This window comes from Drosophila virilis, unplaced genomic scaffold (assembly GCF_030788295.1).
Source record: "Drosophila virilis strain 15010-1051.87 unplaced genomic scaffold, Dvir_AGI_RSII-ME tig00002033, whole genome shotgun sequence".
Taxonomy (NCBI): Eukaryota; Metazoa; Arthropoda; class Insecta; order Diptera; family Drosophilidae; genus Drosophila; species Drosophila virilis.
Genome location: NW_027212884.1, coordinates 101284 through 173372, shown reverse-complemented (window position 1 = coordinate 173372; position 72089 = coordinate 101284). Strand labels below are relative to the sequence as shown.

Sequence of the window (72089 nt, the reverse complement as noted above, 5' to 3'; positions counted from 1 at the left end):
ACCCGAGTTTGACCGTCTCGGGCGTGGAGGCAGTTCCTGCTCTCGGTGGAAATGAAGACCGCCGAGCAACTGCGGTCAACGCAGAGGTGGGGAGGTCCCCTGTTCAACCGGGTGGTGGTCCCTGCTACCCTAGGCCACACCATCCATCGGAGGCGAGGCCACTTCCCAATGTCCCGGAGCAAGTTCGGAAGTGGGGTATGAGGTACGATGGATGCTCCGACCCCCTTGGGTTCTTAGAGGACCTCGAGGAGCGCGCTACCACCTATGGTATAGCCCTCGACCGTATGCCCCGGGCAATGAGCGAGGTATTCTGCGATAGAGCTGCTCGTTGGTTTCTGAGCAGTGGGCTAAGGGATGTGCCGTGGGCCGTGTTTAGGAGAGATTTCTTGGACTTTTTCTTGCCCCCTCGTTACTTCGAGAGGCTTGAGGACGACATCCGATCCCGGAGGCAGCGCGTAGGTGAAGCGTTCGAGGAATATTTGATAGAGCTGAGGGCTCTTATGCACCACGCTAGATACGAGCCGGGACAAGAGCTGCATCGAATCTACGAGAACGCCGCCCTGGAATACAGGCTCTATGTGCGACGGCATCGACCCTATCCCAGCTAACTCAACTGGCCGATTAATACGAGACCGTCGTGAGGCAGAGGGCGGAGTACTCAGGCAGCCAACCCTTGGGTCAGGGTGTCTCTAGTTCAAATAGTGCAGAGAAGGCGAGGACGGCACAGTCCTCGGGACATCTCAATCCGTTCCGGTCTGCTCCCAGCGGATCCGGGACGACCGTTGTGGACAACCCGCTGCAACTCACGCAGAGGTGGCCCATCAGATGATGAGCCAAGAGGCCGGGAACGGATATGATCCGCGACGGGCGTGTCGTAGGTGCGCACAGGAGGGGCATTTTGCCAGGGAATGTCCCTGTCTTATTTTGTTGGGTATGTGGAAGCCGCGGTCGAAGTAGTCGGGAGTGTTGCCGCCGCGCGAAGACGGGAAACGGGCAACGGCGTCGTCCGGACCAGGATGGGGTCGGCGCCAATACACGCGGAACGCAGCAATAGGACACCCCCTGAAGGTAGACGGTGGTCGGATTATCGCTACGGTAGAGATTGGCGGACGAACGATGCCCGCCGCGATCGATACCCGAGCCACTCGTAGCTTCATGAGTGAGGACTGCGTACGCAAATGGCCGATCCGGGGAAGAGCGGAGGAAATACAGGCACGTATCCGCCTGGCAGATGGGTCCACCCTAGAGGTAGGAAAGGCTTTGAGAGTAGACGTCAGCTTAGGGGGAAAAACGATCAGTATGACGATGCTCATCATTCAATGCTGGACCATGTAATCCTGGGTATGGATTTTTTGGGGGCGATGAATACCACAATACGCTGCGGCGAGGCGGAACTGGTACTAGAAGCAGCGACGACATCGGGCGTGAGGTCAGGAACGAGCGAGGAGTCGGAGGAAGGCCTCCCAAGGCATGGAAAGGGAGCCCCTGCTCGGCTACAGAGGGAGCCGGAGGAAGGCCTCCTAAGTCATGATGGGGGCACCTGCTCGGTTACAGAGGGAGCCAAAGGCAGGCCTCCCAAGTCATGAGAAGGGAGTACCTGCTCGGCCTTCGACGAAAAAGGTCAGGAAAAGGGGAGTAAAGTCCGGCCGGAATCCACAGCCTGGAGAACCCAAGAGGTGGCGCATAGAGCTGCAGAGGCAGACTTCTAATGGCTACGGAAGCGGCACGGCGGGAACGTGCAAGAGAAAGGACGGAGTAGGAGCGATGACCAGAATCCACACGGACATAGAAGGCCAGGAGCGACTGCCAGCATCGAGCGCCCATGGAGTTCTGTATGGAGTCGAAGTGGTGCCAGGAGGGGGCGAGAACGGCATTGAAGAGGCGGAGTGGCCAGCGGATTTGGATCCAGAACTGAGGGAGTTCCTGGAGTCAGAGCTGGCTCTCTTCGAGGGGCTGCAGGGAATCTCGCACATCGCGGAGCACCGAATCCGGCTGAAGGATGACAAGCCGTTGAAATAAAGGTACTACCCCAAGAATCCGGCCATGCAGAGGGTGATCGACAAGCAAGGGGATGAGTTGATCCGGGCAAATGCCATCGAGCCGTCGCGTAGTCCGCACAGTGCCCCGATCGTCTTGGTCAAGAAGAAGGCTGGCGAGTGGCGTATGTGCATTGACTACCGATAACTCAACGCGCATTCCATTCCGGACGCATATCCGGTGCCTCGTATTAACCACATCCTGGAGCGGTTGCGCCACGCCCGGTTCATTTCCACTCTGGATTTGAAGCGCGGGTACTGGCAGATACTGATGGCAGCCGATAGCCGGGAGTGTACGGTGTTCACAGTCCCTGGAAGATGTCTTTTCCAATGGCGGGTGATGCCATTCGGCTTACACTCGACGTGTCCGACATTCCAGCGCGCTTTGGATACGGTAATAGGGCCGCAGATAAAGCCTCATGCGTTCGCTTACCTAGACGACATCGTGGTAATATGAGCGACGAAAACACAGCAAGTAGAGAATTTGAGGGAGGTGTTCCGCCGGCTAAGGGCGGCCAATCTCCGGTTAAATAGGAAAAAATGCAGCTTCTTCCGGGAGAGGTTAGTCTACCTAGGACATGTAATTTGCGGAGAAGGGATACTGACCGATCCGGAGAAAGTGGAGGCGATACGAAACCTGAGGGCCCCAACAAATTGCAAAGAACTGCGACAGTGTCTCGGGATGGCGTCATGGTACAGGCGTTTCGTACCCAATTTCGCGACCCAGGTACAACCGCTCACAGCACTCTTAAAGAAGGGGCAGAAATGGGCATGGGAGCAAGAACAGGAGGAGGCATTGCGTCAATTGAAGTAGAGCTTGACGACTGCCCCTATGTTGGCTTGCCCCGTCTTTTCCTCCAAGTGCGTCTTGCAGACTGACGCGAGTGAGTATGGCCTCGATGCATTGCTGACGCAGACGATCGATGGACAAGAGCGGGTGATAGCATACGCGAGCCGAAAGTTGGTGAAGGCCGAGGTAAACTATTCCGCCACTGAGAAAGAGTGCCTGGCAATCGTTTGGTCGATCCGGAAGTTGCGTTGCTACCTAGAAGGGTACCGATTCGACGTAATAACGGACCATCTAGCGCTCAAGTGGCTGAATTCGATCGAGAGCCCGTCAGGAAGGATTGCGCGATGGGCATTGGAACTGCAGCAATTTCAATTTGACGTTCATTATCGTCGAGGGAATCTCAACGTCGTGGCCGATGCCCTGTCGAGGCATCCTCTAGAGACCTGTCAACAAGCAGTGGTGGCCGAGGCCCCCTGCAAATGGGTCGCGAGGATGCGTGCTAGAATCGCCGAAGAGCCAGCCAAGTTCCCGGATTACACCGAGGAAAACGGACAGCTATATAGGCATTTGGGTCACCGGATAGACGATGAGGATTACATCCCTTGAAAACTATGCGTAGGCAGTGGTTAACGCCAGAGGGTACTGCGGGCATGTCATGATGCTCCCACGGCCGGACATCAAGGTGTCAGAAAAACAGCGGTACTACTGGCCGAGTATATTCCGCGATGCCGCCAGATACGTGAAATGTTGCGAAGACTGCCAAAAATTCAAGAGTGAGCAACTCAAACCGGCTGGTCGCATGCTGACGAGGCAGGTGGCAGAGCCGATGGCGGTACTTTTCGCGGACTTCGTCGGACCCCTTCCACGGTCGAAAGCTGGGAACACGATGCTATTGGTGTTCCATGACGCTTTCTCGAAATGGGTGGAGTTGGTCCCTCTCAGAAGAGCCACGGCAGCACACCTGCAAACTCCGTTTCGAGAGAGGATTCTAAGTAGGTTCGGGGTACCTAGAAAGTTTGTGTGCGACAACGGGGTACAATTTACGAGTCGGAGCTTCAAGTCATTTTTGGAATCCCTGGGTGTAGAGATCCAGTATACCGCCCCGTCTGTCCGCAAGAGAATCCCACTGAGAGGACTAACCGGACTGTAAAGACCATGATAGCGCAATTTATTGAGGGCCGACGAGTTCATGGGATGAACTCTTGCCCGAGATCTCGCTGGCGATCAACACGAGCGTGGCAGATTCAACGGGCTTTAGTCCCGCTTTCCTGATGCAGGGCAGGGAACCTCGGTTACCCGCAGCTCTGTACGATCAGGTAACTCCGGGGTCCGCAACTAGTGCGCTCGACCCTAGGACAAAGGCGGATAGGCTAAAAGAAATTTTTGATATCGTCCACAGCAACCTCCAGCGCGCATCAAAGGACCAGGGCAGGCATTACAACTTGCGGAGACGAGAGTGGCGGCCCTCGTTGGACTCGATGATCCTGTTGAGGCAGCACCAGCTGTCCAACGCTGCCGAAGGTTTCGCCGCAAAGTTGGCACACAAATTTGACGGCCCCTACAAAGTCGTCAAATTCATATCCCCCAATATTGTGCGGCTGGTGAAATCAGACGACCGCAAGAAGAGGGTGGCCAACCTCTCACAACTGAAACCATTCTACAGAAAGACGGCGAGCGACGAAAAAGACGAAGGATGAGAGCAACACCCGACGCCCAACGAAACTATTATGATTAAGCTTAGATAAAACTAACATTAACAACATAATTCAGAATAGGCATAGTAAAGTGTGAGCCGCACTGAGAGAATAGGGCATTAACAAATAAGTAAAGAGTAAGTTAACCAATAAACTGAACTTTCAGATGGAACCCGAAGTTATCGTCATATCGTCAGACGAAGACAACAGCAGCGGGGACACCGAGCCTTTCCCCGGGCCGGGAGCCGCAGGCCGTCCGCGCGACCCACGCCAGGGGCGTGAGTACTATCGAAGAGAACGGCTAGAAGGACCGCCTCGCCAGTTCCGCCATACACTATTCTCCCGGAAGACCAGCATAATGGAGAGGCTAGACGGGATGATCTTGCTGATGGCAGTCGAGGTCACGACAATGTTCGTGGAGGCACCATTCGCCCGGAACTCGCCACAGTACGCGGAAGAGCCTGCATCGCCGCCCCTCGCATTCCACTCGGCACAATCATCAGAGCCGGCAACCCCAACCGCGGCCGGCGAGATGGACGAGGAAAAGTCCGCACCGTTCGGAACGGAGGAGCACATACCACCAGCGCAGGACGTGGAGGCGGTAGGAGAAGAGATATCCCCGTCGGCCGGAGACGCGGAGTCACCACCGACAGAGGTGCCGAACGGCACCCGCGCAACCGACGGGGAAGCAGACCCGCTGAGCCTCGACCCAGAACCCTTAGTGGGAGGGGACCCGTCAACGGAGAACGAGCCGGAATTCCGTCGCCGCTTTGCCACCCACCGTCTAGAGGGTGTCTAGACCCGGGCAGCCAGTTTCCCAGGATAACGCTGCGGTACCTACCAAAAGTCCCCGTGGTAGTCAACAAACCCCGTCTGAACCCTGTAAAGCGCGAATGGGGGGGTGCCGAAGAAGGCCTCGGCGGAAAGCACCGACGCAGCCGCCATCGTCGACGGAGAGCCGCCAGGGGCGAGCGTCGCCGGAGTGGAGGCCATCGCCGACCCAGTCCCGAGGGAGCATCCTCGTCGGCCACGAAGAGGCTTCGCACGGAGACCGAGAAGCCCGCAGGATCGCAGCGGTGCGTGCCGCGTTCGCCCCGCGACCGCCAGGAGGGTCCTCGCCAGCTCGGGAAGGATAACCGCCGCTACCAGATCGCTTCTCGAGGAGGGCATCCCGAACCCTGGCCGATACCGATTGCGGTCTGCCAGATGGTCGTGGAGGAGCACAATCTCAGCACCAAGTACGCGGCGAACTCGGCCGAGGCGCCAGACGAAACCTTTCCTAAGGAATCGGAGGAGGAGTGGCTCGACGACGAGGACGAGATGCCCGCGCTCGTGCCTATTGCCCGCGCCGAGACACCCGACACCATCGCCCGGCGGGAGTTAGAAGACGCCTGGTTCGGCCAAGAAGGCAAGGCGCCATCCCGAAAAGGTTCCTTCACGGTTCGCTAGGAAGGCCGGGAAAAAGTCTGGTCCGAGGAAGAGGACGCGATGGTGACGGCTTCGTCACCCAAGCTTTCGAGTCCAACCTAGGGTTCCTCCCCCATGGCTCTAAAGACTCCCACGGAGAGCGAGTTGTGGGACGACATAGTGGACCTTTTCGACGGCATCGACGGGTGGGACACTAGCCTGGACTCAGTGCTGGAGGAGGAACCCGACACCGAGGTCGACACGGTCGCCCGCAGTGCCGACGTGAGGGTCACACCGGAGAGCCACCCCAAGAAACCCGACACCGAGGTCGAGGCGATCGCCCACAATGCTGACGTTGGGGTAAAACTGGAGGGCCCCGTTGAGGAACCCGTGCCCGATTCCACCCCCTCAGGGTGGAAGGTGTTTCCTCTTGGAACACCGTTGTCGTCGGGCGTGGTGGACCTAATCGCCAGAGAGGCGCGAATCCGCCGCTTCCAGGTGCCGACGTACTCGGTTCCACGTGTCCGACGGGGAGAGCGGGTACAACGTTACGCTGAACGCGAAAGGCGACGTGACCGTCACCTGTCCGAAGTGAGGGGGGGTGTGAGGCGGCTAAGGAGACCAGCTACCCCACAGTCTGCACGGCAAGGAGCCGTCATCCCTTTGGCCAAATTACGGCAAGGAGCCGCTGGCGGGACAACGCGTTCATTTTCTTTAGTTATAAGTATTAATTATATTAGGTTAAGATCTTGGTGAAATAAGAGGCAAGGAGCCATCAGTAATATAATCAGTTCGCTTAGTAGCAAAGAGGAAAGAAGCCGCGAATATTATAATTGATTTAAATAGTGAATTTGAATTTAACCGCTGGCCGCCGCTGCAACCGTGCGTTGTCGATCGATTGCTCAACACCGTCTTTGAGAGCGCGAAGAGCGAAAGCTCCGAGGTGAAGTTGCGAAAGCTCGCGGCGAAATTGAGCAGCCGAAGCGAGCGCATGGCTTGCCGGCGAGCGTGCCGGCACTTGTGATCGAACGTTAAGGGTGAGTAGAAGTGCTGCGCGAGATAAACGATCATAGACGGTATAGTGGAGCGCTAGGGCTCCAGAAAACAGCGCGGCAGGGTTTAGCTTAGGATTTACGATATGGTCGGACTGAATAATACTGCATAAAGTGCCATCGTTGTAACTATCTAGAAAGTATTGGATTATTCCCTGTTTCCTGGTAACCCGGCTTACCTTAACATCGGAAATAACCGGTGTTCGACCTAACCTCGAACGAGGGGCATGCGGTACGATATAGTGGCTCCGGGGTGGGCATTGCCGGTTGGTGTTTAGGTAGTGGAGTTGGTGCGAGGCCACGGCCCGCTAGTGTAGTTCGTGCGAGGCCACGGCCCGCTAGCATAGTGGTACGAGGCCACGGCCCGGCAGAAAGATAGAGTGTTTAGGTAGTGGAGTTGGTGCGAGGCCACGGCCCGCTAGTGTGGTTGGAGCGAGGCCACGGCCCGCTAGCATAGATGGTACGAGGCCACGGCACGATGGTGTAGGTGTGTAGAGGTAGATCTGGGTTTGGTTTGGTCAGGATACTCACCCCCCCCCCCCCCCCCCCATCCCTCTAAGCCCTCTCGCCCAGCGAAATTATAAATAACTTGTAACTCGCTAGACCTGGTAAGACTGAGAATTATACCCCGGCCAGAATCTACCTTACAAAGTGTTGCAATTTGGTAATGATTTCTTCCGTAGTCGGTTGAATAACTATGTTGCACACCAGTACTCTATGATAGTACCACTGCAGTGGTACTGGTAAAGAATAGTTCTGCTTCCTTGTTCCCCTGTAGGGCCTTATTAGACTCAGGCTCGCAGTTGCACGTGGTCACATCCCGTTTTGCACAGAGACTTCAGTTTAGGAAAACCAGGTCGTCGACAGTTGTCATGAGTCTCGGAAACACAAGCGTCTGTACTGAAGGATCAGCTGTTAGGATAAACATAAGGTCACAAGACTCAGATTATTCAGCCACCTTTGATGCTCTTGTGACTCCAACAATTACCGATATTCAGCCCAGCTTCGTCATCGATACATCAGACTGGAAAATTCCCTCGAACATAAGGTTGGCTGATCCTGTGTTCAACAAACCACAGCGAGTGGATCTCTTAATTAGAGCGAGCCTTTTCTATGAGCTTTTCTCTGTTGGGCAAATTGTGCTTCCTCTTCTGCAAAAAACTCGTCTTGGCTGGGTCGTGACCGGTGGATTTGAGAGACCGAGCAGTACCTCGTTGTTGGCTGCCGGCCGCACTCCTAATAGCGAAGCTAGTCAGTGGGACGTCCGTCTGGATGAGTTGGTTCTGCGGTTTTGGGAAATTGAAAGCTTGAAAGAGCCTACAGTAAAGGCCACCAAAAAAAAGGCGGAATGCGAGCGAGTATTCAGTGCGGCTGTCTCTGAAGCGGAGTGCAGAGCTCCTAGGAGAGTCTTATGGCCAGGCTCATCTTCCATTTCTCAGATGTACTGATGGCGGGACTGATACGCTTCCGCACATATCTTGTTGCTCTCACAGCTGATATTTTCAAAATGTAGCGTTGTGTCCGAGTGACTTCGCCTGATAGTTACTTCCAGTGCATCCTGTGGAGGGACTCGCCTCAGAAGGATATAGAAATATTTAAATTATATACAGTAACATAAGGGACCAAATCAGCATCATTTCAGTCCGTGCGCACAAGGCACCAGCGTGATGCATTTCCAATTGGATCGGACGCCATCAACCAGGAGTTTTACGTTGACGATTTGATATCCGGAGCCAACTCAGTTGCTGAAGTGAGAAAACAAATTCGTCAGACGGCTGGGATATTGTCTCGTGGAAACTTTACGCTTCTAAAGTGGTGTTCCAGTCACCAAGAAGAACTCAATGGAATAGCTTATGAAGATAGGAAACAGTACTTAAATTTCGATGATGGAAGCGATGTCACCAAAGCCCTTGGTCTTGTATGGGATCGACCAGTTGCTATTTTCATTTTCTGTTCTAGATTGTACTGTTAAACCCTGCAGGCGATCAGTTCTGTCCATAGTTGCCCGGTTTTATGATCCGATTGGATTTTGGGACCAGTCATAACTAAGGCAAAGATATTTCTTCAACAGCTTTGTAAGGATAAACTAACGTGGGATTAAAGCCTGCCGATTGCACGTGATACGACCTGGAGGGAGCTATGCAGCAGTTTTCGCAACATTCGCCATGTATCGTTTCCCAGAGTAGTACTCTTCGAAGGAGCTGATGTTGAAATACATGGATTCTGCGATGCCAGTATATCAGTCGTATCCTTTGCTCCAAGTATGGAGTGGCGTCATTAAAAACATTGACTGTACAAAAACTGGAATTGTGTGGAGCGAAGCTGTCGGCTAGGCTGATGCATGAAGTCAAGCGCACAGGCATCTTTGTCAGTAAGTTTTATTGCTGGTGCGATTCGTCCGTTGTCCTATCCTGGATAAGAGATGAGCTCTTAAAATTTAACGTTTTCGTGGCAAATCGTGTGGCTGCCATAAAAGAACTCACTGCCAGTATGGAGTGGCGATATGTTTCGACGGACCGAAATCCAGCTGACGTTCATTCTAGAGGCACAGTTCCCGACGTCCTAGCCCAGTCAGAGCTCCGGTTTCATGGCCCATCGTATCTATTAAATGGTCGCCTAAATTGGCCAGCGACCTGTCTGCCTGAAGCTCCAACCATTGAATTGAGGAAAAGAGTACTAATTGTTAAGTCTTCACATGCAATTTAACTATGGGATGCAAGCACGCCAACTCTTTTGGTTCCATGCAGCGCACGTTCGGCTATGTGTACAAATTTACGAAGCGTATAATGCATCATAGAGTCACTGTTGCAGACATTCATCACGGCACTCGCATTCTTCTTCGGGTTGTACAGAGAGCGAACTTGTGGGATGATATCAAGGAGATTCATTCTCATAGAAATGTGAAAAAATCCAGCTCCGTTGCATCTCTTGCACCATTTCTGGATGAGGTCACGTCCGCGTCGGTGGCCGGCTTAACAATTCGTCCCTGGCCTATGATGCGCAACACCTCATTATACTGACTCGGCGTCATGCAATCACAGCTGTCATCGTTCAGTTTCATGAGAGGAATCTACACCCTGGTCCCCGTGCGTCGACTTAAATATTGGCCAATTGGTGGATTAAGAACAGTCTCGAAAGCAATCAGTAGATGTGTGAGGTGCTTCAGAGCGAGGCCCATCTTTGTCGAGCCTATGATGGCAATTCTTCCAAGGGAACGTCTGAAAGTCGTTCGAGCCTTCACTGTAACTGGATTCGATTATTGCGGACCCTTTTTCTATAAGTCGGAAATTCGTACGCGGCCATCCATCAAGTGCTATGTCAGCGTCTTCATTTGTTTCACCAGCAAGTCAATGCACCTAGAGCTAGTCAAGGACCTATCGACTTCTACATTTTTGAGTGCCCTGAAGCGATTCATCGCCCCTCGTGGCAAACCCAGTCAAATTTCGTCCGACAACGCAACAAACTCCGTCGGATCGAATAATGAGGTGGTGGATTTGAAACGTCTATTGCTTAGCGATCCCCATATGGAAGCAGTTCGGCAGTTTTGCCTCGCCGACGAGTAGAAATGCACCCCCCCGGCCGATTCCTGCACTTTGGTGGACTATGGGTGACGGCAGTGAAGTTGGCCAAGCACTACTTATAATTGTTAATAAAGTAAAGCAATGTTAGTTAGATAAAGAGTGTTAAGTAAATAGGACAAACAGAGAAATAATGGGATATCACAGACCCGGTGGGGGCACATTTTTTTAGCCTGTCCGGGAAGCTATGCCCCTGCTCATAGTTGAGAATGGTCACCGATTTTCCGAAGGTATCCTGGAAGCAACGATTTTATTAGGGGTAGAGAAAGTTCGGTAGAGAAAATGTGATGCAAACTATTATAATTTTTACATAGTAAGCGAAAAGGATTGTGCATAGCGTGGTCTGTTGTGCAAGTAGATAGGAATAAGGGGCGATAATTTCTGGTTGTTCTAGCCGGAACAGAGAATTGAAGACGCTCTAGAAGAAAAGGAGAATCTATGTCGCCAATAATCATCTAGAAGGACAACACCGAGAATTGTCCTACGGTTGGCGCTCTGCTGGAGTAGGATGGCAACCAAAGATTAGGGTCCCAATTTATACCTCGTAAGGCAAAAAGCAAAAATTGCTTCTGAACAGATTCAATACGATACTGGCAATTGTTATACTGTAGAGACCAGATGCAAGAGCAGTGTTCAAGTATACGGCGAACAACAGAGATGTACAGAAGTTTTGTAATAAAAGGATCGTTGATCGTAGACCATCATTTAATGAATCCAAGTACACCTTTTGCCTCATTAACGATAGCATCTATCTGAGGATTGAAAAAGAGTTTAGAATCAAAAATAACGCCTAGATCCTTAACTGTTAGTATACGTTGCAAAGGGATATTGTCGATTGTATAACTGACAAGATAAGGTGTAGTACGATTAAATGTCATAAACATACACTTTGAACAATTTAGATGCAATGAATTGGCCGAAAACCAAAGTTGCATAGCGTTCAAATCCTCTTGTAGACGAGAATGATGTAGGGGAATATTGTATGATAGAATGAGTTTGACATCGTCCGCATACATGAATACACAGCCATTTAATGTAACAGAGGGGAGATCATTTATAAAAAGAGTAAAGAGTAAAGGTCCAAGATGACTACCTTGAAAAACACCAGAAGTAACGTGAACCCGTTTAGAGTTAGTCTGCCTCAGCATTACTCTCCTACCTTTTAAATAAGAACTAGTTCAAAGCAAAAAAGACGGAGGGAAACTTATTCGGTCAAGTTTAAAAAGAAAAATGTCATGGTCCAAAGAGTCAAACGCCTTACTGAAGTCAGTGTTAATGACATCAGTATGCATTTTCGAGAGGAAAGCAACATTTACCAAGGAAGTAAATTCAAGCAGATTGGTCGTAGTTGACCGATTCTTTACGAATCCAAGTTGAACAAAGGAAACAACTGATTTGCAGAAAATCTGCAAATTCGAAGTGCTTATTTTTTCAAATAACTTAGGAATAGCGGACAGTTTTGCAATGCCCCTGTAATTTTGTATATCAGACTTCCCACCTTTCTTGTGAAGAGGAATGATATAAGATTCTTACCATAGAGATGGAAAGACAGAAATTTTGAAGGGATAGATTAAAAAGCTTTAGCAATAAATACAGAAAGGAAGAACTACACTCCTTGAGTAGACAACTAGGAATATTATCCGGCCCAGGAGAGTAAGAAGATTTTAAAGAGTTTATAGCTAATAGGAGAGAGGAGTGTGAAACAATGGGAGGAGGTATAGAACTAGCGGAAGAAATAGTAAAAGGTTAAGAATTAGTATTAGGACAGACTAAAGAGTAAGTTGATTGGATAAAATTAGCAAATATTTAAGCAGAATCAATGTCATTGCTATCTTTATCCGTCCCAAGAGAGAAAGAAGAGGGCAAACTTGAAGATTTACGCTTCAAGTTTACAAAATTATAAAACTGTCTCGGATTTTGGGCAAATTGCCTTTTACACCGAATTAGATAATTCTCAGGGCATTGAGAATTAAGAAGAAAGAAGTTCGGCTCGTCTATGAAATATTTAGCCAAGTCTTTACACGAACCGGACTTTTTAAACTTATTAAAATATTTAGATTTTTCATTTTTTGATGTGATAATCTGGCAGTAAACCAGGGTGGTTTTGAAAAAGTAGTCGAAAGTATTGACGTAGGAATACTCACATCTAAGAGCGAGTTAAGGGTGATATAAAAAAAATTAATGGCAATATTCATATCAACCAAGTCATATAAGAAACACCAATCGGTTGCATAAATAAGCTGATTCAGCAAAGAATAATTTCCTTTGCGGATGAGCACGAAATGAAAGGATTACAATTGAGCATTGCAATCTCTAAAGTAGGATGATAGACAACCTCACACAGAGATACAGGAGGGGACCTACACACTTTAGAAATTAGGTCGTCGTTAACAAATACAAGGTCAAGTGTTCTATTCAAATGATTAGAAATTGAATTGATTTGAAACAACGAAAGATCAAGCATGCATTCTATAAAATCGTGCTGTGAGGGCACTAGATAATTTTCAGCAGTGAATATGACCAAGAGATATTCGGCAAATTTAGTTCACCCAACACCATAAATAGGTCATTATCACGCACGTGTGAAGAAACTTCTTTAATACAAGTAATATGTTTCATCGAAACGTAAATATCAGAAAAAGGAGGGACATTGTGTCATTTAGATATTCCGTGTAGGAAAAGACACCTTAACTGAGAGAATCTCAGCGTCAGTAGGTTCTTAAACAGAAAAGTTCTGACTGGAGAGTGGTTTTAACGGCAATTAACGCCCCACCACCTCGAGTCGGCCGATCATTTCTATACAAAATAAAGTTATTCGATAAAACCTCAAAATCAGGTATGGTTGAGTTTAACCATGTTTCTGAAAATGCTATTATATCCGAATCGAAAGAAGTGCTAGCCATTAAAAGATTTTTAAGCTTTGAAGTAAGGCCTCTTACATTCTGATAATGAATAAAGATTTTGTCAGAAGATGAATCTACTTTTTTGGGGCAGAAATGGTACCCTGTATTGAAGGGACTGGAAGGGTGACAGGCTGGTAGGCGCTGATGGGGCTGTAGGTAATACAGGAGTAGGAGGAGCTTAAGAGGCACAATGATTGTTTTTAACAATCTGGGAAAGATTGCGCGAGGTCTACTTTTGCGGCCAGGTACTGAAGGAGCTGAGGCAGTTTGATTACCTGGGACGGGATCAGGTACGAGGTTCTACTGAGACCACTACAGGGGTAGATACAGGGGTAATTGGACAGTCGCTTAGAGAAGGCGTTTAAGACAACATTGGAGATACATCCAAGTTGCTTGGAAGGGACAAGAAAGGCGTAGGTGGCTGAACAGACAGAGGGCAATTGCAAAACTTGAGGCTCCAACCGGCGGTTGGTTGGGGACTCGAATTTATAATTGCCAAGCAACTCGAAACTCAAGTCAAAATTACTCGAGAGTTACTTAGCCACATTAATGAATTTTAAGAATTGATTTCTCACAGAATTATACATTCTGGGCACGACCAACGCAAACCACCGCAACCCTTCTTGGAAAGTGCAGCCTGCTTTAATGTGCACGGTTTCTGACAGCATAACATAATTATTAAATGCGTATGCAAGTTGCGAGAGCGTACAGCAAAACGAAAATGGTGCAAACAGGGGAGCACCAAAGCAAGAGAATCAAAACAGGCAAAAACAACAACAGGGAACTGACGACGCGTTTTATAAACGCAATAATTAACAGACTTAAGCCGCACTACAGAAAACGCCTTGCAAAATTTATTAAAGATTTTTAAATAAGGAAAAATGCTAAATTTTGAAAAAAAAAACAGGATTAAAGCGCAAAAATATATAAAAATTGAACAATTTTGGGTTATAGCTTTTACAGCTGTTGTAGTGCTGTATTTTTGTGCAAGTGATTGGCTTAGACCTTCACTGATATAGGCCTTTGCCAGTTTTAAATTTGGGTGGATTGGTTAGCCGTTTTATTTTTCTGTTGCAGATTTAAAAGCTTAGCAGATACAACTTCTACCGATTCTCTTTTTACTGCATTTGAAAGTTGCATGATGATTGCAGCAATTGTCTGCCCATTTCTTATTAAATTTCTCGCATGACCTTTAAGGTTTGTTTTTATAAGGCTTATGGCTGTTAGCTCATGTGTCCTTTTATGGCATCTAATAAATTGAAAGAGTCTAGAAAACTGTAGATTTTTCGGCTTACTGTCAAACTCTGGTATTAGAGATGTGGCTAGCTTGATAAATTCTACAACTGCTTGTGCCATTTCAGAGATTGTTATTTTTTCCTGTTTGGTTTCGAATGGATCGCTTTCTTCAAGTGTTTCAATGTCACTATCGGATTCAGCGTTGCCTGGTTGAATTGATTCGTTTAATTATTTAAGTGGTCAGAATCAAACTACGCCAATTGATTTAGACTTTTGTGGACGTTTATCTTATTATGTCTCCTATTGGTGACAGTAATCAATCTTGTGTTTTTCTATTAGCCATAAACATTTACCATTGTGCTCAGATGTGAATTTATTTTCATTTTTATATATACTAAGGTAACTATATTATTGTATTCCCTTACTAATAAATCTATATGGTTGTTTAGTATTTCTGCTTTTATAACTGCATCTTTACTTATGCAAATGCATAAGATTTAAGATTTATCAAATTCATATCGAAATGCGACATTATGTTTCGCAATTTCGTTCCATTACATTCTTTTACTGGACTTATCTTACTTTTGTAAGCGTACTACCCATGTAGTTGTTATACCTAAATATATCTCTTCATTTTCAGTTAATTTTACCCTGGCATATGGTAGTGTTGAAAGTATCATTGCCTTTTCTGCTTTATAGCAATGGGAATGTAAAACTCTAATCGCATTAATGCGTAAATTTGGAAAGCTTCCGCCGAAAGCTTCTATATAATCAGTCTCGAACTGATATACTGATACGATTCGGTATATGAATTAATGAGTAAATTTGGAAAGCTTTCGTGATCTATTTTCTCCTTATTCATTTTTAGATCTTATCTAAATTATTTGCCCTACTCATGTATCTTTACTTAATAAGTTTATTATGCTTAACATACATTGTAAGCATAAATTGTAAAACTTACATTATCGTGATAACTGGATCCACAACGATTTTATATCGTCTGTGTGATCAATTTTCTTGTCGTTGGTTACAACGTTGGCAGTATTGTCTTTTGCCTCACTAGAATCACTAAACCATCCCATTATGTAACTTAATTGTTTTTATATATATTCAATGAGACAAAAAAATTTTTTTTAACGTTCATAAAAGAAAAAGTAGGGTTTTCTATGAAAATTTTTATTTATCCTAATTTTTAAATTGCGGGATTACGTAAAGAAAACAAAACATGTTCATTTTTGAAAACAAAACATAAAATTTTAGAAACACAAAAATATTTTATTGCAGCTGAGTATATAGATACCCAGCGCCAGAGACATGAAAATATTAGTTCTTATAAAATGTGGTTGGCTCTCACTTCGTTTTACAATTCATTTTTGTTTTTCTTTTCTTGTTTTTTTTTTTTTAATTTTCCAACCACATTTGTTAATGTAAAGCCTATCAGTGTTAAGTATTTCATTTAAAGCAGCGGTTTCCCACAAAGGCCTGAAATTAAAACTTAATGTTAAAGCAAATTGGGCCAATGCGAAACTGCTGATTTAGTGTTGTCGGTCTGATTCATCTTTGGCTAACTGAATAATTTCCTTGACCAGTAGCCGTTGCTGCAAGATTTTCACTCATCGTCCACTCCTTTTGTGCTTTGGTATTGCTTTCTTGTCTTGTCGAGCCCGGTACTCAGCTATTGTGAGTGGGCGTGGTCCATCGGCTGGACTTTCCTGCAGGGCCTCCTGCAACGTCGGAAGATCCCTTTGTTTAATAGGAACAGCTGTCTCGAACATGTCTCCTCTGCCATCAAATATATTGATTTTCAATTCTTCAGTTGCCTTAATACACCGCCAACAAATTCAATGGCATTATTTCGTTATTTGTCTGGCACTTGAACGATTCACATTTTGATTTTTGGAATGTTTTAATGTTTTTTTTCTTGGCATTATGCTATTATCCACTTCGCACTTGTTCAACTAGACTGCAGCCTGTGAGTCCTGTCACGGTCGTCATATAATAACTCCTGTCAGGATCACCACAGATCGTGTTGGATTGGAGCGCCTACTTCGTTCTATTACTTTATTGAGAATTTTTCTTTAATGTTCATGTTCGGTTCAGCTAACCCGGAACATGCAATGCTTATATCTATCTATCTATTTATATGTATGAAGAAGTATGTTGGTATATACATATGTATGCAAGAGGCATGCAAATTAGCCGATTAGTGGCTACTAATTGGAAAAAATATGTTTTTAAGTGGGAGGCGGAAGGCTTCCGATTTATTTGAATCTAAGATTAGAACTGAAGTACAATTGTGAACTTATGCTGCAAGTCAGCTATGGTTATGATAAAGCTTATTCTCGTATAGCTCAAAAGCTCGCGGTGATTTTATGCTGCGTGTTTATGCTAAAGCTTCTTTCCTTAAAGTTTAAAAGCTCGCGGGGGTGGCTTGCGTAAGCTAAACGCTTTGAGTCATGTTTACGTTAGCAATTGCATTCTAGAGACTGGGTCTTTAGTTTACGTTATGAATTGCGCATGAGAATATGAATCTTGATGTTAAGTGGTTGCGCTGTTATGTTTGTGTTAGAGCCGAGAATCTGGATATTTATGTTAGCAGAGCTGCAGCTGTGCGTTAAGTGGACGTAGTGATTGAAACGGGTCTAAAAGGTCTGAAAGGGCTAAGTAATTGGGATACCGACTTATACTGAAATGTTGTTTATGATTGCAATAAGAATTGCCTTGCGGGCTGGGTGATAACTCCTCCCTTTCTTAAAAAGAAACGTCCCAATTCTAAATGATTTCTTTTTAAAGATTCAATTTGTTTGTTAAATTGGTTTAATATGTCAAGCTGTGTTTCTGTAGTTTGAGTGTTATGGTACTTTTGATTACTTGACGATTTCAATTTCAGTATTTTGAGGGGATTTAGATTTATTAAAGGGCAGCGTTTAAAATGCTTTACCATAGTAAAAATAAAAATTAGTAAAATAATAAAAAGGATATTTTTGAATGATTACTTTCTAATTTTATAACAATTTTTGATAGTATATTTGTATTTTCTAATTGAAGTTCAGTATTATTAGTAACTTGATATTCACTAACTAAGTAGTTTGTGAATTTATTGTGTTTTACATAATTAAGAATTTGTTCTTTTACATTTGTGTAGGTAACATTGTTTATGGTTACTATGGTTTTGAATGTAACAAGGTAAATGCCTGTAAGCCAGGTTTCGTTAATACAGTTTGTGCCTGATACTAAAATAGCGCCGTCTGTTATAAATTCTATTGGTTTATTTTTTTCGGATAATTTTATACAACTTGTAAATTTTTTATTAAGGAGATTTACAATACAGTTTGGTTCAAAATTAATGTGGACAAAACTATTATAAATTTCTCTTTTAAAGTTATCAATGAGGTAAAACGTGTTTTTACATTTAGCAATTTTGTCGTTAACGAAAAATTTTCCATCTGTTTGGGATACGGCTTTAGCGTGGTATAACTTACAGTTGTAATTAATTGTAGGGTATTTTATAAAAACTATGATTAAACCTTGGTATGAAACGATCGAAAAAGAGGAAAGACATTTGTCTAAAAGATCGATTAAAGTGATATTGAGTGTTTCGTGATTAAATATATTTATCATGTCTTGTTTATTTAAGATTTTTGGATTCAATATTCTGGCTTTGGAAAATGTGATAGTTTCCAGCAAATTTTGTAGGTCAAGTGATAACAACTTAGGTCGATATTTTTTCATAAATAATTCCTGATTAAATTTAATATCTCTTTGTGATTTTAGTGACTTCTTTGAAAATTGCAGAATTGATTTGATTTTGCTTACTATTGTTTCGAACAAGTTCATTGATTTTAGTTTGAATAGTTATCATGTCATCGTTGTCTGGTGTTCCTGTGATCCATTTAAAAATTGTGCCTAGTTCATTGATACTACGTTTGGCAATTTTGTGAGGTGTAAGTTCAGAAAGGAGTGGTTTGATTAAATTCAAATCCAAGTTTACTTCCTAATCAATTTTATTGTTTTTGTTTTTAAAAAAATTTAATTCTTTTTCAAAAATATCGTTATAAAAACTTAGATTAGTAACGTGAAAAACTTCTCCGTATGCTTCGTATAAAAAAAGATTATCTGTATCCTCAAGTAGGACATAGTCATCATGTGAATAATTATTATTAATTATTGTCTGCACCGATAAGATAAGATACATAAAATGTGCATTCTAAAAATACATTCAAAAAAACATAAAATAGGTTCGAATTTGATATGGTGTTTGTGAATAATACGATCCCTATTGTTTATTTTGACTTTATTTCCTAAGTCTTCTTTAACTACCTGTTTTTTAAATCTAGGTTGTAGTTTGTTTAGTTCGCCATTTTTTTTTCATAAATTATTTCACCTACTTGCTAATATTTTGGTGACTTCTTTTTGTTATGGTACTCTAACATTTTGGCTTGGGCTGATTTTAATTTTTCTGACAATTTTGGGTGTTCTTTTTTGTTAAATAATATGTCACATGGTTTTTGTTGAGTGGTCGATTGAATTGTGTTGTTATACTCTTTAACTACTCGGTATACGACTTCGGAATGATCCATTATATTGTATTCTTCTTGAATACAACGAGAAATTTCGATAATTGTTGAATGAACTCTTTCTACCTGACCGTTGCTTAAACTGTGTCTGGGGTCTGCATGATAAATCGCTATACCTGAACGAGACATTGACGATTTGAATTGTGCCGAGGAAAACGTAGGTTCGTTGTCCATCATTATGGATTTAGCGAAAGGAAAAGTTTGGATAAGTTCCAACACTTTGTTTGCCATATCTGATTTGTCATTGATTTCCTTAATCAATAAAAATTTGGAATATGCGTCTAGGCATGCCAAGAATGTTAACTTTTGAATATAAAAAATGTCAATATGTAATTTTTCATAGGGGCTTTAGAAATAGGAATTTTATTTTTATTACAAATTTCGCAGTAGTGTATGTGTTGCTTAAGGGTTTTATATAGTGTTGGCCAATAATAGTATTTGACGATTTGCTTAAGATTTTCGTCCAAACCTCTATGAACACGAGCATGTGATTCTTCTATTATAATTTCTTGGTCATTTTTGTTTTCGATGTCTAGGACAAACTTTTTAGTGAATAAAAATTTGTTGTTAAAAGGTTTTTTAATGAATTTTGGATTTCGTATAAGTCTTCGAGACTGCAATGAACTCCTGTAGTCAGGTTTGGTTGAAGAAATTCTTTAAGTATGATTATTAAATTGTGTACTGAGTCGTATTCTATAATATGTCTTGTTTTGTTGAAAACTTCATATTTTTCATGAATTGTTATGTTGTTCTTAGAAACAAGTAATTGTTGTTTAAATTGGTTCAATGGTTTGTGTGTTTCTTCAATTACGCTTTTATAACTACTGTCGGCTGAATGGTTAATTTCATTGTCGGACGACGGTTCTTCTTCGGACACGAGATAGCTTTCATTGGAAATATGATTGATCATTACCCTTGATAACGCGTCAGCGACGACATTGGTAGATCCTGGCTTGTAAAATATTTTAGGAGAAAATTCTTCTACGAAAGCATGTCATCTTTTCATTTTTGAGTTAGGGTTTCGTGCAGAAACTGCAAAAGAAAGTGGTTGATGGTCTGTTTGGATTTCTAAATTTGTAACACCATACAGGTAGTTCCTAAGGTTTTTTAATGCGCATACAATGGCGTACAATGGCGTAGTTCCCTTTCATTTGTGGCGTAATTTCTTTCTGTTTTATTTAAGGTTTTTTAAACAAAGGTTTGTTTTCCTGTGAAAGGACGGCGCCTATGGCGATGTCGGAAGCGTCTGTGGTGAAGACGAACTTTTTTGTATAATCAGGCTGAGTTAGTTCGATGTTTGCAATTAAGTGTGATTTTAAGTTTTCAAACGCAGAGATTGCTTCTTCGTCTAGAAATACTTCTGTTTTTTTGGACATATGTTTTGAAACCATACCGTTATGTCCCGGCAACAATTTAGTGAGTGGTTTTGCTATACTCGAGTAGTTTTTTACAAAATTCCTGTAGTAGCCTGTTAAGCCAAGAAAACCTCGTAATTTCCTTAAATTATTAGGAGGAGGGTATTTCATGATAGATTCTATTTTTTTCGGATCAGTTTTAATGATATTGTATGATACTATGTATCCTAAAAATTCTATTTCTTTTCTAAAGAATTTTGATTTTTCCAAGCATATGTTCATGTTTGCTTTGAATAGAATTTCAATGATTTCTTGTAAATCATCAAAATGTTGTTCAGGGGTATTTGGAAAAACTATTATGTCGTCCATATAAATGTGACAAGTTTGTCCGAAAGATGCTTGGCGCGTTCGCAAGCCCAAATGGTAAACGAAGAAATTCATATTTTCCATTGTTAATGGAAAAAGCTGTTTTTTCGATGTCTTCATCTTTCATTAGAATCTGATGAAATTCCGATTCTAAGTCAATTGTCGAAAACATTTTGGCTTTGCCTACGTTGGATAGAATGAATGAATGATCAGACATTGGATATCTATCGGAGATTGTATCGTTATTCAGTTTCTTAAAATCTATTACTAATTGATTCTTAGGCGTTCCATCTTCATTAAAACTTTTTTTCCCTACTACTCATACCGGGGCATTATAAGGACTTCTGCTGGGCCTTATTATATTTTCATTTAACATCCTGTTTATTTCCTGACTAACAAAATTGTTAGCTGAATGAGGATAAGAATATTGTTTACTGTAAATTGCCTTTTCGTTTAATGTTTTTATCTCTCCTCTAATATCTGTTCTAAAAGGGAGACATGTTTGAATCTGAGATTGCTTTGTTTCTATTTGTTGAACGACTTGTTGCTCAAGGATATTCAAATTATCCATTTCATTAATGGAATGATTTATTTTGCATAAAGAAGAACTTGTTGTAGAGGATACAGACATCTTTCGACGTCTGCTCTTTTTGAGTTTTAATTTCTTTAGCTTTCCTTCATTAAGAATACGTCAACTTTAGTTTTTTCGATACGTGGGTTGTCAGCTTCACTTAAAAACGATGATTCTGTATCGGATACATAAAATAAAGAAAATGATTTACATTTCCCCCCTTGATAGTTCAAATACGAAGCAACGTTTTAAGCTTCGTCTGAACTTTTTAAATGACCAACCGTTTCTTGGGCATGTTTTGTAAAATTAATATTTTCCTTTCTGTTATTATAAAAAAAAGTTTCCTTTGACAAATCGATGACTGCCTTAATCTCCTTCAGTAGATTATAACCGACTAATAGATCTGCGTCTAGATTATTAATTTCATAAAATCTGTGGCGTTTGCCAAATATGTTTATGTTATGAAAATGAGTTATGATACTGTAGCCACTTAAACAAATTTTATTTATTTTTTTGTCTATTCTGAAAATGTAGGGGAGTTTTCCTCCTCTTCTTCTAAAAAATGGTCTTCCTCGAGGTTACTGATACGCATGAGTTTGTTAGGTTGCTGAACCGAAGGGGGAGCATATTCCCGTTTATTTGGTTGAGCCGAATTCCGATTTTGGAGATACGGATAAGGTGTATTCTGTACTTGTATGGATTTGTCTACATCCATGGGCTCAGGTGGAGGTAAAGGAGTCTTGTTGCTTTGCGCAAAAATTTGATTTTGTGGAACTTGATGGAACCTTAAGTGATTGTCATATCTTTAATTAGGTTGTTTTGGGGATTCAGCTTTCTTTTGCTGATTGTTATGGCCTGGGTTTAGATTGTTACGTTGATGGGTATTTGCGAAATGGTGGTAAGCGAATTTAGTCTTTTGGTAATTCGCTTCCAGTTCCTGAGCTTTTGCCAAAGCATTAGGCAAAATTTCAGGTTTAAGGAAGAACAAAACATCTGATAAAGAAGTCAAGTCCTGTAATGAAAATTCTTAAAGCGTTGTCTCTGTTTTTCTTATTCATTTCCGTAATGATGTGGGTTTTGTCACCATAAGTCATAATAGTTATGTTTATCAAAAGGGTTAGTTTTTTATTAAATAAATTGTAGTATTCGAGAACGGATAAGTTACCCTGTCGTAAAATACTTAACTCCTGTTCCATTATATAGATTGGTCGTCTATCACTGTAGGCGAAATCCAACCTTGCAATTAGTCAAGGTGTCATTAACTTTACCTGTTATTTTATTCCTTAATATTGTTAAAGCACCTACGTACTTTCTACTTCCTTCATATGCATTATAGCTGCCTGAAAATTGTGGTATAGACTTGATAACATCAAAAGATTCATCGCAACGAATAAGGTAATTTATTTCAGTAATCTTATATTCTTGGTCATTATTAGATGAGAGAGTGATTTGTAACTTCAATTCTGCAATTTGCTCTTGAAGCGCTCTGGTCTGAGTTGCAATCAGCTGAGCTACCAAATCAGCTGTCAAGCTATTATTGTTAGCCATTTTTAAATTTTGAAAATCTTCAATTAAACTTTCTATATGGTTATTCAGTTTATAACATTATTATTAATCTAACAAATGCTTACACAAATTTAAACTCTCATTCCTTAAGTAAAAAAAATTTATTTTTAAAGTAAATGATGATGGCTCACGTAAAAGGTCTTTCTTTATGGGTGATTATACATCTGTCGTTCAAGTCTTCCTTCCTTCCTTCCTTCCTTCCTTCTGGGTTTTAGGGTCTTCTTTTATGGGGGTCTCAGGTCGACGTGATATTTTTTAAGTGGTTAAAAGTTTTTGATTGGTGAAAAACATTTATGTTGGCGAAAATATTTGTTTCGCTTTTTAATCGATAATTTTTTTGAATGTTTTCATTTAACTTGAATGGGAAAATTTTTTCAGGATATTTTCGCTACTCTTCAAGTTTTCAGAAACAGGGTATTTCCGTTCGTCGGAAATTTTTAATGTTTCTTTTAGAGGCACTCGATATTTTTGTTCTTAGAAAATTTTTATTGCTCTTTTAAGACAATCTTGGACTGGTAAATCGGCACTTTTGCTCACTCGCGAATCACCAAGGATTTTGTTTCTTTTAATTATCATTTTTTTGTGTTTAAAATCGCGAGCCCCACGTTGGCCGCCAATTAACCGATAAGTGGCTACTAATTGGAAAAAATATGTTTTTAAGTGGGAGACTGAAGGCTTCCGATTTATTTGAATCCAAGATTAGAACTGAAGTACAATTGTGAGCTTATGCTGCAAGTCAGCTATGGTTATGATAAAGCTTATTCTCTTAAAGCTCAAAAGCTCGCGGTGATCTTATGCTGCGAATCAGCTGTGTTTATGCTAAAGCACAAGGCTCGCGGGACTGGCTTACATAAGCTAGAAGCTTTGAGTCATGTTTACGTTAGCAATTGCGTTCTAGAGACTGGGTCTTTAGTTTACGTTATGAATTGCGCATGAGAATATGAATATTTATGTTAAGTGGTTGCGGTTGGTTGATAACTTGCATATGTTGTGTATGGATTGACCGCTTGGGCTGCAAAGTGCATACCCAACGTATCGTATTGCTTGTGCGCTAGAATGTTTATGTAATTCTACGTGGTCTTTTAATGTACTATGGGCAGACTTACGCCGCACAACAAATAACACTTTGCACAATTTATAAAAGCTTTTTAAATAAGGCACCGAAAAATGCTAAATTTAAAAAAAAAAAGGGTTTAAGCGCAAAAATATATAAAAATTGAAATATTATGGGTTATAGCTTTTACAGCTGCTGTAGTGCTGTATTTGTTTGCGAGTGATTGGCTTCGACCTTCACTGATATAGGCGCCTTCAAGCCCCTTTGCCAGTTTTTACATCTTTTGGGTGCATTGGTTAGCCGTTTTATTTTTCTGTTGCAGATTTAGAAGCTTAGCAGATACAACTTCTACCGATTCTCCTTTTACTGCATTTGAAAGTTGCGTGATGATTGCAGCAATTGTCTGCCCAACACTTATTAAATTTCTCGCATGGCCTTTAAGCTTTGATTTTATAAGGCTTATGGCAGTTAGCTCATGTGTGTCTTTTAAGGCATCTAATAGATTGAAAGAATCTAGAAAACTGTAGATTTTCCGGCTTACTATCAAACTCTGGTATTAGAGATGTAGCTAGCTTGATAAATTCTACAATTATTCTACATTTCAGAGATTATTATTATTTCTTGTTTGGTTTCGAATGGATCGCTTTCTTCTAGTGTTTCAATGTCACTTTCAGATTCAGCGTTGCTTGGTTGCATTGATTCGTTTAATTATTTAAGTGGTCAGAATCAAACTCCGCCAATTGATTTAGACTTTTGTGGACGTTTATCTGATTATGTCTCCTATTGGTGACAGTCATCAATCTTGTGTTTTTCTATTAGCCATAAACATTTACCATTGTGCTCAGATGTGAATTTATTTTCATTTCTATTTACTAAAGTAACTATATTATTGTATTCCCTTACTAATAAATCTATATGGTTGTTTAGTATTTCCGCTTTTATAATTGCATCTTTATTCATGCATTTGTAAAATTTATCAAATTCGTATCGAAATGTGTCGATATGTTTCCCAATTTTTAGTTAATTACCAAGTAAGGTTAAGTATCATTGCCTTTTCTGCTTTATAGCAATGTATAAGTGGGCTACAGATTCCGCCGAAAGCTTCTATATAATCAGTCTCGAACTGATATACTGATACAACTCGGTATGGGAATGTAAAACTCTAATCGCATTAATGCGTAAATTTGGAAAACTTTTTTAAACGTGATCTATTTTCTCCTTATTCATTTTTAGATTTTATCTTAATTATTTGCCCTACTCATGTATCTTTTCTTAATAGGTTTATTATGCTTAACATAGTTTGTAAGCATAAATAGTAAAACTTACACTATCGTGATAACAGGATCCACAACGATTTTATATCGTCTGTGTGATCAATTTTCTTGACGTTGGTTACAACGTTGGCAGTATTGTCTTTTGCCTCACTAGAATCACTAAACAATCCCATTATATAATTTAATTGTTTTTATATATATTCAATAAGACAAAAAAATTATTTTTAACGTTCATGAAAGAAAAAGTAAGGTTTTCTATTGAAAATTTTTATTTATCCTAACTTTTTTATTGCGGGATTACATAAAGAAAGAAAAATATTATATTTATTTTTTTAATTCTTCAACCACATTTGTTAATGTAAAGCCTATCAGTTTTAGTATTTCATTTAAGGCAGCGGTTTCCCACAAAGGCCTGAAATTAAAACTTAATGTTAAAGTAAATTGTGGCATTAGCAATTATGTAGCCCGTTTGCGTTGTTTCTCACCAATACGAAACTGCTGATCTAAGTGTTGAAGACGCTCTGTGTAGTGTTGTGGGGCTGATTCATCTTTGGCTAACTGAATAATTTCCTTGACCAGTAGCCGTTGCTGCAAGATTTTCACTCATCGTCCACTCCTTTTGTGCTGTGGTATTGCTTTCTTTTCTTGTCGAGCCCGGTACTCAGCTATTGTGAGTGGGCGTGGTCCATCGGCTAGACTTTTCTGCAAGGCCTCTTGCAACTTCGGAAGATCCCTTTGTTTAATAGGAACAGCTGTCTCAAACATGTCTCCTCTGCCATCAAATATATGGTTTTTCAATTCTTCAGCTGCCTTAATACACCGCCATCAAATTCAATGGCATTTTTTCGTTATTTGTCTGGGACTTAAACGATTCACATTTTGATTTTTGGAATGTTTTATTTTTTTTTCTTGGCATTTTGCACTTATGCATTTGCACTTTTTTAACTAGAGTGCAGCCTGTGAGTCCTGTCACGGTCGTCATATAATAACTCCTGGCACAGCTCGAACACAGACCGTTTTGGATTGGAGCGCCTGCTCCGTTCTATTGCTTTATTGCGAATTTTTCTTTCATGTTCATGTTGGGTTCGTCTAACCCAAAACATGCAAGATATAATCTATGTATTTATATGTATGAAGAAGAATATTGGTATATACATATGTATGCAAAAGGCATGCAATTGTAATGTATGGTTTGACCGCTTGAGCTGCAAGGTGCATACTCAACATTCCCACGCGCCAAGATGTATAAGCGATGGATGGTATTGCTTGTTCGCTAGAATGTTTATGTAATTCTACGCGGTCCTTTAATGTGGTTTGGGCATTTATATATTTGTATTTATTATGACAAAGTGTGACAATGTATTATCGGATTGTTATACCCCTTGATGTATGATAATGGTAGATATGCTACAATAGAAAATGAGTAATGACAGTACAAGCAAGTACAGAAAATATTGCAGCTGGTAAAGGGCAACGAGGTGATAAATTCATCACAATTGGTTGCTAACATGGAATATTAGTTATAACCGATTGCACAAAACATGTCATATATGTGCAGCACATTGTACAACACTTGCGTAAATCCTTTCTACTTAGAGTTACACTGCATTCTCTAAGTTAACCTCCTATCGAAAGGTATTCCAAGGTATTTTGGAATTGTCTCTTCTGGTATTAAAGATCTGCCTAGGTACACAGGAGGGTAGCTACCACGCATGAGAGAGAAAGTGGTTGCTGTGCACTTTTCGTAGTTCACCATGATGTTGCATTTCCTCTTCCATTCGTTAAGTGTGTTTTATTTGAAGTGAAAAGCTTCTTCGGGTGTCTCGGCTGTGGCGAGGAATGCCGTATCATCAGCATATGTGTCGACTAGAAGGTTAGGATTCTTTAAAACGGGAAGGTATGCAGTATAGATGTTATATAGTTGGAAGCCCAGCACGCTGACTCTCTCGCTCTGATGACATTTACCTTGGAAATGCCTGTATTGCAATTATGCGGAGAAAAATGCATAATGTGTCTGCGGTAGGTTGCTCTTGATTTTGAATGGAAGCCCAGGATGCCGGACACTGTCGAATGTGTGCTTCACATCAAGCATTCCGGCGCATCAGTATTTTTTATTTTCAAATGCTTTCAAGATGCGTTACCCAACTTTAAGACGATGGACGCTGTGGTCAGAAAACTGATCCTTGTCAGGTATCTCCTGAATTCTCGGTGGATCCACTCCTCGGGATATGGGAAATGGGTTGAGTTGAGTTTTGTCTGGATTTGCCTGAACAGCGCTTGTACTTTCGAGTTCTTTCTTCTGGAGCCTTACCATGAAGGGTATGTATCAGCGGACTAAATTCGTCATCTCTAGCATTATGTCTTAGTGGACAGTAAGCGTCAACATTTTAGGGATCACCCAGCACAGTATTGTTTTTCATAAGTGCAATAAGAGCTCAATGTATTTTAGGTCATCCCTGATAAAAATTTCCGCTCCGCCACGAGCTCTTCCATGGGAATGGTTGGCGTGAATAAGGTCGTACAGAATATGATGAACGTTTATTCGAAATGAACTTGCAAAGTTGCAGTTTTAAAATATTGATCGACTGTACTGTGTCCGTAAACGGGTCAATAAATAAGTTGCACATCAGTGCTTGTTGACGTTCTTCTTTTGAATGAACTTATTTTATTGAAAATGATCTTATTGTGACTAACAACTTGGACATAGCACAATTATGTTAAATCTATCATATTCAGAGGGAAAGTCTGCATAAAAGTATAGGTGCGCGTGCAGCTATGTACCTCTGTTTTGGTATGTTAACCTATTACCAATGGCAATATTTACAACTTCCTTTTTAAATAAAATAACGTAATATTTTGAAATTGTTTTTATTATTATTTTTATTTATTATTGTTGTGTGACGAATTAAGTTATCGATTGTTTAGTATTAAGTATATTCTGAAAGTATGTATTTTCGCCCTCTGAATGTAAGGCACACTGTATTTGGCTTGTTGCCGCCATTACTTAAGTGTGAAGCTCATTATTATCGTGAGTTCGAAGGCAGTATGAGGAAAGTCTACGAATAAATCAATTGCACTAGCACGGTTTGCATTACGCTGTCTCTATTAACATCGGAGTAACATGGCCGGGGCCAGGCGTAAGCCTTGCAGTGTTCAAATTGCACTTCCACCCTCGTTTGGCACGCGACATGATCCTTTTATTCGCAGTTCTTATTGTAAGAAACTGCAAGAGCGACTTGCGCTGGAGACAAGACGTGGTGTAACTTTGGTGTTACAGTGTGTGTACATAGACACAGCACAGGCAGGGCCTGCTAGAGTCACCATTGGTATAGTAAAAGCCATCTCCAAGCTAATAAGGATGACACAACGGTCACCCAGGAAAAGCCCACGCTTAAACGATGGCCAGGACATAGCTACCACGGCGATTGGGGCGCAGACAAAGCGGACAAGTAGAATGGTGAGCACTGTATCACAAATGCAAGTTCCCGCTGTTAGCGCACACCAACGGCCCAACACCGTGGATGTGGACACAAGTGTACAACCTGCCGGGACTGTGGCCGCGGAGTGAGTGCACGAGCCAGCACATTGACAGGAGCGCCAAGCCCAAGCACACAACTCTCAAGTACACAAGTCATGGACTTGATAAGGGGAGTCGCTACGCTAGAGCACGAGTTGCAGAGGTCAAAAACTGGTCAAGCATTGAGTAATGCTGGCGTGAGTAGTACAGCTCACTTGCCGCCATCTTTGATCGGAGTTTTGAGCGAAGAGCCATCGCCGAGTGGAAGTCTGAGTGGAAATTTGGGAACAAAGTTGCAAATGGTAGAACGGACTAAAGTTATGGATAACTGCTCTACAACGTCAAGCCACTCGACGCCATATTGCTCTGCAGGCATTGCACAGCCAACGCTCAGCTACACGGCACAGGAGAACCAACAAGCGATAATTTTGGAGCCACCGCAGGCAACTAGGAACTTCGCATGGACGACTCCCAGGGATGATGTATACCTGCCACGCAAATTACCAGATCTACCCGAGTTTGGAGGCCAACCTGAGGGTTGGCCTATATTCTTCTGCGCGTTTACGGAAACTTTGGCGTACAACTGTACGAATCTGGAGAATAACCAGCGATTGTTGAAGGCACTCAAACGCGAAGCACGTGACACTGTGAAGTCATTGCTCATACATCCCCGGAATGTGAACAACGTAATGGAACAATAACGTTTCCGATACGGCCGTCCAAAACAGCTAATACGCAGCCAGCTAGTTAGTATTCGAGAGTTGCAGCCAATTCAGGATTTCAGCATAGCTAAAATCGTGCCATATGCCACCTTGCCGCCTTTCTTCAATCGGCTAGTGGGTTACAGCATCTAGGAATCCTACCCTGATGGAGGATTTGGTCGCTAAACTACAACCAAAAAAGAGGGTGGAATGGGCCAGACATGCAGCTACGATTAGGCCTTTCCCGACAGTCGTACATTTTAGCGCGTGGTTAACGGACTACGCCAATATGGTATGTACGATTGTGGACGTCGATAGTAACGAACAAAGGCGTAGAGTGCTGCATGCGAGCATTGACCAGAATAATGAAGCGCGTCACCGAGGTCGCACCAAACAGTGTCCAATCTGTAATGGACAACACGCAGTCAGGGACAGCAACCAGCTTAACTTAGCCTCTCCGCTAAAAAAGTGGACAGTCGTAAAAAGGCACCGGCTTTGTTTTTCGTGCTTACGAGTTGGCCACATTGCAAGGGTCTGCAATAGGGCCAACGAATGTTAAGTTAATGGATGCCGGAAGAGACATCATCGACTATTACATGATCATGATGCCATGAGTAACAATGCACCGCAGCCAGCATTCGAGTGATAAATACTGGACGGATGCCGCAGCCAGCGGATCCTCACACAAGGGCACTGCAGCCATTGGATGCTCAATTGACGCAACGCCGTGTCCAACCTGAGCCGGTAAGAGGTAACCGACGGCAACGTCATCAAAGTCAAGCCTCGTAGCACTGTTTTAGGAGGATGCAATCCAAAAGATGGTAAACGAGTGTTTTGATATCGAAAACTTCGGTGTGAAGCTTACGCCACCAGTCGCAGCCAGCGACGATGCTCGAGCACAGAGGATACTCAAAGACACCACGGTGAAAATAGGAGAACATTATCAGAAGGGTTAATTATGGAACCGTGATTATGTTGAGTTGCGACGAAGCTATGATATGGCATACAAAAGATTGGTCAACATTGAAAGCAAGATGAAGCGAAACGATCAGTTTAAAAAATGATGGACGATTATGTTCAAAAAGGATATGCTCTGCGATTAAAGCAGCATAAGGTCGCTTTAGCCAACAGCGACAAACTGTGGTATCTTCCGCACTTTGGCGTTGAAAATCCAAATAAGCCCGGTAAGATAAAACTGGTGTTCGACGCGGCAGCAAAGGTTTGTGATATTTCATTGAATTCGGCATTATCCAAGGGGCCGCATCACTATAAGTCGCTGCCGGCTGTTCTCTTCCACTTTCGGGAAGGTGCCCTTGGCTTTTGTGGAGATATCCGAGAGATGTTCCATCAAGTATTGATTCGAGCAGGATAGATGCGCCCAGCGATTCCTGTGGCGAAACGGCGATGATCGCCGGGATCCTGATGTTTATGAGATGAGGGTAATGACGTTTGTAGCAGCATGTTCGCCAAGCGCCGCACACTGTGTGAAGACCTTGAATGCCCTACAGTTTCAGGATTCAAATCCTCGCGCGGTTAAAGCTATTCTTGAATGCCACTATGTGGACGAATATGTGGAAATACATGCAAATGCTGGAAACGAATTGTGACAGTTTACTTCCAGTTCGCAAACTGTAGCTGACGCGCTGGACCAACATGGGGTTGCTAGGAGCATCGGATGGGGCGAAGCTGAAGAAACTATTTCGGGCATGTGTTGGCATTAGCCACGGACGATTTCATATTTAATATAACGTACCACAAAGTACCCCGATGTGTGCTAAATTTGGAGCGAATTCCTACGAAGAGGGAGTTCTTAAACTTGATCATGTCAACATTCGATCTTCTGGGATTTCACAGCTGCCTCATGATAACTGAAAAGTTACTATTGCGTAAAAATTGGCGACGGAATGTGCAATGGGATGAACCCTTACCAGATGAGATCGCCGGGCCCTTAGCATGAACAACGTGGAAGGATTTCGGACCTCGCGCCAATACTTCGGCCAAACACCTGTGCTGGCAATACAGCTGCACGTTTTTGTCGACACTAGCTAGCCAGCATTCGCAGCTGTGACTTACTTGAGGATCACCTACGACAACAACGACGTGCGAGTATGCTTCGCTTGTGCCAAGACGAAGTGAGCCCCAATGAAGACGATGTCAATTCCACGACTAGATTTGCAAGCAGCCGTTTTAAGAACGAGGCTGATCAAAAAGGAGCACAGTATAGCGATCAGCGACGCTATACTATGGACTGACTCCAAAACACTGTTGCGTTGGATAGTCAGCACCCACCGTCGATATAAGCACTTCGTCGGAAATTAAGTGGTAGAAATTTTAGAGGCAACAAAGGTTTCCCAATGGTGATGGGTACCTACTGCTGAAAATGCAGCAGACGACGCAACGAGGCCGCATTGCCTCAGCCAACGGTCACGATGGTTAGACGGGCCAACATTTTTGCGGCGACCAGAATACTCACCATACAAGAATAAAGAAGAGAAGCCGAGTGAATGTGCCTTAGTTGTAGCAAATAACTTTTTCTTTTATTTCAGAGATTCTCTACCTACAGTCGGGTGGTGAGCACGACGGCTTTGGTTTTAAGGTTCACGCGCTGGAGCCGTGGACAGAGGACTGAGCTTAAGAAATTCGGCCTCACCGCGACGGAGTGTGAGAACGCTGAAAGCTTGCTGATACGGCGAGCACAATGCGAAGCGACCCCTGACGAGGTTCGAGCCTCATACAATGAAGGATCAGTCGGTCTTCGAAGTGACATAAAAGGGCTGGCGCCCTACTGGGATGACAATGGAGTCTTGCGTGCGTATGGCAGGATCGATGCCGAACTGTGTATACCGCATAGTGCGAGCAGGCCAATAATCTTGTCACACCGACACGCACTGAAGGAACTGATTGTATGTCACTACCATGTGAAAATGAAGCATCAAAACGTGGATGCAACGATAGGCGACATCAGCACCAGATTTTGGATAACAAACCTGCGTCGATTGTTTCGTACAGTAATATCTGGATGAAGTGTATGCAAGCTACATAGAGCACAGCCAGCGCCACCTATAATAGGCCCTTTGCCAGAGGATAGACTGCAGGCCAATGGATGGCCATAAAAGTTTACGGGTCTGGACTATTTTGGACCACTCCTTGTGATGATCGGACGTCGAAAGGAAAAGAGATGGGTCGCATTGCTTACGTGTCTGACTACAAAGGGGAGCCTGGGATAGGATGGTGCAGTGTGTCAAGAGAGTGCTTCGCCACATAGTAAAGGAAGTGGCACTGTTACAGGGCGAAGTGAAAATAGCTGTTGACTAAGTCCTACTGGGTCTCGCATTATTTCTGTAAGCAGCCCTCGCTGCTTACACTGGAAGCGCACCGTTAGAATAAGTTTTTACATGATAAGTCGATCGCACGCAGCTGCACAAGCTGCATTTTTGTCGAGGTTCATTTTCGTTGTGCTTGCAGCTGAGCAGAAGTGAAAGAGAACAGAAGCGCGTGCGGAGCAAGAATGTAAGTCTCATAATCATGTAAAATATAGGTTGTTAAATAATAAAAGAATAATGAAGATTTCAGCGTTCGATTTATAGTATATCGTACCGCCTCGTACGAATCGAATTGAATCGAGTTGTTTCATTCGACGTTAGAAGTCCCTGCCGAATACGCGCCCCGGCACGAGTCTCGGTGCCAACATGCTGAAATATTCTCTGCAGCAGAGAGTGTCCAAGGGATTCTCTGCTACGGCGGAGTTTTCTGCGAAGCAAGCGACTTGCAAAGTCACAACCTTAGCTGACTCACACTTAGCAGCCATAACCTCAAAGGGGATTTCATAGTATTGGTGTGGCGAGATGGCTGTCGGTGATAAACAAGATGCAAGTGCGAGATGGACGACAAGTAGTATTCAGCCCGGTGGAACTGCAACGCTTGTAACGGCATGGTCAACGGGACAGGCTAACGGATCGCCTGTTCCTGCTGGAGTACAAGATAAAGTTGCCGGTGTAGAAAAAGGTAGCGGGGCAGCAATCATAGAAACCTATAGCGGCTGTCCGTCTACGTCGTCCGCTGCTACTGGTCCAAGGGAAAGCTCAACACCAATGCAGCAAAGAACTGAGAAAGTGGGAGCTCTTTTCGACCTTTTGGGATACCAGAACGTGATCTACAAGCAGAAACAGGTTGCGGCTAATTGGAGTGTACACCCCAGTTTGCCATATCAAGCAAATACGGCGGTGTTTAACCAGGCTACGGAGCCCAGTACTGCCGCGTTCATGGGCCACACAGGTCTGGGAGCGGTCAATAGGTCGATTGAGCACGTGCCACGGCAGCAATTTGCCAATGTGCATAGTAATAATGCGAAGTGAAAATAGCTGTTGACTAAGTCCTACTGGGTCTCGCATTTTTTCTGTAAGCAGCCCTCGCTGCTTACACTGGAAGCGCACCGTTAGAATAAGTTTTTACTTGATAAGTCGTCGCACGCAGCTGCACAAGCTGCATTTTTGTCGAGGTTCATTTTCGTTGTGCTTGCAGCTGAGCAGAAGTAAAAGAGAGCAGAAGCGCGTGCGGAGCACGAATGTAAGTCTCATAATCATGTAAAATATAGGTTGTTAAATAATGAAAGAATAATAAAGATTTCAGCGTTCGATTTATAGTATATCGTACCGCCTCGTACGAATCGAATTGAATCGAGTTGTTTCATTCGACTTTAGAAGTCCCTGCCGAATCCGCGCCCCGGCACGAGTCTCGGTGCCAACATGCTGAAATATTCTCTGCAGCAGAGAGTGTCCAAGGGATTCTCTGCTACGGCGGAGTTTTCTGCGAAGCAAGCGACTTGCAAAGTCACAACCTTAGCTGACTCACACTTAGCAGCCATAACCTCAAAGGGGATTTCATAGTATTGGTGTGGCGAGATGGCTGTCGGTGATGAACAAGATGCAAGTGCGAGAAGGACGACAAGTAGTATTCAACCCGGTGGAACAGCAACGCTTGTAACGGCATGGTCAACGGGACAGGCTAACGGATCGCCTGTTCCTGCTGGAGTACAAGATAAAGTTGCCGTTGTAGAAAAAGGTAGCGGGGCAGCAATCATAGAAACTTATAGCGGCTGTCCGTCTACGTCTTCCGTTGCTACTGGTCCAAGGGAAAGCTCAACACGAATGCAGCAAAGAACTGAGAAAGTGGGAGCTCTTTTCGACCTTTTGGGATACCAGAACGTGATCTACAAACAGAAACAGGTTGCGGCTAATTGGAGTGTACACCCCAGTTTGCCATATCAAGCAAATATGGCGGTGTTTAACCAGGCTACGGAGCCCAGTACTGCCGCGTACATGGGCCACACAGGTCTGGGAGCGCTCAGCAGGTCGATTGAGCACGTGCCACGGCAGCAATTTGCCAATGTGCATTGTAATAATGCGACGCCGTGGAATGGATCGCTGACACCTGCGCAAATCAGCGCGCGACATGTCATCAGCAAAGATTTAACAATTTTTACAGGCAAACCAGAGGAATGGTTGATCTTTATCAGCAATTATAAGCAATCCACAGAGAGATGTGGATTCAGCAACGAGGAAAATCTCATCAGGCTTCAGAAGTGCCTCAGAGGGCAAGCCCTGGATGCGGTGCGTGGAAAACTTATGATCCCAGCTAGGCACATTGCGAATGTTGTATGGCCGCTCTGAAATAGTACATGCAGCTCTGCAGCAAAAGCTCCGAGAGGAACCAGCAATAAAGTCGGACAACTTGAACACCGTTACACCGTTACACCGACTGGCCCTAGCTGTCCAAAACTACTGCGCAACGATAGCGGCCATTGGTATGCACGATCCCGCGCTGCTGAACAAGCTTGTTGCTAAGATGCCCAGCAATATGGGGGCCGGCATCGAATGTCAAATGAAGGTAGCAGTTTGGTCACCTTTGATAGCTGGCTGTTCAATGTGGCAATGTGCGCCACTATGGTCACGCCCTACGAGACACCACTGGCTGATAACGAAAAGAAGAGCTCCACGAAAACAACTAGAGAGCGAATTTTTGTGCACAACACGGTAGATAGCCATGAGGGTTCTCAGCAACAACGTTCACAACAGAAACAGGAGAGGGTTTCATGTGCGAAGTGCGCCGGTAACCACCGTCTATCAGATTGCGACGACTTCAGATCAATGGGTACAAATCAGCGCTGGGAACTTGTTAAGGAAAAGAGGCTCTGTTTTTGCTGCTTTCTACGTCATCGTGCACAACAGTGAAAATCAAAGAAGAAGTGTCATGTAGATGGTTGCGAGTCAACGCACCATGTGCTGATGCATACGCCTACCATGAGTGCTAGTAAAGTCGAGCCCACGAGCCAAGGCAGCAACCACCGGATTAAGTGAGTCTGCCGTTATGTTTCACGGCAGCTCCGCAAGTAAGACACTGTTTCGATATGTTCCAATCATGCTCTATAGTGAATCAAAAAGCTTGCCCGCATATGCATTAGTGGATGAAGGAGCTGAGTGTACGTTAATAGAAAGAGCGCTTGCAGACGAGCTGGAATTAGATGGTCCTGCGACCCAGCTGTGTCTTAAATGGACAGGGGACATAGCCAAGAATGAACGTGAGTCGATGTCCGTAGCTGTGAGCATTTCAGCTCCAGAACATAACGCAATACAGTATGCCTTAAAAAAACGTGCGAACAATAGCGAACTTGCACTTACCAGAGCAAAGTATCGGGCCACAGTTGCTCAAGTCTCGAAAGCACTTACCTACGCTTCCTATTCTGCCGTATAATAACGTCAAGGCTCAGCTTATCATTGGTTTAGACAATATCAAAATAACTGCACCCTTGGAGATACGAGAAGGTGAAAACGACGACGTCATAGCAGCGCGAAGCAGACTAAGATGGGCCGTATATGGCCGCCCCATTGTGGGAGACAGCACCACGCCTCGGCTGCTACATATTTGCCAGTGCAGTGCGGCGCGTGGGATGGATGAAACTCTGAAGAACTATTTTTCAATTGAGTCACTAGATGTGAGCGTTTCGTCACATCCGCTGAGATCCAAAGAGGACGAACTCTCAATGCAGATTATGGAGGAGATTATGCAACAACAACCTATCTGGAAGACGAAAAGCGCTGGCAGACCGGCTGTTATGCAGGTTCGATCGCATGCACCTGCCAGACTCTTATCAGATGGCTGTTAAGCGCCTGAAATGTTTAGAGGCAAAGATGTCAAAAGACCCACCACTGAAAGAGTTCATGATGAACACGATGCACGATTACAAACAGAAGGGATATATCCGCCGGTTGAAGGATAGTGAGTTAGTAGCTAACACTACATCGTGGTTTCTTCCTATCTTTACAGTCACCAATCCGAACAAGAAAAAAAAAAAAACGCCTGGTCTGGGATGCTGCTGCCAAAGTTAGTGGCATGTCGCTGAACGATTGTTTGTTGCAAGGTCCAGATACACTAGCATATTTGATGGGGGTACTAATACGCTTCCGAGAGCGTCCTATCGCAGTTTCCGGCGACATAAGGGAAATGTTTCATCAAGTCAAGGTGCGCCTAGAAGACCAACCGGCACAGAAGTTTCTCTGATGGAGATTCGTCACGCTTCCCCGAAACATACGTTATGCAAGTCATGACGTTTGGAACATCCTGCTCGCCAGCTCTAGCAAATTACGTCAAGAATCGCAATACCGAGCGGTTTGTAGCGGAGCATCCGGATGCCGTAAAGGCGATTTGCAAAGACACATTTGTCGACGACTGGCTGCAGTCGGTGGATACTGGAGCTGAAATGATACAGTTAGCTGAGACTTTAAAAAGGATTCATGCTAGTGGCGGCTTCAAGATGCTGGAAATCAAATTCGAAGCAAGTTATACAGGTGCTGGAAGACGACTGTGAGGAGTTGGACAAGCGTATCAGCGCTCAGGATGAAGCGGAAGAGAAGGTCTTAGGCCTGTGGTGGCTACCTGGACAAGATCTGTTGACGTTGGTGGTGACGCTGAACTTGCTTGCGAAGGCATCTAAGGAGCGCCCAGCTCAAATACGTGTTCTGAGTGTGATCATGTCTATTTTCGACCCGCTCGGGCTGCTAGGATTCCTTAATAATATACGCGCTAGGATCATCATTCAGAACATATGGCGATCCAATTTCGGATGGGATGACGACCTCACCAAAGAAGACGAAGCCGATTGGCAACACTGGCTTGATCTAGTTTCAAATTTAAATACCGTCCGCATTCCACGGTGCATGAAGTGGGTGAGCCGAACCCAGGCTGAACAGATGCATACATTCGTTGACGCCAGTATGAATGCTTACGCCGCAGTTGTATTTTTGCGGGCTGAACTTGATAGCCAAGTACATTGCAGTTTGGTCACCTCGAGAACGAGAGTATCACCCCTAAGGCCCGCGTCCATACCTCAAATGGAACTGATGGCCGCGGTCTAAGGTCTGAGACTGGCCAAATGTATCTAAAAGGAAATGTCGGTACGCATACATAGACGAACATTCTGGACAGATTCAAAGGATGTGCTCTACTGGATCCATTCCGAAGCTCGAAAGTTCCAGCAATTCGTAGCGCTTCGGATAGGAGAGATTTTAGAAGAATCAGATGTGGACAGCTGGCGATGGGTACCATCGGCTCAAAACGTGGCAGACGATGGTACGAAATGGACTAAAACGCCTGAAATTCATGGCTCAACCAGGTGGTTCAATGGACCACCATTTTTGTATCTAGAAGAATCGCAGTAGCCACAATCGGAAATAGGCCCTGCATTAAACATGTTGTACCATGCTGAAGAACAACCCAATCACACGTCGTCCTGGATATGTATTCTGCCGGATCTGCAGCGTTTCAGCAAGCTAGAAAAATTGAGAGCCGTACAGCTATGCGTACTGGATTTCCTACGGAATATTACTAAGAAGGTCAGATTGGACGGAGGACTGGATCTGCAGAAGACGCTGCTCCTTAAAAGAAGCAATGAAATGGATGTGATTTTTATCCGGACTTGTCAAGAAGAGAAGTTTTATAGTGAGATCACCTGCTTAAGGTCGGGGCGCCGCTTAACCGATCGCAAAAGTTTGCTGTTTAAGTGCTCCCCTTATGTGGATGACTCGGGCATTCTACGTATTAAAGGACGGATAGACAATATAGAAGGAGTCGAAGTCTGCGTAAAACGCCCGATAATTCTGCCAAGACGACTTCAATTGACGTATCTGCTGGTTGAGTTTTATCACCGCAGATATCATCACCTACACAACGAAATCGTCGTAAATGAACTGCGGCAGCGGTACTGGGCTTGTGGCTTACGAGCTTTGGTGAGAGAAGTTTCCAATACCTGCCCAGCGTGCCGCATACGACGCGCCCGCCCAAAACCGCCAGGGATGGGCGACCTGCCAATCGAACGATTATCGCCCTATTCTCTACCGTTCACATATACTGGAGTGGATTACCTCGGCCCCTACGACATTGTCGTTGGACGCCGTCGCGAGAAGCGCTGGGGCGTGCTATTTACATGCCTCACGATGCGCGCCGTTCACCTAGATATAGCCACGTCGCTCTCAACTGACTTATACTTATGTGTTCTGAAGTCGTTCATGGCCAGACGCGGTTGCCCCCGCCGCATGCTGTCGGACAATGGCACAAATTTCAGAGGGGCTAGCAGAGTATTAAAAGATGAAATTGAACGTATATCGCCGGCTCTGATCGAGCGACAGTACCCAGAACTCGAGTTTACCTTTATCCCGCCAGGATCACCCCACGTGGGAGGATCGTGGGAGCGAATGGTGCGCTCTACAAAGTCAATACTGTCGGAAATTCTGCCGCCCTCTGGGTTACGAGAGGAGGTGCTACGAGCAGCATTGGCTGACGTAGAAAGCGTGCTCAACTCAAGGCCACTCACTTATGTTCCCTTGCAGACATCTGAGTCCGAAGCCCTGACTCCAAATCATTTTCTTATAGGTCATTCAAGCGGATTGCGTGAGAGAGGATTACGGGAGCAAGGCGGAGCTAGCTTGGCACGAGGGTCTCGAGTCGACAGTCAATTGGCTGACCAATTTTGGAAGAGATGGCTGCGCGAGTATCTGCCTACACTCACCAGACGTACTAAGTGGTTTCAACCGCCACTCGAATCCAATATCAGTCGACGACATCGTCATAATAGTGGATGACGGTGCCAAGCGAAACTGTTGGACAAGAGGAGTGGTCGTAGCCGTGCACCGTTCAAAGGATGGCCAGGTCCGAAGTGCCGTGGTGCGAACCGCCGATGGAATTATTACTCGCCCCGCCGTCAAGCTAGCTAAGCTTGACATTAAAGTTGGTAACACACTGCACGGACGTTCGTGAATTACGGGGTGGGGAATGTTACGGGGCGAAGTGAAAATAGATGTTGACTAAGTCCTACTGAGTCTCGCATTTTTTCTGTAAGCAGCCCTCGCTGCTTACACTGGAAGCGCACCGTTAGAATAAGTTTTAACATGATAAGTCGATCGCACGCAGCTGCAAAAGCTGCATTTTTGTCGATGTTCATTTTCGTTTTGTGCTTGCAGCTGAGCAGAAGTGAAAGAGAACAGAAGCGCGTGCGGAGCACGAATGTAAGTCTCATAATCATGTAAAATATAGGTTGTTATTATATATTATATTATCTTATATTTATATTATGTTATATCGTACCGCCTCGTACGAATCGCATTTAATCGAGTTGTTTCTTTCGACGCTAGAAGTCCCTTCGAATACGCGCCCCGGCACGAGTCTCGGTGCCAACATGGCACCAAAGCTACACGCACTGATTGAGGCCGAGAACGTCAAAAATACTCGCCCGCTTACCCACTTGCCGGTATCTGTGGTCCATGAAGCCCCCTTAACACCGAACGATCTACTCAATGGAGTGGCCAATCTGCCTGACACGCCCGCTATCCACGAGCAACCGAACGAGAGATGCGTCACGAGGAAGCATTGCCACATAGACCTCAGCCAACGGTCACGATGGTTAGACGGGCCAACATTTTTGCGGCAGCTTCACCCTACGAAGATGAAGAAGATGTAGCAAATAAATTTTTCACTTCATTTCAGAGATTCTCTAGCTACAGTCGGCTGGTGAGGACGACGGCTTGGGTTTTAAGGATCACGCGCTGGAGCCGTGCACAGAGGACTGAGCTTAAAAAATTCGGCCTGACCGCGACGGAGTGTGAGAACGCTGAGACCTCGCTGATACGGCGAGCACAATGCGAAGCGACCCCTGACGAGGTTCGAGCCTCATACAATGAAGGATCAGTCGGTCATCGAAGCGACATAAAAGGGCTGGCGCCCTACTGGGATGACAATGGAGTCTTGCGTGCGTATGGCAGAATTGATCCCGAACTGTGTATACCGCATAGTGCGAGCAGGCCAATAATCTTGTCATACCGTCACGCACTGAAGGAACTGATTGTATATCACTACCATGTGAAAATGAAGCATCAAAACGTGGATGCAACGATAGGCGACATCAGCACCAGATTTTGGATAACAAACCTGCGTCGACTGTTTCGTACAGTAATATCTGGATGAAGTGTATGCAAGCTACATAGAGCACAGCCAGCGCCACCTATAATGGGCCCTTTGCCAGAGGATAGACTGCAGGCCAATGGATGGCCATAAAAGTTTACGGGTCTGGACTATTTTGGACCACTCCTTGTGATGATCGGACGTCGAAAGGAAAAGAGATGGGTCGCATTGCTTACGTGTCTGACAACAAAGGGGAGCCTGGGATAGGATGGTGCAGTGTGTCAAGAGAGTGCTTCGCCACACAGTAAAGGAAGTGGCACCAAAGCTACACGTACTGATTGAAGCCGAGAACGTCGTAAATACTCGCCCGCTTACCCACTTGCCGGTATCTGTGGACCATGAAGCCCCCCTAACACCGAACGATCTACTCAATGGAGTGGCCAATCTGCCTGACACGCCCGATATCCACCAGCAGCCGAACGAGAGATGCGTCACGAGGAAGCTGTGGCGCATGGCGCAGCTGTTACGAAACCGTTTTTGGAAGCGGTGGGTCTTAGAGTACCTGCCTACATTTGTGCAACGCGTGAAACGCGTTGAGCCGATACGCCATGGTGATGCTGTGTTTATATGCGACCCGGCCGTGCAACGCAGAGAGTGGCTAAGGGGCATAGTGGAGTAGATCTACCCTGGATGGAGTGCCTCGACGCGCCAGCGTCCGCTTGGCAGACAACAATCAACTGCGACTGATGACTCGCCCCGTGGCTAAAGTAGCCATACTGGATGTGAGTGAAGCAGGGCCTTCACGGGGGCGAAGATGTTGCGGGACGAATTCAGTTATCGATTGTCGTGAGCTCGAATGCCGTTGGAGGAAAGACTGCGAATAAAACACTTGCATTAGCACGTTTTGGATTACGCTGTCTCTATTAACATCAGAGTAACATGACCGGTGGCCAGGCGTAAGCCGTGCAGTGTTCAAATTGCAACTGCACCTTCGTTTGGCACGCGACAATTATATATTATTTTTGTTGCCCTTTAATAATACCATTTTTTTTTGTGGTTGTGTTTTTATATATTTTAAAGAATATTTTTATTAAGATTTTATATATATAGTGATATGTTCACAACAACAGAACTACTGCATATGCTACATTGCATAGTATTTATTTATGTATTTATTTATTTATATAAATAAATAATTTATAAAAATAGTCGACAAAACGAGTGTCTTCCTCATTATTCAATACATACATAATGGAAATTAATTACTAAAAACCTAGTTAGAGAACACAATTTACTAATGGCATCCCCAACCGATGGAGGTGTTTTATTCGCCATTCCGGCCATCTGTGCCCCTCTTCACAGATAATTTTGTCAGAGACGCTATTAGAGCCTTAAGCTCAGAATATGGGTGTTATTAGAATAAATGTTGTTCACTAGCTAAAATTAAAAAGGGGGCATTTAGCCGGGAATGTTCAGTGCCTTCCCAAATGTATCCTGATAGCAACGATTTAATTAGGGGTAGACGAAGTTCGATAGAGAAAACTTAATGCAAACTATTTTAATTTTTGCATTGAACGCAATAAGGATTCTGCATAGAGTGGACTATTGGTCACGTAGATAGGAACAAAGGGCGATAAATTCGCAACAGAGAATTGAAGACGCCCTAGCAGAAAAGGAGAATCTCCAACAATCAACTTATGTAGAAAGACAAGAAGAAGAAGCCTGGTAGAGTAGGATGGAAGCCGAAGTTAAGGGTCCCAATGTAAACCTCGTCAGGCAAAACGCAGAAATTGCTTCCGAACAGGTTTAATACGATCCTGGCTCTGGCTATACTGTGGATGCCAGATGCAATAGCAGTATTCAAGGATAGGGCGAATAAGAGAGATGAACAGAAGTTTCCTTATAAAAGGCTCGTCAAACTCTTTAAACCATTTAATGAATTCAACTACACCGGTTCCCTCATTAACGATGATATCTATGTGAAGATTGGAGCAGAGTTTACAATCAAAATGAATGCATAGATTAGATATATGTTACTATACTTTGCAATGGAGTATTTTCGATAGTATAACTGACAAGATAAAGAGAAGCGCGATTAAATGTAATGATTAAATAAACATACACTTTGAACAATTCAGATTCAATTGTTTCGCTGAACTCCAATGTTGCACAGCGCTCAAATCGTCTTGCATGTAGGGGATTAGTATATAATAGAATAAGTTTCATATTGTCCCGGAAACCTAATCGGTCAAGTTTTTAAAATTAAAATGTCCTGGTACACAAAGTCAGTGTAAATGACATCAGTTTGTATTTTGGTAAGGAAAGTATCATTTACCAAGGAAGTAAACTCAAGCAGATTGGTAGTAATTGACCGATTCTTTACGAATCCATGTTAACCAGGGGAAATAACTGATTTGCATAAATGCTGCAAATTCAAAATGATTATTTTTCAAATAATTTAGGGATAGCGGACACTTTTGAAATGCCCATGTAATTTTGTATATTTCTTGTGCAGAGGAATGATTTAAGATTATTTACAAAGATATGGAAGGATAGGATATTGAGACAGAATATTTAAGGGTTAAATTAAAAAGCTTTAGCAATGCATAAACAAGGGATTTTGGGTAAATTGCCTTTTGCAACACGTTTGTTGGGAATACACATATCTAAACGGGGCTTATTGGCTGCTGAGAACGAAATGAGAATATTGTAACCTCTAAAGTAAGATGATATACATCCTCAGGAAAAGATAAAGGAGGGGACCTAGACACGTTAGAAATAAGGTAGTTGTTGACAAATACAAGGTCAAGGAAATTGAATTTATTTGAAACAACGAAAGGTCAAGCATGCAGTTGATAAAATCGTCCTGTGCTGAGGGAACTAGAACATTTTCGGTAGCGCATAATGACCAGGAAATAAAAACTTGAATATAAATAAAATATAAACTTGAATATCAGAAGAAGGAGGGACATAAGAGCATGTACTATAGATATTCCGTGTAGGAAAAGACATCCTAACTAAGACAATCTCTGCGTCAGTAGGCGTACTAAAACAGAAGAGTTCAGACTGGAGAGTGGCTTTACAGCAATTGATACCCCAACACCTTGAGTCGGGCGCTCATTTATATGCAAAATATAATTATTCAGAAGACCCTAAAATCAGATATGGTTAAATTTACCCATATTTCTAAAAATACGACTATATCCGAATCGAAATAAGTGCTGGCCATGAAAAGATTTTTAAGTTTGAAACTGACACCTCTGACAATCTGAAAATGAAAAAAGATTTGGTCAGAAGATAAAAATAGTTTCGAGGGGCAACAACAGTTAAGGTAGGATCTGATGGGGATTCAGGTAAAACCGGATTTGGTGAAGCCAAAGCGACATGATTGTTTTTAACAATCTGGGCAAGACTGGGAGAAAGTCTTCCTTTGAGTGCAGGAGCTGACGGGGCTGAGGCATTGTGGCTAACTGCGTCATGTTCAGGAACGGGGACTAATGGGAATATTACAAGGCATACAACAGGGTTACCTATTGCAGATAAATCCAAGTTGATAGGCATTGACAAAAAGGGCGTAGGTGTATGCACAAAGGGAGAGGGCAAACGCAGGAATTGAGGCACTAATCGGCGATTGGATGGAATTTTTATTGGCTAATCAACTCATAACTCGAGTAAAAATTAGTCGAGAGTTGCTAGTTACGGTATTAAGCTTCAAGAACTGATTTCTCACAGAATTATACATTCTAGAGAAATCAATTTGCTTGCCGATACATTCTGGGCACGACCAACGCAAGTTCCGAAACTCTTCCTGACAATTGCAGTTATTTTGTCGCAATCACGCCCATAGAGACTCGCACATTTAAATCATATTCTCACAGAGTCAGCAATTATCAAATCGCGGAAGTGCAGAATCATCAGCCTGCTTAAATGTGCATGGCTTCTTACAGCATGACATAATGACTATAAGCGTTAAAAGATAAGTATGCAAATTGCCAAAGCGCAGATTTAGAAATAGAAAATAAACATAGAAATTACATGTAATAACGGACGCTACAGATATCTTATTGACAGTGGGTCGCATATTAATATGATAAGGAAAAATTTTCTTATATATTAGCTTATGCAAGACCTACTTTTTCATCTCCTGCGCAGGATTTTTGCCTACTTTGATAGCTAGTAGTGACTCTCATTATATTTGTGCTAAAATCCCACTGGACCAACACGCGAGCCTTTAGCGAGAGTCTCGCAGAATGCTCGCAAATGAGCTCGTATGTGAGCAGAAAACGATTTGGACATATTTTTATCGCAAGACACTCGCACACAAGCGTTGCAGTGTGACCTTTGCGATAGAAATACGTGTACAATGAGAGAATAGTGTGTTGTTTTTGTTTCATAATTGTGCTCAGAGAGTGCTACTCGTTAAAAGAGAGAGTGAGAGAGAAAGAGAGACAGAGAGTAAAAATAACGCAGCCTTCGGATGCTATGATGTTTTTGTTGTTGTTTCCTACTGATGTGGTTAAAGTAAAAATTGAAATTCTTTAGAGAGGTAAGTAATTATTAAGTATTTATTAATAACTAAGCTATTCCCCTTCAGAATAATTTTCAATATTTGCGTGAGACATACAACTAAATTTTAAAAATTATAAATTAGTAAATAATTGGGAAAGTAGTGAATTTGCAATATAAAGGAAAAACCACGTAAAATATGTATGAAATTGATATAGAAATGCAATTTGTGACTAATTCATTATTTTCGGATAGCAATGATTTGCTATCTACAGAACATTCCAGTTCAACCGAGTTTAATAATCGCTTTACCCAGTGGCTGTCCGCTAATGACATCAGCAAAAGGGCCGGCAATGATTTGCTTTCGCTGTTGTACGAAAAGATTCCAGGCTTCCCATGGGATGTTCGTACTTTAAAATGTACTTTCCAATTTTGATTAACGTCAATGGTTCAAAGCCAGTATTTGTGACTGGAATATTTGGAATCAGCAAACAATAATCAAAATGCACAACGCTTCTGTGAGGTTTGTGGAATAACGGTGGCTCATAATCGAGCACAAACACACCGTTTGATGGCTATGTTCAACTTTTGGACATCCGGATTCCAAAAGCGGATTGACACTTATTCATGTTGGAATGTTTCGGATAACGTTATGTTCCCAGAAGAGTTTACGTTGGAAGCAGGAAGTTCATTACTTCCAATAATGAAAAACGTTTTAGAGATGCACACCTCATATAAAATCTACTTTGAACTGAATATTTGAAAATAAATAATAAATAAAATAAATCCGATCAAACTGAAATGTGTGTAGCTTCGAAGTCTTCTGACTTAGAAGAAATATTTGTAAGCCACTCAAACATCATAAGTTTAAAGATGGATGAATTCCAAGAGATAGTGGTTGGACTCTCATAAAAATTGTACGTTTGGAAATGAACGTCAATAAATATGAGCCGCTAAGAGCCTCTAGTTATATCACATTGTGCATGGATTAAAAATCTATCAAGGTAAGTAAAGAAAGCAAAAAACATATACATTTCTTTTGTAATATCATTCATATTTTCTCCTTCAGGCTTACAAGCAATCAATTGACTTCGCATACGAGGATTTTACATTTCTGTAATGTATGCTTAAACTATTCGAATAACGACAGGATGCAGGGCGAGCAGTGTGGAAAAGAATGTCGAAGCTTCCAACAGCGGATAAAGCGAGTGAAATTAAAAAAATTAAACATTTCAACAGGAATGTGGAATGGAATATATGGTGGAGAAAATGTAAGATTACATTTTGTAACATTTATAGCAAGTGTTTATCTACTGTAAAGCCAATCGAAGTGAGCTTAGAAGATGAGCATAAATTTAAAAATGCTGTGAATTGCCACATTTGTACTATGATCTTAAACTTAGATAGAGTACGGGATCATTGCCTCTTAACTGGTAAATTTAAAGGGCATCTTATAATGCTTGTAACATAAACTTCAAAATTGCTTCATCCCCGTACTTTTAATAATTTTTCACGCTATGATGCTCATTTGTTTGTAAAAGAGTTGTCAAAAGTTGAAGGTGAAATTAAGGTAACACCTCTCAGTAAAGAGATTTACATTTTCCTTTAAAATTACTACATATATTACAGAGCATTATACAAATTTGGAAATTCGTTTTTTAGACTTATTTTGATGTATGGCTGCAAGCTTAGATAGTCTTTGTTCATGCCAGTTTATTGCTAGTCTGAAAACAGCATTGACTGAGCCTCTCTCAGTGTGAGAGAGTCACCCAGTGAGACAGACTCACTCACTGAGAGAGACTCACTCACTAATACGATCCTAGTTGCGCTCAGCATTCTCCTTGTGGTCTCCTTTCCACCTCCATAACAAAGATATGTAAGTTACTTCGAACTACAAAAGAAATCCACTTTAACATTTTTTGTATGTACATACGTACGCACTAGTGCACTTTCCTAAATATAAAAAAAAATAATTAATTACGTGTTACTACGTATTTAATCCGACAAATTGCTTCACAATATTGTTTCCTAATTAATATTGTTAATTCATGTTATTGGTCCGACACACAAACATACACCAGGTTCACCAGCACGTATTGTACATACATACATACTTACATACATATATTCAATCCGAATATAATCGTCCATATGCATTTTGAATAGACACTATATTTAACATTATTATTTTTGCACAGTGCAAACGAATATATCTGTGCAACCACATAGTACATACACACATAAGCACAATTTTTTAAATCTACCGCAATCTCAATCGAATTATAAACTAGATTATTTCCCTGTATCGGCATTCCAGTATTTATTTGTTTCAAGCATAGCAACCTCTACTACTAGAAGCCAGAACCCTTGTTTTCCTACCCATTCGCTTCCGCTTTGTATGCTAACTGGCAAAGGGGAAGAAACAAAGCATCAATTAGCTGTTCCGTCCGCAAGCACCTCCAGAACTTCTCCGTCTCCAACAGCAGCCCTTAGAGTCGAAAGGGAAACATCGTTCCGGACTAACAGCGAATTATCCGCGGCCACGCCAAGGAGAATTGTTAAGCACCTCTTAGTTCGAGGCCAAGTCCACTGACAAAAATCAGTCGCCCGCCGTCCAAAGCTTAACGTATATAAATATAAATGCAATATCCTATTAAGATCGGACCACTTAATCATACAGTAGCCGTAGGAACGATCGGGCCAAAATTAAGTTGTCGTATCAAACAATTTTTGTTTATCAAGATATTTTGACCAAAAGCGGCATTTATTGGTTTTACTTTGCTTCCCATAAATATGCAAAAACCTCTAAAACTCTGACCACTATGTCATATATTTTCCATAAGACCGATCGGTTCAAAATTAAGTTGTACAAAAAAATTTTGTGTTTATAAAGACTTTTTAACGAAACTCGACATTTATTAGTTTTCTAATGCTCCTTATATATATGCCAAATCCTATTAAGATCGGACCACTTTATCATACAGATGCCGTTGAAACAATCGGTGCCAAAATTAAGTTGTATGAAATACGTTCTTGATTATCAAAATATATTGTAACCAAACTAGGCATTTATTGGTTTTACATTGATCCCCATATGCAAAATCCTATAAACTTCATACACTTGCCATAAGAAAGATCGGTCCAAAATTAAGTTGTACGAAAAACATTTTTGTTTATCAAGATATCTTGACCAAGCTCGGTATTTATTAGTTTACTGTGTTGCTCATATATATGCGTATCCTTAAAGCATCTAACAAATATATCATGCAGCTGCCATTGAAATGATCGGTCAAAAATAAGTTGTTTTACTGAACATATATTATTAGCTTAGAATTTATTAGCTTAACTATGCTTCTCATATAAATACAAAATCCTATTTAGATCGGCTCACTATTTCATATAGCTGCCATAGAAAATTAAGCAATTTAAAATAAAAACAATTTTGTTTATCAACATATCTTTATTAAACTTGACGTTTATTAGCTTTACTATGCTTCACATATAAATGCCAAATCGTATTAAGATCGGACCACTTAATCATACAGTAGCCGTGGTAATGATCGGTCCAAAATTAAGTTGTACGAGAAACAATTTTGTTTATCAAGATATCATGACCAAACTTGGCATTTGTTAGTTTTACTATGCTCCTCATATATATGCCAATTCCTATTAAGATCGCATAACTATATCATATAGCTGTCATAAGAACGAGTTTTAGTTAAGTTTTTTATTCAACATTTTTTTGCTCTTCACGATATCTTGACCAAACTTGACATTTATTAAATTTACTATGATCCTCATATATATGCAAAATCCTATTAAGATCGGACCACTTTATTATACAGTTGCCGTAGGAACGATCGGTCCAAAATTGAGTTGACGTATCAAAAAATTTTTGCTTATCGATATATTTTGACCAAAATTAGTATTTATTGGCTTTGCTATGCTTCCCATAAATATGCAAGGACCTTTAAAGTTCCGACCACTTACTAAGCCTCTCATATAGATGCAAAATCCTATTTAGATAGGGGCACTATTTCATATAGCTGCCACAGGAAATATCGGTCGAAAATTAGGTTCTTGTTTGAACAACATTTTGGTTTATCATGATATCTTGACTGAACTCGGCTTTTATTAGTTTTCTAATGCTCCTCATATATCTGTCATATGAACGATCGGTCGAAAGTGAAGTTTTCTTATTCGAAATTTTTTTTCTATTCACGATATCTTTTTATTTTTTTTTGTATTTAATTTTTTTTTATTAATTCTTTGCAAATATAAAACATAAAATTTTAAATTCATTTTACATTATATTTGAATTATTTATTTATTTATTTATTAATGGTCGACAAAACGAGTGTCTTCCTCATTATTCAAAAGATTGTACAATAGAATTATATGCGAAAAGCCTAGTTAAAGGCTACAATTTTCTAAATAGCATCACCGACCGATGGAGGTGTTTTATTTGCCAGTCCGGCCAGCTGTGCCCCTTTTCACAGTTAATTTTGTCAGTGACGCTATTAGAGCCTACATCTAAGCAGAAGGTTATAAGTAGGAAAAAAGTGATCTCAAGTGAAATTAAAAATAATCTTAATTTCTATATTAATAAAGAAAATACAATAAATAGGAAAAAGAAAGTAAGAAAATTGTTAATAAAGTAAAGCAATGTAAGTTAGATAAAGAGTGTTAAGTGGATAGGACAAAGAGAAAAGTAATGGGAAATCACCGACACGGTGGGGGAAAATTTTTCAGCCTGTCCGGCTAGCTATGCCCCTGTTCATAGCTGGGAATGGTCAGCGACTTCCCGAAGGTATCTTGAAATCAACGATTTTATTAGGGGTAGAGACAGTTCGGTAGAGAAAACGTGATGCAAACTATTATAATTTTTACATAGCACGCGAAAAGAATTGTGCATAGCGTAATCTGTTGTGCACGTAGATAGTAATAAGGGGCGATAATTTCTGGTTGGTCTAGCCGGAACAGAGAATTGAAGACGCCCTAGCAGAAAAGGAGAATCTATGTCGCCAATAATCAACTTATGTAGAAGGACAACACCGAGAATTGTCCTACGGTTGATTAACGACGGAAGGTTGAGAAGAAGCAGTCTGCTGGAGTAGGACGGCAACCGAAGATTAGGGTCCCAATTCAAACCTCGTAAGGCAAAAAGCAGAAATTGCTTCTGAACAGATTCAATAAGATCCTGGCTGTTGATATACTGTGGAGACCAGATGCAAGAGCAGTATGCAAGGATAGGGCGAACAAGAGAGATGTACAGAAGTTTTGTTATAAAAGGATCGTTAAATTCTTTAGACCATCGTTTAATGAATCCAAGTACACCTTTTGCCTCATTAACAATGGTATCTATATGAAGATTGAAACAGAGTTTAGAATCAAAAATAACGCCTAGATCCTTAACTGTTAGTATACGTTGCAAAGGGATATTGTCGATTGTATTACTGACAAGATAAGGTGTAGTACGTTCAAATCGTCTTGTAGACGAGAATGATGTAGGGGGTTGGTGTATGATAGAAAAAGTTTGACATCGTCCGCATACATGAGTACACGGGCATGTGATATAACAGAGGGAAGATCATTTATAAAAAGAGTAAGAATAAAGGTCCAAGATGACTACCTTGAGGAACACCAGAAGTAACGTGAACCCTTTTAGAGGTAGTCAACCTCAGTATTACTCTTTGGGTCCTACCTTTTAAATAAGAATTAATCCAAAGTAAAAGGGACAGAGGGAAACCTATTCGGTCAAGTTTAAAAAGTAAAATGTCATGGTGCACAGAGTCAAACGCCTTACTGAAGTCAGTGTAAATGACATCAGTTTGCATTTTCGAAAGGAAAGCATCATTTGCCAAGGAAGTAAACTCAAGCAGATTGGTCGTAGTTGACCGATTCATTACGAATCCATGTTGAACAGGGGAAACAACTGATTTGCAGAAATGCTGCAAATTCGAAGTGATTATTTTTTCAAATAATTTAGGAATAGCAGTTTTGCAATGCCCCTGTAATTTTGTATATCAGACTTCCCACCTTTCTTGTGAAGAGGAATGATATAAGATTCTTTCCAATGAGATGACAGAAGTTTCAAGGGATAGATTTAAAAGCTTTAGCAATGGATATAGAAGGGTCGAACTACACTCCTTGAGAAGACAACTAGGAATATTGTCCGGCCCAGGAGAGTAAGAAGATTTTAGAGAGTTTATAGCTAATAGGAGAGAGGAGTGTGAAATAATGGGAGGAGCTATAGAACTAGCGGAAGAAATAGTATAAGGGTAAGAATTAGTATTAGGACAGACTGAAGAGTAAGTTGATTGGAAAAAATTAGCAAAGAGGTTAGCAGAATAAGTGTCATTGCTAGCTTTATCCATACCAAGAAAAAAATAAGATGGCAAACTTGAAGATTTACGCTTCAAGTTTACAAAATTAAAAAACTGTCTCGGATTTCGGGCGAATTGCCTTTTACAACGAATTAGATAATTCTCATAGCATTGAGAATTAAGAAGAAAGAAGTTCGACTTGGCTATGGAATATTTAACCAAGTCTTTACACGAACCAGACTTTTTATACTTTTTAAAATATTTGGATTTTACAGCTTAACCTATAAACTTGACATATATTAGCTTTGCTATGCTCCCCATATGTATATATATATGCAAAATCTTATTAAGATCGGACCACTTTATCATACAGTAGCCGTAGGAACGATCGGTCCAAAATGTTGTACTATGAAACTCATTTTTGGTTATCGAGATATTTTGACCAAACTCGGCATTTATTGGTTTTGCTATGCTCCGCATATGTATGCAAAATCCTATTAAGATCGGACCACTTTATCATATAGCAGCCATAATAAACAAACATAGAACGCTTAAAGATATGATGTGGAAAGAATTTAGTGCTATTAGTACAATGGGTTCGTATTTATCAAGACCTAATGATGGATATAATAGAGGATATCATCGAACGATCAAAATATCACCAATCAACATAAATTCATCGAATAACGAGAAAGAAGGGCTATCTTCAGCACGCCAAAGATCTAATAGCCTTGTAGACCCAACCTTTTCATAATGCTCATAGTGCTTTGCCTCTATCTAAGAAGTACCGCGAAAATAGTAAATGCCGAGTTTGGTCAAGATATCTTGATAAACAAAATATTTTTTCATACAAAAACTTAATTTTCGACCGATCGATCCTATGGCAGCTATATGATATAGTGGTACGATCCAGCTGGTTTTCACATATGTGCTGCGTGCAGGAGTTCTGCAAAGTTTCATTAAGATAGCTTTAAAACTGAGGGACTAGTTCGCATAGAAACAGACAGACGGACAGACGGACATGGCTATATCGACTCGGCTGTTGATGCTGATTAAGAATATATATACTTTATGGGGTCGGAGATGTCTTCTTCTATGCGTTATACATTTCACGATAAAATTATAATACCCTCTGCAAGGGTATAAAAAGAGAGAGGTTCTGGTCGGGAGCCCCCGACTAGGGACTTTCCTGAACCCTCTTCTTCAAAGTCTCTAGCTCTTATAGGTTCTGAGATCCTTGCGTTCATACATACGGACAGACGGACAGATGGACAGACGGACAGACAGACAGACGGACATGACTAGATCGACTCGGCTATTGGTGCTGATCAAAAATATATACACTTTATGAGGTCGGAGTAGCTTCCTTCTGCCTGTTACATACATTTAGATTTTGCACAAATACAATATACAAATACCCATTTTTAATGGGTTCAGGGTATAAAAATGGTTATAAGATATATGTTAAATGGTTTGGGTCCTCTAATGAGCACATCTCCTGGAGTAACAAAAATGAAGTTGTATAAAATGATATATATATATATCATTTTTCGAATCATAAATAAGCAGAATCATTTAAATCTACAATTTTTTGTAATAATATTAAAAAATAAAATTAAAAAAAAAAGAATTTTATATTAAAACGTGTTCTTTTGAAAATAAAGTTTTGACTTGGTTTGCGTTATACATTTGATATAAAATGAATATTGCTACCATTATTGTTTTATCGTTTGTTCTAAAAATATAGAGAGAACTCATCTATTTAAATATTATATATTACTTTAGTAGCTCAATGTTTTAATACGCTACTAATTCCACTTGAATTTGATTAGAATTCAAGCGCAAAAAATGTGTAGGCAAGAGCTAATATAGAAAGAAGCAAACATTTCTTGAATTTTCGATTGTTTGTTTTATAGACATTTTATGCTTCAATATGATGAATATGTCCCGACAAAGAAGTGTACTTATATCAGTAGTTATGAACTTTGTCATCTGAAAATGACCTGTTAACGAAGTTAAAAGGATAATGGTAAATTAGGAGTTAATTAACCGCAATCCATTATGAATACATCGATGAAGATTTCTTTATTGTATGGAATATTTATATTTCGGTCTTAGGTCAGCGACAAGCATTTTAAGTGTACACTTTGTCCTGACTGACTGACTGATCACAGCCCAAACCGTAAGAGCTAGTAAGCTAAAATTTTCACTGTAGTTACCTTAAGTGATGAAGGTGCACGGTTTCGAAAAATTCCACTCGAAAGTATGGAAAAATCGAGAAACATGTTCACGTTAACAAAATTTTCAATAAAACAACTAACTTTCGACCGTTCATTCCTTTGGCAATTTTATGAATAAATGGTCCGATCTTCATTTGTCTTTGCATACATATGAGGAGCTTAGTAAAAAATACCGAGTTCGGTCAAGATATCATAATAAACAAAAATATTGTTCATACCACAAGTTCATTTTCGAACGATCGTTCCAATGGCAACTGGTCCGAATAGGATTTTGCATATACATATATGACAAAGTGCTCCGATCTTAATAAGATTTAGCATATCAATAACGAGCATACTAAAACTAATAAATTTCGAGTTTAGTCAAGATATCTTGATTAACAAAATTGTTTTTCTATAAATTCCTTAATTTTAACCGATCATTCCAATGGAAGCTGTATGATATATTTGTCAGATGCTTTAAGGATTTTGAAGATATATAAGGAGCACAGTAAAACTAATATGATAAACAAAAATGATAAACAAAAATGTTTTTCGTACAACTTAGTTTTGGACCGATCTTTCTTATGGCAAATGTATGATATAGTGGTCCGAACTTTATGGGATTTTGTATATTTATGGGGATCAATGTAAAACCAATAAATGCCGAGTTACAATTTTAACAACGAGAAAGAAGGGCTATCTTCGGCACGCCAAAGATCTAATACCCTTGCAGACCCAACCTTTTCATAATGCTCATAGTGCTTTGCCTCTATCTAAGAAGTACCGGGAAAATAGTAATTGCCGAGTTTGGTCAAGATATCATACAAAAACTTAATTTTCGACTGATCGATCCTATGACAGCTATATGATATAGTGGTCCGATCTTAATAGGATCTTGCATATATATGAGTAGCTTAGTAAAACTAATAAATGCCGAGTTTGGTCAAGATATCTTGAAAAACAAAATGTTTTTTCATACAAAAACTTAATTTTCGACCGATCGTTCCTATGGCAGCTATATGATATAGTGGTCCGATCTTTATAGGATTTTGCACATATATGAGGAGTAAAGTAAATCTAATAAATGCCGAGTTTGGTCAAGATACCTTGAAAAACAAAATGTTTTTTCATACAAAGACTTAATTTTCGACCGATCGATCCTATGGCAGCTATATGATATAGTGGTCCGACCTTAATAGGATTTGGCACATATATGAGGAGTAAAGTAAATCTAATAAATGCCGAGTTTGGTCAAGATACCTTGAAAAACAAAATGTTTTTTCATACAAAGACTTAATTTTCGACCGATCGATCCTATGGCAGCTATATGATATAGTGGTCCGACCTTAATAGGATTTTGCATATATATGAGGAGCTTAGTAAAACTAATAAATGCCGAGTTTGGTCAAGATATCTTGAAAAACAAAATGTTTTTTCATACAAAAACTTAGTTTTCGACCGATCGTTTCTATGGCAGCTATTTGATATAGTGATCCGATCTTTATAGGATTTTGCACATATATGAGGAGTAAAGTAAACCTCATAAATGCCGAGTTTGGTCAAGATATCTTGAAAAACAAAATGTTTTTTTCATACAAAAACTTAATTTTCGACCGATCGTTCCCATGGCAGCTATATGATATAGTGGTCCGATCTTAATAGGATTTTAAATGTATATGAAGAGTAAAGTAAAACTAATAAATGCCGAGTTTGGTCAAGATATCTGGATAAACAAAAACAAAAACTTAATTTTCGACCGATCGTTCCTATAGCAGCTATATGATATAGTGGTCCGATCCAGCTGGTTTTCACATATGTGCTGCGTGCAACAAAAAGAGGAAGTTCTGCAAAGTTTCATTAAGATAGCTTTAAAACTGAGGGACTAGTTCGCATAGAAAAAAACAGACGGACAGACGGACATGGCTATATCGACTGTTGATGCTGATTAAGAATATATATACTTTATGGGGTCGGAGATGTCTCCTTCTATGCGTTACACATTTCACGAAAAAATTTTAATACCCTCTGCAAGGGTATAAAAATGTATTTCATACAACTTAATTTTGGCACCGATCGTTCCAACGGCATCTGTATGATAAAGTGGTCCGATCTTAATAGGACTTGGCATATATATGAGGAGCATTAGAAAACTAATAAATGTCGAGTTTTGTTTAAATGTTTTTATAAACAGAAAATTTTTTTGTACAACTTAATTTAGGACCGATCGTTCTTATGGCAACTATATGCCATAGTGGTCGGAGTTTTAGGGGTTTTTGCATATTTATGGGAAGCAAAGTAAAACCAATAAATACCGCGTTTGGTCAAAATATCTCGATAAACAAAAATTGTTTGATACGACAACTTAATTTTAGTCTGTATGATTAAGTGGTCCGATCTTAATAGGACTTTGTATTTATATGAGAAGCATAGTAAAGCTAATAAATGCCAAGTTCGGTCAAGATATCATGATAAACAAAAATATTGTTCATAAAACAACTTAATTTTCGACCGATCGTTCATATTACAGGTTTATGAAATAGTGCCGCTTTCTAATTAGGATTTAGCATTTATATGAGAGCCATAGTAAATGATCGGAACTTTATAGGTTTTTGTATATTTATGGGAAGCATAGTAAAACCAATAATAACGACTTTGCTCAAAAAATAGCGATAAACAAATATTTTTTTCATACAACAACCTAATTTTGGTGGATATCATGATAAAGAAAATTGTATTTTTAAAAATTGCTTAATTTACGACCGATTGTTCCTATGGCAGCTATATGAAATAGTGATCCGATATCAATTGTATTTTGCATATATATTTATTTATTTATTTATTTATTTATTTATTAATTGTCGACAAAACGAGTGTCTTCTTCATTATTCAATAGATTATACAATAGAAAATAGAATTATATGCTAAAAGCCTAGCCTAAGAATACATTTTTATAAATAACATTGCCGACCGTTGGAGGTGTTTTATTTGCCTGTCCAGCCAGCAGTGCCCCTTTTGACAGTTAATTTCGCCAGTGAGGCTATTAGAGCCTACATCTAAGCAGAAGGTTGTAAGTAGGAAAAAGTGCTCTTTAGTAAAATTAAAAATAATCTTAATTTGCTATATTAATAATGAAAATACAATAAATAGGAAAAAAGAAAGGAAGAAGATTGTTAATAAAATAAAGCAATGTAAGTTAGATAAAGAGTTTTAAGTAGATAGGACAAAGAGAGAAGTAATGGGAAATCACCGACCCGGTGGGGGAAAATTTTTAAGCCTGTCCGGCAAGCTATGCCCCTGGTCATAGCTGGGAATGGTCAGCGATTTCCCGAAGGTATCCAGAAAGCAACGAAAATATTATAATTTTTACATAGCACGTGAAAAGGATTGTGCATAGCGTAGTCTGTTGTGCACGGAGATAAAAATAAGGGGCGATAATTTCTGGATGGTCTAGCCGGGGCAGAGAATTGAAGACGTCCTAGCAGAAAAGGAGAATCTATGTCGCCAATAATTAACTTATGTAAACGGTTGGTTATCGACGGCAGGTTAAGAAGAAGAAGCCTGCTGGAGTAGGATGGCAACCGAAGATTAGGCTCCCAATTGAAACCTCGTAAGGCAAAAATCAGAAATTGCTTCTGAACAGATTTAATACGATCCAGACTATTGTTATACTGTGGGGACCAGATGCAAGAGCAGTATTCAAGAATAGGGGGAATAACAGGGTAGTACAAAAGTTTTGTTATAAAAGGATCGTAAAACTCTTTAGAACATCGTTTAATGAATCCAAGTACACCTTTTGCCTCATATAACGATGATTAACGCCTAGATCCTTATTTGTTGCAAAGGGATTGTATGATTGTTTGTTGATTGTATAACTGACAAGATAAGGTGTAGTACGATTAAATGTCATACACATACACTTTGAACAATTTAGATGCAATTGATTGGCCGAACACCAAAGTTGCATAGCGTTCAAATCGTCTTCTAGATGAGAATGATGTAGGGGATTATTGTATGATAGAAAAAGTTTGACATCGTCCGCATACATGAGTACACGGGCATGTGATAAAACAGAGGGGAGATCATTTATAAAAAGAGTAAAGAGTATAGGTCCAAGATGACTACCTTGAGGAACACCAGAAGTAACGTGAACCCGCTTAGAGGTAGTCAACCTCAGCATTACTCTTTGGGTCCTACCTTTTGAATAAGAATTAATCCAAAGCAAAAGAGGAGGGAAACCTATTCGGTCAAGTTTAATAAGTAAAATGTCAGGGGAAACAACTGATTTGCAGAAATGCTGCAAATTCGAAGTGATTATTTTTTCAAATAATTTAGGAATAGCGGACAGTTTTGCAATGCCCCTGTAATTTTGTATATCAGACTTCCCAGCTTTCTTGTGAAGAGGAATGATATAAGATTCTTTTCAATGAGATGACAGAAGTTTCAAGGGATAGATTTAAAAGCTTTAGCAATGGATATAGAAGGGTCGAACTACACTCCTTGAGAAGACAACTAGGAATATTGTCCGGCCCAGGAGAGTAAGAAGATTTTAAAGAGTTTATAGCTAATAGGAGAGAGGAGTGCGAAATAATGGGAGGAGCTATAGAACTAGCAGAAGAAATAGTAAAAGGGTAAGAATTAGTATTAGGACAGACTGAAGATTGGAAAAAATGAGCAAAGAGGTTAGCAGAATCAGTGTCATTGCTAGCTTTATCCATCCCAAGAGAGAAAGAAGATGGCAAACTTGAAGATTTACGCTTCATGTTTACAAAATTATAAAACTGTCTCGGATTTTGGGCAAATTGCCTTTTACAACGAGTTAGATAATACTCATAGCATTGAGAATTAAGAAGAAAGAAGTTCGACTTGGCTATGGAATATTTAGCCAAGTCTGTACACGAACCAGACTTTTTAATTTTTTAAAATATTTAGATTTTACATTTTTTAGATGTGATATTCTGGCAGTAAGACAGGGTGGTTTTGAAAAAGTAGTCGAAGGTATTGACTTAGGAATACACACATGTAGGAGGGAGCTTAGGGTGATATAAAAGAAATTAATGGCAGTATTCATATCAACCGAGTCATATAAGAAAGACCAATCGGTTGCATAAATAAACTGATTCAGTCAGAATAATTTCCTTTGAGGAAGCACCAGCAGGGCTTATTGGCTGATGAGCACGAAAAGAAAGGATTACAATTGAGCATTGCAATCTCTCAAGTAGCATGATAGACATTTTCAGGAAGAGAAAAAGACACATTAGAAATAAGGTAGTCGTTAACAAATACAAGGTGAAGTGTTCTATTCAAATGATCAGAAATTGAATTGATTTGAAACAACGCAATACCAAGCATGCAGTCTATAAAATCGTGCTGTGCTGAGAGCACTAGATAATATTCAGCAGTGAATAATGTCGAAGAGATATTCGGCAAATTTAAATCACCCAACACCATAAATAGGTCATTATCACGCACGTATGAAGAAACTTCTTTAATACAAGTATTATATCGGAATCGAAAGAAGTGCTGGCCATAAAAAGATTTTTAAGTTTTGAAATGAGACCTCTAAAATTCTGATATAGAATAAAGATTTTGCCAGAAGATGAAGCTAGTTTTTTGGGGCAGAAATGGTACCCTGTATTGAAGGGACTGGAAGGGTGACATTCTGGTTACGCTCTTTAGGCTTGAGCTCGTGAACAATCATGTGTGGAGGCCAAATTTGGGATCACAAATGATTGGGAACATATCATGTGAAACATTTATTTTGAATGATGATATTTCACGAGGGGTGGAGAAATTAAATTTGGTTATTAACACGAAAGCAGAAGATTTGTTAGCAATATAGGTTGCCAATGATTCAGAAGTGGTGTCCGACGAAAGTCGAGACACAAAAACTTGCCTACGAGGGGCAACTACCGTTAAAGTAGTCGCTGATGAGGCTGTAGGTATTACAGGAGTAGGAGGAGGAGCTAAAGAGGCACAATGATGGTTTTTAACAATCTGGGCAAGATTGCGCGCAGGTCTACCCTTGCAGCCAGGTGCTGAAGGGGCTGAGGCAGTTTGACTAACTGGGACAGGATCAGGTTATGGGCTCTACTGGGACTACTACAGGGGTAGTAACAGGGGTAATTGGACAGTCGCTTCAAGAAGGCGATGAAGACAACATTGGAGATACCTCCAAGTTGCTAGGAAGGGACAAGAAAGGCGTAAGTGTCTAAACAGACGTAAAGGCCAATTGCAAAAGTTGAGGCTCCAACCGGCGATTAGTTGGGGACTCGAATTTATATTTGCCAAGCAACTCGAAACTTGAGTCAAAATTACTCGAGAGTCTTAGCAATATTATTGAATTTTAAGAATTGATTTCTCACAGAATTATACATTCTGGAGAAATCAATTTGCTTGTCGATGCATTCTGGGCACGACCAACGCAAGCCGCCGCAGCCCTTCTTGGCAATTGCAGCAATCTTGTCGCAATCACGCCCAGTGAGACCTGCACATTTAGCATGCATCATATTCTCACACAGCCAGAAATTATCAAATTGCGGGAGTGCAGAATTATCAACCTGCTTGAACGTGCACTGTTTCTTACAGCACGACATAATTATTAGAGCAAAACCGAATACGGATCACAAGATAGAGCAAGTAAGCACTCCAAAAACAATTATTCGTACATAAGCAAATTGTTTGGAGCGAAAAACAATAGAAAAAATTTGCGAGAGCACGATGCACAAGCAGAAAGTATGCAGCGAATACACGCACAAACAAGTGTATGCGCAGGAGAGCACCAAAGCAAAAGAATAAAAAACTGACGCCACGTTTTATACATGCAATAATTACGCTGCACAACAGAAAACACCGTGCACAATTTATTAAAGCTTTTGAAATAAAGCACCGAAAAATATATAAACGAGCAAGAAGGGCTATCTTCGGCACGCCAAAGATCTAATACCCTTGCAGACCCAACCTTTTCATAATAGTGCCTTGCCTCTACCTAAGAAGGACCGAGAAAATAGTAAATGCCGAGTTTGGTCAAGATATCTTGATAAACAAAATGTTTTTTCATACAACTTAATTTTCGACCGATCGTTCCTATGACAGCTATATGATAAAGTGGTCCGATCTTTGTAGGATTTTGCACATATATGGGGAGCAAAGTAAAATTCATAAATGCCGAGTTTGGTCAAGATATCTTGAAAAACATAATATTTTTTCATACAAAAACTTAATTTTCGACCGATCGTTCCTATGGCAGCTATATGATATAGTAGTCCGATCTTAATAGGATTTTGCATATATATGAGGAGCTTAGTAAAACTAATAAATGCCGAGTTTGGTCAAGATATCTTGAAAAACAAAATGATTTTTCATACAAAAACTTAATTTTCGACCGATCGTTCCTATGGCAGCTATATGATATAGTGGTCCGATCTTTATAGGACTTTGCACATATATGAGGAGTAAAGTAAAACTAATAAATGCCGAGTTTGGTCAAGATACCTTGAAAAACAAAATGTTTTTTCATACAAAAACTTAATTTTCGACCGATCGATCCTATGGCAGCTATATGATATAGTGGTCCGATCTTTATAGGACTTTGCACATATATGAGGAGTAAAGTAAAACTAATAAATGCCGAGTTTGGTCAAGATACCTTGAAAAACAAAATGTTTTTTCATACAAAAACTTAATTTTCGACCGATCGATCCTATGACAGCTATATGATATAGTGGTCCGATCTTTATAGGATTTTGCACATATATGAAGAGTAAAGTAAACCTAATAAATGCCGAGTTTGGTCAAGATATCTTGAAAAACAAAATGTTTTTTCATACAAAAACTTAATTTTCGACCGATCGTTCCTATGGCAGCTATATGATATAGTGGTCCGATCTTTATAGGATTTTGCACATATATGAAGAGTAAAGTAAACCTAATAAATGCCGAGTTTGGTCAAGATATCTTGATAAACAAAATGTTTTTTCATACAAAAACTTAATTTTCGACCGATCGTTCCTATGGCAGCTATATGATATAGTGGTCCGATCTTTATAGGATTTTGCACATATATGAAGAGTAAAGTAAACCTAATAAATGCCGAGTTTGGTCAAGATATCTTGATAAACAAAATGTTTTTCATACAAAAACTTAATTTTCGACCGATCGTTCCTATGGCAGCTATATGATATAGTGGTCCGATCCAGCTGGTTTTCACCAGCTTTAAACTGAGGAGCTAGTTCGCATAGAATTAGACAGACGGACTGGCGGACAGACGGACATGGCTATATCGACTCGGCTGTTGATGCTGATTAAGAATATATATACTTTATGGGGTCGGAGATGTCTTCTTCTATGCGTTACACATTTCACGACAAAATTATAATACCCTCTGCAAGGGTATAAAAAAAACATAAAATATAGGTGGAAAACAATCGAAGGCAGATGATAACACTGCCAATGTAGTTAACGTAGTAGAAGTTGTAGACACCACACCCATGTGCAGTTAACAAACATACTGTTAACTATTCTCATTGTAATAGCCTCAGTAAACATCCTTCTGAAGATTTATCTTCTGCATAAAAATCACTGAGAGAGCGGTACATGAGTTGAGCCAACGAGTTAGACAAGGTCTAAGCCGCCGCTTAAATACAAATTTGAATATGCCAGATATAGACGCACTAATTGCGCTTACGTATAGAGATGAGCGAGATCTTCGTACTCGCGCACTAAAAGTGCAGCGACTACGTAAATTGAATACACAATGGCCCAAACAGCTATAAGTTTTCTTAAACTATCCTCATCGCTCTTGCCAGACTTTGATGGAAAGGCAGAAAACTTACAAAGCTTCAATGATGCTTTCAGTCTTATAGACTCATTAAAAGAAGATCATGAAGCAACAGCTGTCAGTCTTATAAGAATCAGTTTAAATGCTATTAGCTAAATTCCTAAACCTTCAGCAAAAGAGTTGAGCAACTGGCAAAAGCTCTGGCAGGTGTTTATATTAATGATGGCTGAAAAATCTATGACAAAGAACTGCGCAGGCAAAAATTTGTTAATATTTGCACAGAAGCAACCGGACAAACTATTACAGTCCTTTGTTACAAAAATTACTCTGATCGTAGTGAAAACCGCGGCAGAGGTAATTATAGAGGCCGAGCACACAACAGAGGCGGCTACAATAATAAAAACAGAGGACAACGTCAAAATAAAGGAAACCGTAGAGGCCGTGGCAACTCGAACCGAGGCCACAACAATAATAATAGAAACAATGTTAGGGTAGCCCAAAATAATTCGGGAAACCAACAAGCCCCTTTAGATACACAGAACTAATAAAGGTTCATTCAATAAACTTCAATCTCAATATTTTTGTCTCTTTTTTTATAATGTAGAATCAGGAAAAAAAAACTGGTAATTTTAATAGATACAGGTGCAGATATCTCAATTTTAAAAGAAGATTCTGATGTCTTCAACGACATCCAGTTGAATAAAACTATAGGCATTCAAGGTTATTATAAAATCCAAAGGCCTCGCCCCAATTGAGCTACAAGCTGACAACTATACAATCCCTGACAATTTTTATATAATCGATGCAAATTTAGCTATACCGTATGACGGAATAATAGGCATAGATTTCATAAAAGCTCTTAATTGTACCTAGAACCGTCCGAAGATTGGTTTATAATAAGACCAAACAATATAAATGTCCAAATTTATGTCCCAATAACATACAGTTCTGGTAACAATTCAATACATATACCAGCAAGATCAGAAGTTGTCCGAAAAATTGAAATAAACTCAAGTGAAGATAGTATATTTATTCTAAATCAGGAAATTCAAAACGGTATTTACGTTGCAAACACAGTTTCAACACAAAAAATACATCTGTCCGATTTCTTAATACGACCAATAAAGACCAATTAACTAATATAAATAATCCAAACATTGAACCACTTTCAAGCTACGACGTCGTTCAAACCACTCCAGAAAATAGAAAGAACATAGTACTAGCTCAATTAAGTAAAAACCAGCTTAAACCATGATTTATTCGGACTTGAACCCGAATCAATAACAACAAATAATTTTTATAAATAAAAATTGAGATTAAAGGATGCTGAACCAATTTATATTAAAAATTATCGAAGCCCGCTTAGTCAAGTTAAAGAAATTCAAAAACAAGTAGGCAAATTAATCTCCGAGAAAATTGTCGAACCATCAGTGTCAGAATAAAATAGCCCACTTCTACTAGCCCCGAAGAAAGCACTTCCATGCTCAGAAGATATGAAATGGCGATTAGTAATTGACAATCGTCATATAAATAAACGAGAAAGAAGGGCTATCTTCGGCACGCCATAGATTTAATACCCTTGCAGACTCAACCTTTTCATAATGCTCATAGTGCTTTGTCCTATCTAAAAAGTACCAGGAAAATAGTAAATGCCGAGTTTGGTCAAGATATCTTGAAAAACAAAATGTTTTTTCATACAAAAACTTAATTTTCGACCGATCGTTCCTATGGCAGCTATATGATATAGTGGTCCGATCTTAATAGGATTTTGAATATATATGAGGAGTAAAGTAAAACTAATAAATGCCGAGTTTGGTCAAGATATCTTGATAAACAAAATGTTTTTTCATACAAAAACTTAATTTTCGACCGATCGTTCCTATGGCAGCTATATGATATAGTGGTCCGATCCAGCTGGTTTTCACCAGCTTTAAACTGAGGAGCTAGTTCGCATAGAATTAGACAGACGGACTGGCGGACAGACGGACATGGCTATATCGACTCGGCTGTTGATGCTGATTAAGAATATATATACTTTATGGGGTCGATGTCTTCTTCTATGCGTTACACATTTCACGACAAAATTATAATACCCTCTGCAAGGGTATAAAAAAAACATAAAATATAGGTGGAAAACAATCAAAGGCAGATGATAACACTGCCAATGTAGTTAACGTAGTAGAAGTTGTAGACACCACCCCCATGTGCAGTTAACAAACATACTGTTAACTATTCTCATTGTAATAGCCTCAGTAAACATCCTTCTGAAGATTTAGTTTCTGCATAAAAATCACTGAGAGAGCGGTACATGAGTTGAGCCAACGAGTTAGACAAGGTCTAAGCCGCCGCTTAAATACAAATTTGAATATGCCAGATATAGACGCACTAATTGCGCTTACGTATAGAGATGAGCGAGATCTTCGTACTCGCGCACTAAAAGTGCAGCGACTACGTAAATTGAATACACAATGGCCCAAACAGCTATAAGTTTTCTTAAACTATCCTCATCGCTCTTGCCAGACTTTGATGGAAAGGCAGAAAACTTACAAAGCTTCAATGATGCTTTCAGTCTTATAGACTCATTAAGAGAAGATCATGAAGCAACAGCTGTCAGTCTTATAAAGACAAAATTAAAAGGCCATGCATGAAACTTGATAAGCGATGAAAAAACAATCGCCGAAATAACATCAAAAATATATAGAACGGTAAAAGGAGAATCAGTTTAAGTGCTATTAGCTAAATTCCTAAGCCTTCAGCAAAAGAGTTGAGCAACTGGCAAAAGCTCTGGCAGGTGCTTATATTAATGATGGCTGAAAAATCTATGACAAAGAACTGCGCAGGCAAAAATTTGTTAATAGTTGCACAGAAGCAACCGGACAAACTATTACAGTCCTTTGTTACAAAAATTACTCTGATCGTAGTGAAAACCGCGGCAGAGGTAATTATAGAGGCCGAGCACACAACAGAGGCGGCTACAATAATAAAAACAGAGGACAACGTCAAAATAAAGGAAACTGTAGAGGCCGTGGCAACTCGAACCGAGGCCACAACAATAATAATAGAAACAATGTTAGGGTAGCCCAAAATAATTCGGGAAACCAACAAGCCCATTTAGATACACAGAACTAATAAAGGTTCATTCAATAAACTTCAATCTCAATATTTTTGTCTCTTTTTTTATAATGTAGAATCAGGAAAAAAAACTGGTAATTTTAATAGATACAGGTGCAGATATCTCAATTTTAAAAGAAGATTCTGATGTCTTCAACGACATCCAGTTGAATAAAACTATAGGCATTCAAGGTTATTATAAAATCCAAAGGCCTCGCCCCAATTGAGCTACAAGCTGACAACTATACAATCCCTGACAATTTTTATATAATCGATGCAAATTTAGCTATACCGTATGACGGAATAATAGGCATAGATTTCATAAAAGCTCTTAATTGTACCTAGAACCGTCCGAAGATTGGTTTATAATAAGACCAAACAATATAAATGTCCAAATTTATGTCCCAATAACATACAGTTCTGGTAACAATTCAATACATATACCAGCAAGATCAGAAGTTGTCCGAAAAATTGAAATAAACTCAAGTGAAGATAGTATATTTATTCTAAATCAGGAAATTCAAAACGGTATTTACGTTGCAAACACAGTTTCAACACAAAAAATACATCTGTCCGATTTCTTAATACGACCAATAAAGACCAATTAACTAATATAAATAATCCAAACTTTGAACCACTTTCAAGCTACGACGTCGTTCAACCACTCCAGAAAATAGAAAGAACATAGTACTAGCTCAATTAAGTAAAAACCAGCTTAAACCATGATTTATTCGGACTTGAACCCGAATCAATAACAACAAATAATTTTTATAAATAAAAATTGAGATTAAAGGATGCTGCACCAATTTATATTAAAAATTATCGAAAACCGCATAGTCAAGTTGAAGAAATTCAAAAACAAGTAGGCAAATTAATCTCCGAGAAAATTGTCGAACCATCAGTGTCAGAATACAATAGCCCACTTCTACTAGTCCCGAACAAAGCACTTCCATGCTCAGAAGATATGAAATGGCGATTAGTAATTGACAATCGTCATATAAATAAACGAGAAAGAAGGGCTATCTTCGGCACGCCAAAGATCTAATACCCTTGCAGACCCAACCTTTTCATAATGCTCATAGTGCTTTGTCCTATCTAAGAAGTACCAGGAAAATAGTAAATGCCGAGTTTGGTCAAGATATCTTGATAAACAAATTGTTTTTCATACAACTTAATTTTCGACCGATCGTTCCTATGACAGCTATATGATTTAGTGGTCCCATCTTTATAGGATTTTGCACATATATGAGGAGTAAAGTAAAACTAATAAATGCCGAGTTTGGTCAAGATATCTTGAAAAACAAAATGTTTTTTCATACAAAAACTTAATTTTCGACCGATCGTTCCTATGGCAGCTATATGATATAGTGGTCCGATCCAGCTGGTTTTCACATATGTGCTGCGTGCAGGAGTTCTGCAAAGTTTCATTAAGATAGCTTTAAATCTGAGGGACTAGTTCGCATAGAAACAGACAGACGGACATGGCTATATCGACTCGGCTGTTGATGCTGATTAAGAATATATATACTTTATGGGGTCGGAGATGTTTCCTTTTATGCGTTACACATTTCACGACAAAATTATAATACCCTCTGCAAGGGTATAAAAACTGTTGTCCGATGAGTTTCCACTACCTAGAATTGATGATATTTTAGATCAACAAGGAAGAACAAAATACTTTTCATATACAATAAAAATGCGATAAAACTTTGGAATAGGTTATATTTCATAATCGGGCAAATGTACATTGGGATTTTGTTATTTGTCGAATTATAAACCAGTCTTCAGTTGGTTTGAAATCTAGTAGGCAATTAAATTTTTTTATCATATCAATGCCTATAATTCCATCACAAGGTGTTGCGAAGTTTGAATTTACTATGTTTAATTCGTGTGGAATTGTATATTGTTTGAATTGATGATCTATTAATGTAGTGCCTTAGGACTTTGTTACACCTTAGCCTATTCCTTGAATATTTATAGTTTTATCTTCAGAAATTATATTAAAGTGGTCAGAATTAATTTTAAGAATTGAAATATCTGCACCAGTATCGATTAAAAATGTTAGAGTTGGTTTTATAACATTCTTACGAAGTCTTACAAAGATATTGAGATTAAAATTTATTGAATATGTTTTATTGATTATTGTGTGGTACTGTTTTGTGCTACTCTAACATAATTATAATTATTTTGATTTTGGTTGCTTCGGCCTCTAATGTTGTGTCAGTGTCAGAATACAATAGCTACTAGTCCCGAAGAAAGCACTCCCATGCTCAGAAGATATGAAATGGCGATTAGTAATTGACTATCGTCAGATAAATAAAAAACTGTTGTCCGATAAGTTTCCACTACCTAGAATTGATGATATTTTAGATCAACTAGGAAGAACAAAATACTTTACATGCCTTGACTTAATGTCAGGTTTTCACCAAATTGAACTTGAAGAGAGTTCAAGAAATATAACGTCTTTTTCAACGAGCAATGGCTCATATCGCTTCACGCGATTACCGTTTGGTTTAAAAATACCGCCAAATTCATTTCAGAGAATGATGACTATTGCATTCCTTAGACTAGAACCTTCTCAAGCATTCCTTTATATGGATGATCCAATAGTTATAGATTGTAACGAAAAACATTTGCATTTTTTACATTCTGAAAAATGTTCAATTTTTATGCATGAAGTCACATTTCTGGGACACAAATGCAACGATAAAGGAATCGTTGCATTCCGCAATTATTACACACGTTTTATAAAAAAATTATCCGACTATTCTCGTCACATTACAGGAATATGTAAAAAGGATGGTAAGTATGAATGGACAGCCGACTGCCAGCATGCATTCGAACATCTTAAATCGGCACGAACAAACCTAATATTATTACAATACCCAGATTTCAGCAGAGAATTTTGCATAATAACTGATGCAAGTAAGCAAGCTTGTGGAGCGACTTTAACTCAAAACCATAATTGACTCCAACTCCCAATTGCTTATGCATCACGTTTATTCACGAAGGGAGAAAGTAATAAAAGTACAACAGAACAAGAATTAGCAGCAATTCATTGGGCAATATCATATTTCAGACCATATATTTATGGTAGACATTTCACTGTCAAAACAGATCATAGACCACTTACATTTTTTTTTTAAATGGTCAACCCAAGTTCCAAATTAACACGTATGCGGCTCGAATTAGAAGAATATGATTTCACAGTAGAGTATCTAACTATGTACATCCAGAAGGCATATACATTCGAATGCGCTTGGGACCGCACGGTCAAAACATCATAGTGCCTACGCTGCAGATCTCACGCTGCAGGCCGGTCCACATAAAAATGGCTGATAATATTACGGCACTTGGCGGTAGTTGTATTATGTAAACAATGCACTTGATACTCTAACTTTGAGATTGGGCTTATGACCAATTTACATATTGTATACACTGCAATATGGTGGGCATATGTTAATTTGCATGTAACATGCTAATATATTATATTGTGTAATTTTTAAATCTATTTCATTTTTATTTAATTCTATTTAATAATAGAAACATTTTTTTTTTTTTTTGTATATATATTTTTAAATAAAAAAATTTTTTTTTGTTTATTTTTTTTTTTTTTTATTACTGATAGATGTGTATATATATATTATTTTAGGTATTATTTTTATTTTCTGCATTATAAAATTTGAACGATTTCATAAGCTCTGTTGTTGTGTTGGGTTGAATTCCTTTAGTCTGTCTTTATTTACTTTGTGATTCTTCTTTTTATACCCTTGCAGAGGGTATTATAATTTTGTCGTGAAATGTGTAACGCATAGAAGGAGACATCTGCGACCCCATAAAGTATATATATTCTTAATCAGCATCAACAGCCGAGTCGATATAGCCATGTCCGTCTGTCCGCCTGTCCGTCTGTCTGTTTCTATGTGAACTAGTCCCTCAGTTTCAAAGCTATCTTAATGAATCTTTGCAGAACTCCCTCTTTCTGTTGCACGCAGCACATATGTGAAAACCAGCTGGATCGGACCGCTATATCATATAGCTGCCATAGGAACGATCGGTCGAAAATTAAGTTTTTGTATGAAAGAACGTTTTGTTTATCAAGATATCTTGACCAAACTCGGCATTTAATAGTTTTACTTTACTCCTCATATATGTGCAAAATCCTATAAAGATCGGACCACTATATCATATAGCTGCCATAGGAACGATCGGTCGAAAATTAAGTTTTTGTATAAAAAAAACATTTTGTTTTTCAAGATATCTTGACCAAACTCGGCATTTATTAGTTTTACTTTACTCCTCATATATGCGCAAAATCCTATAAAGATCGGACCACTATATCATATAGCTGCCGTAGGAACGATCGGTCGAAAATTAAATTTTTGTATGAAAAAACATTTTGTTTTTCAAGATATCTTGACCAAACTCGGCATTTAATAGTTTTACTTTACTCCTCATATATGTGCAAAATCCTATAAAGATCGGACCACTATATCATATAGCTGCCATAGGAACGATCGGTCGAAAATTAAGTTTTTGTATAAAAAAAACATTTTGTTTTTCAAGATATCTTGACCAAACTCGGCATTTATTAGTTTTACTTTACTCCTCATATATGCGCAAAATCCTATAAAGATCGGACCACTATATCATATAGCTGTTATAGGAACGATCGGTCGAATATTAAGTTGTATGAAACATCATTTTGTTTATCAAGATATCTTGACCAAACTTGGCATTTACTATTTTCCCGGTACTTCTTAGATAGAGGCAAAGCACTATGAGCATTATGAAAGGGTTGGGTCTGCAAGGGTATTAGATCTTTGGCGTGCCGATGATAGCCCTTCTTTCTCGTTTTCATTTCTTATTATTATGTTATTATAATCCTCTATACTAATTACCTCAAATGGGCCTGTATATACTGATTGTAGATTATGGCCAGTTTGGTTTTTTCAATAAAACTTGGTCTCTGATTTCCATTTTAAAATTACTTATGTTCCTTATATTTTTCTAACATAATACGAGCTCTCTTATATGCGTTTTCTGATATAAAACTTTACTTCCTTAGCATAATCATCTATATTATATAGGGGATCTATCTTATCTATATTATTAAAATCAATTAACTCTTTTGGTAGAGCCAAAAACTAGTTCGTATGGACAATAGTTATGTGCTACCGAGGGTGTTGTATTGAAACAATAAATAAAATAAATATATATAGTAGTGGCTTTTGATTTTTGCTAGCGTTCTTGTAATGCCAGTATTACCACCTTGTATAGAATCATTATGATATGTAGGCATAATTGCTTCTTTATCTTTTTCGATAATGGTCACCGGTTGGAGTAGCGCTACTTTTAATGAATTCAATATTTCATTGCCCATTTCTTTAAAAGATTCTATTGAAATAGTTTCAAAAATCTTTTTACACGGTGCCAATTTGAGTTGGCATATCTTTAGTATACCGGCATGTTCTTCAAGCCTTTGAAAGAATCGACCAAAGTCAAGATTTCCATTGGTGTACAGATCGCTAACATCAATTCTTGCTATAACTTTTTTTTCATGTTTAAGTAAACATAAATTTTTTGTTATGTGCAAGGTCACTACCTTCCGTACTTTATCATTGCAAATGACTTCATGTACGTTGGGCTTAGAAGCTTTATTAGGAACTTGCCTAAGCATAGTTTCATTTTTGTTCTCTGACCAGAGATTATAGTGTCTACTTTGTTGCCTAGTAGTGACTTTCGGGACTTTGTTTTGTATGTGTTTTAATTCGGAAATTGTTATCTTCGATAGGGCATCTGCCACGAAATTGTCTTTGCCCTTTAAGTATTCCACAGTGAAATCGTATCCCTCTAATGCTAGTCTCATGCGTGTTAGTTTTGAGCTTGGGTTAACCATTGAAAAAAGGTAAGTTAGTGGTCTGTGGTCCGTTTTTACTGTAAAGGGTTTTCCATAGATATATGGTCGAAAATATACTATTGCCCAGTGAATTGCTGTTAATTCTTTTTCTGTAGTGCTCTTA

At 40.3% G+C, this 72089-nt stretch overlaps 3 protein-coding genes across 3 annotated transcripts; all 3 read left to right on the top strand.

The window, feature by feature from the left end:
* Nucleotides 1–36864: 36864 nt before the first annotated feature.
* Nucleotides 36865–38088, top strand: LOC138911695 (uncharacterized). The gene is made up of 3 exons (XM_070211080.1): nucleotides 36865–36952; nucleotides 37306–37441; nucleotides 37488–38088. Exons 1-3 carry the CDS (start codon nucleotides 36865–36867, stop codon nucleotides 38086–38088), a joined length of 825 nt encoding a protein of 274 aa, XP_070067181.1.
* A 333-nt stretch (nucleotides 38089–38421) lies between these two features.
* Nucleotides 38422–39985, top strand: LOC138911694 (uncharacterized). Its single transcript, XM_070211079.1, has 2 exons — nucleotides 38422–39510; nucleotides 39602–39985. The coding sequence occupies exons 1-2, from the start codon at nucleotides 38422–38424 to the stop codon at nucleotides 39983–39985; spliced, it is 1473 nt and encodes a 490-aa protein (XP_070067180.1).
* Nucleotides 39986–41393: 1408 nt separating this feature from the next.
* Nucleotides 41394–41804, top strand: LOC138911693 (uncharacterized). Its single transcript, XM_070211078.1, has one exon. The coding sequence runs from the start codon at nucleotides 41394–41396 to the stop codon at nucleotides 41802–41804; it is 411 nt and encodes a 136-aa protein (XP_070067179.1).
* The last annotated feature ends 30285 nt before the right edge of the window (nucleotides 41805–72089 follow it).

Excerpts from the sequence above, each read along its gene's own strand:
- LOC138911695 (XM_070211080.1), top strand. The coding sequence starts at position 36,865 with ATGTCAAAAGACCCACCACTGAAAGAGTTCATGATGAACACGATGCAC. Across the intron at positions 36,953-37,305 it reads TATCCGCCGGTTGAAGGATA|CTCTAGCAAATTACGTCAAG; the intron begins GTGAGTTAGTAG and ends CCTGCTCGCCAG. Across the intron at positions 37,442-37,487 it reads ACTGGAGCTGAAATGATACA|ATGCTGGAAATCAAATTCGA; the intron begins GTTAGCTGAGAC and ends GGCGGCTTCAAG.
- LOC138911694 (XM_070211079.1), top strand. The coding sequence starts at position 38,422 with ATGTTGTACCATGCTGAAGAACAACCCAATCACACGTCGTCCTGGATA. Across the intron at positions 39,511-39,601 it reads TACGAGCAGCATTGGCTGAC|GTCATTCAAGCGGATTGCGT; the intron begins GTAGAAAGCGTG and ends ATTTTCTTATAG.
- LOC138911693 (XM_070211078.1), top strand. The coding sequence starts at position 41,394 with ATGGTGCAGTGTGTCAAGAGAGTGCTTCGCCACACAGTAAAGGAAGTG.